Here is a 70875-nt window from a genome sequence, read left to right on the forward strand (position 1 = left end):
GTGCTTCTTTCCTAGAGTTGTCATGAGAATAGAACAAGAGATTCATAATCTATTGCAAACCTATAACCACTATATAAATGTGATCTATTATTATTATATGATATTGAATGAAAATGCATGAGATGCCCGTCAATTGGGAAATGGATAAATAAGTTGTGGTATATGGTTGTAATGGAATACAGCGGTGTTGAAAGAAATGATGAGCTGGTCGATTTTAGAAAAACATGGAAAGATTTTCATGAAATAATGAAGAGTAAAATGAGCAGAACCAAGAGAACGTTGCATGCAGTAACAGGAATATTGTTCAAAGAATAACTGTGAACATTTAGTTATTCCAAGTATTATAAATATCCAAATCAATTGCAAAGGACCTAGGAAGGAAGAGGCTATTCACTTCCAGAGAAAGAAATGATAACTAGAAGTATGAATAGAATAGTTTTGTGTGTGCATGTGTATGTGTCTGTCTGTGTGTGTGTATGTGTGTGTACGAGTGTGTGTGTGTGTGTGTGTGTGTGTGTGTGTGTGTGTAGGTGTGTGTGTGTGAAAGAGTGATCTTTTGTGCTGCAGGACAGAGAGAAAAAAAGTTCAAAATTTAAAATGTAACCAAAATTTTTTTTTAATTTTAAAAGAAATGCATTACAAGGGTCAATGTTGAAAATTTACCCATGCATATGTTTGGTCAATAAAAAGCTATAATTTAAATAATAATAATAAAAGAAATGCATTATAAAGATGCTAAATAACATGTTTTATGAAGGTCAAGGAGAAAGGGCCATTATCGGCTCTGGAAGACCAGAGAAGGCTTTCTGGAGGTTCAAGTTGATCAGTCAGTTATCCTAATAAGGCAATGAGTTTAGACTTGCTAATAGAGCTGGTGATGGTTACAAGAAATCGTAGCATTCATGGTAATGGAAGTAGGATGGGGAATAGAGATGGCGGTGGTGGTGATGGCAGTGGCAGTGACAGAGGCAGTGATGGCAACACAGTCAGGTCCTCTTTAGAAAAATCTTTTCAGCTAAGCTTAGAAATATTAAGAAGTGTTGGTTGATTTATAGATGGATAAATTGCAAAGTTATTGATCTGTATTTGAAGACACTGTATTTTTTTATTATTTTTTAAATAACTTTTTATTGACAGAACCCATGCCAGGGTAGTTTTTTACAACATTATCCCTTGCACTCACTTCTGTTCCGATTTTTCCCCTCCCTCCCTCCGCCCTCTCCCCAAAGATGGCAAGCAGTCCTATACATGTTAAATAGATTGCAGTGGATCTTGGATATAATATATATGTGCAGAACCGAACAGTTTTCTTGTTGCTCAAGGAGAATTGGATTTAGAAGGTATAAATAACCTGGGAAGAAGAACAAAAATTCAAGCAGTTTACATTCATTTCCTAGTGTTCTTTCTTTGGGTGTAACTGCTTCTGTCCATCCTTGATCAATTGAAACTCAGTTGGATCTTGTCTTTGTTGAAGAAATCCACTTCCATCAGAATACATCCTCATACAGTATCGCTGTTGAGGTATATAATGATTTCCTGGTTCTGCTCATTTCGCTCAGCATCAGTTCATGTAAGTCTCGCCAATCCTCTCTGTATTCGTCCTGTTGGTCATTTCTTACAGAACAATAATATTCCATAACATTCATATACCACAATTTACTCAACCATTCTCCAATTGATGGGCATCCATTCATTTTCCAGCTTCTGGCCACTACAAACAGGGCTGCCAGAAGACACTGTATTTTAAAAGATGCCTCTGGAGATGGGGCAATACTTAGACTAAAACAAATCTTCGGCTCATTAACCTAGAACAAGAAGGGACCTCAGAGAATTTCTAATCAACTTCCCATTTTATAGATGAGAAAACCAAGAGGTTTATATTATTATATTTGAGATTTAAACTCAGGTTTTCTGGCTCCAAAACCATCCTCTTCCCACTGTGCCTCCAAGGGAGACATTTCCATTTCCATCTCCAAAGGGGAAATTTGAAATTTTGTGAAAGCTTCTGATGCAAAAGAAAGAATCTGGTTACATAAAATCTGAGTGTAATCCCTGGCTTTGTTACTTATGAGCTTCAACAAATCTCATCCAACAAACATCCATCAAGTGCCAACAGGAGGATCATGAAATGGGTTCCAGGTTGGGCATACGAAGACAAAAGCACAATTGCCTTGTTTCCAAGAGGCATAAGAGGCATCCCGGTTGGAATCAGGAACACCTGAGTTCAAATTCAGTCCCAGACACTTACCAGCTGTGTGACACCGGGCAAGTAACTCATCTCCATCTGCCTCAGTTACCTCATCTTTAAAATGGGATTCATAATGGCACCTACCTCCTAGGATCAAATGAGATATTAAAAAATGCTTTGCAAGACTTAAAATATTATATAAATGCTGACCCTTATTAAGAAGAATGCTACCTGATGCAGACATGTACAGAGGGAGGTGAGAAGAGATAGGAGCAAAGGATTTCATTTCTTGGGACCTGTTTCCTCATCCAGAAAAGGGTCTCTGGGGTCTCTTCCAGCTCACAATCCCCACAATCCTACCTGAATGTGGGCATAACTTGGGCCCACGGGGCCCTGAAATGACACTCTCCCTCTAGCCGAATCCAGTCCTGGAGAGTGACCTCTCCTCCCTGGTGCAGGTCAACTCCTCCAAGGCCCACGTTTCCACTGCTTCCTCTTGAGGTTTTCCCTTTGGAGAAATGCACCCGCACTGAACTCATTGAGGGGCGGCCCCATGTGAAGCTTCAAGTTTGTTCAGCCGTTTTGGGCTCCCGGTGGCGGGGAGAGCTGCCTTAAGCAAAGTCCAAACTGACCGCAAGTTTCCAGAGAGACTTTAGAAAGGATGGTCTTATTTATATTTGGTGAAAATTATATCCCCACTCCCCGCCTTGTTTGTTTTGTAAAACTTTTCCTGGGGTTAGGAAGCATCCCTACTTTCCACCAGCATCCGTTCTTTTCCTGGCAACTTATGAAAAGACACCAAGGAGCAGAATGGAAAGAGCAAGAGATCTGGGGTCAGAAAAACCTCGATTCCATTCCATCTCTGGATCTCGATTTTCTCCTCTGAAAAATGGGAGAGAAGGGTTGAACTAGAAAACTGCTAAGATGCTTTCAGTTCCAGCATTTCATCTTCTAAAGTCACTTTCAGAGAGGGAACATGATCTAGGGAGATACAGAATCATTCTTTCAGGAAATCAGGAAGATTTGGGTTCGAGTACAATTGTGTGATCTTGGATCAGTCACTTCACTCTCTCCAGCAATACATAATTGTGCATCCTCCTTAAGGGGCAAAAATAGAGGTGATGAAGTCCTTTCAGGCATAAATGAATTATCTCAGATAGGAAGTAGACTGGGGCTTTAAATGGCTTAATTGCATATAAAAAGGACCATAAAGCTCAGAGGTTGCTGAAATCCATTTGTCCCCAGTCACTCTTTTGCCCAAGACTCCAATAGGAATCTGGGAATGTAATTGGTAAATTAGAGTAGGATCTCTTATTGAAGGTGTTCAGCTCTAACTGGACAGGCTGTACTCCTCCAAGTCTCTAAAGTGACAAGGCTTGGCGCTGAAGCTGGAAGGACTCAAAACTGAGTGACCAATCCATCATCTAGGATAACTTTAGAAGGGGAACTCCACTACTCCTGTGCTTTGTGTGTTCCCCCTCTCCCCTCCCACTCTGGACTCTGAGTGCATTTGTGAGAGCAGTTTAGAGAGGGAATATTTGGTAATTACCCTCCTTGCTATTCTGTTTAAATAAATACCTTTGCTAAGAACTGAGTCTCTACAGGCTGATTATTAATAGGAAGCACACCAGTGAGGGCTCATGAACTACAGTTAAAGCTAGTCAATCATCAATCAATATTTATTAAGACTCTACACTGTGTCAAGCCCCAATAGTCCCTGCTCCCAGAGGGGAGACGACATGCAAACAACTCAGTACAACAAGATATAGACAGATAAATTGGAGATAATCAATAGAAGGAAGGCACCCCCGTTAAAGAGGCTTGGGAAAAGCTCCTTGCAGAAAGTAGAATTTTAGCAAAGATTTGAAGGAAGCCAGAGAAAGAGGAAGGAAAGAATTCCAGGCATGGGATCAGCCAGTGAAAATACTCAGTCAGAAGGTGGAGTTATTTAATCAAGGAACAGCAATGTGGCCAGTGTCACTGAATCAGAGAATATATTGGAGTCACAAAGATTGAATAGTTGGAGTTGGAGGGTGAAAAGGATCATAAAGGGCTTTGAATGCCCATCATTTGATCTTGGATGTAATAGGGAGCCATTGGAGTTTTTGAGTAGTAGGGAAAGGAAGATGACATGGTCAGACTTGTACTTTAAGAAGACTACCTATGGGGTTACCCATAAAGTCTGAAACAATAGTCACTCCTTCTGGGGTCCCAACCCATTGGTACAAGTTCAAATTTGGAGAAATAATGAAGAAGGCACATAACCAATATATCTCAAATTGGTGGCCATTCTTCTGGGGTCCCAACCTACTGACGTAAATTCAAATTTAGAGAAATAGTCCAGAAGACATACAGTCAATATATCTCAAATTGGTGGCCATTGTCAATTGATAGAAGGAATTTTATCCTACTGATGAAATCAAGTCTGAATGAAAAAAGTGCCTTCTATCCCTGCTGGTCTCAGAGGCCACCAACCTTTTATGTTCTACATCCTAAAGTCCCTTTTGCCTTCAATATTCTGTGTTCTAAGGTTCCCCCCGTCCCCAGCACTTTCATTCCCTCCCAGTTCTGACATTCTCTGTTCTAATATTCCATAGTTTAAGGTCCCGATCTAGACTGATATTTCATACACTCACACTTTCTAGTTCTATGATTGGAGTCGCTAGGGAAGAATTAGTTATGTCTACCACCACACCGTAAAGTTTCCAAGCAGAGAAGAAGCCCAAGCCCAGCAATTTCCAGGGTTCTGGGAATGAAAAATGCTAGACCAGGCCCCTCACGGGATTAATGTGTATTGTGGCAGAAGAATGTACTGGACAAGACATTAATGAGAAAAAACTCCTTCTTTTCTGGCATTCTGAGATTTGCCAAGTGCACGTAAATGTGCTTATCCCTATTTGATAGATGAGGAAGCGGCATCTCTGAGACTTGAAGCGATTTGGAGGAGGCTTCCTATACAGTAGAAAGAGCTTGGAACCAGACTAAAAAAACTCGGGTCCAAATTCTGCCCCTAACTAATTCTATCTGGGTAACATTGGGCAAGTCACTGTTAGACTACGAGTCCTTTGTGGGTAGGGATTATCTAGGTCAGCAGCAAACACGCTTTCCAGGGATGTCCATGTGGATGATGAGATTAACGCACACGTTCCTCGAGCTAGTTCAGTATTTGGGAGGGAAGGAAAGTGTGGGACAGAAGAGGTATCAAGCTGCCCATTTGGAGCTTTCTTGGGAAAAACCAAACTAACGGTCTGCAGAGCCATTGTGCCGACCCCACTGCCGGAAGCCAATGAAACCTGGACAACGGCATCGTTTCCTTTCGAACTGTCTCAGGAAAATTCTGGCGATCCTCTGGCAGGATACGGTACCAGACACTGAGTTCCTTTCTAGAGCTAATTGCCAAGTGTTCATACCACAGAGTGTGGCTCCAGTGGGCTGGCCAAGTGTGTATTTGGCTACTTCCTAAAGATGGAGGTATTTCTGACCTCTCCTTAATGGGTGTTGCCTCGGTCAGACAGAGACCTGTTGAAGACCTTAGCTTAAAAAGCTCAAGGTCTCCCACTGCATCCAGGGCTGTCTCCTGCCCTCCTGGTCTATGTCTGGCCGCTGGTCCCAGGTGGTTCTGGAGGGGACAGCACACAATCCTCCCATGCTCAAATCCAATCACTTGTACGTCGTGATTTAACGTCATGGTCTTCTTCAATAACGAAGGGCAAACAACAATATTTTAAAGCGAACTCACAGTAGGTGATCCAAGGATACTCTTAAGATCTCTCTGACGAACTTTAACACGGATTGTGAGACATGAGGGACACAGGACTGCCCAGCCTGGGATGCCAGCATCAAAAAAGGTACTGTGCTCAACAAGCAAAGCAGAATCTCAGTAACACAAAGAAAACATGAGGTGCTCAGCTCAGATCTGGAGACTTTTCCCTCCCCGAATGTTCCCATGAATTATTTATGCCCGACCTGTGGTAGAGCCCTCCGAGCTCACTTTGGACTCATCAGCCACAGTCGGACACAATGTACTTTGACTTTAACATCAGATGTCATTTGTTTCCCTTTGAAGATGAAGAACAAACAATAATTTGCAAACTCAATTACAGTACTTGGTACTTAATAAATGATTGTTCCTTTTCTTGTTTCCTAAACTGTAAAATGAGATTGGAGATAGCTTCTAAAATCCCTCTTAGTTCTGACTATGAATCTATGATCCAAAGCCTTTCTTCCTCCTCCTCCTCTTCTCCCTCCCCTAGTGATCCTAAGAGATCTGACCAGTTTTATTACTCATGAGCCCCCATTCCAGCTCTCCATTCATATGACAAACATATCTTCCTAAAGCAAAGTCTGACCATCTTGAGACTACTCACTCAATAAGCTCCAACAGCTTCTTATTTCCTCTAAGATCAAATAGAAAATCTTATATTTGACTTTTAAAACCTTTCATAAACCCACCCTTCCTGTCATTATTAGTTATTGTTTGATTGTTTTTCAGTTTAGTTTCAAGTCTTCGGGATCCCATTTGGAGCTTTCTTGGCAAAGACACTGAAGGAGTTTGCCATTTCCTTTACCAGTTCATTTTAGAGATGAGGAAACTGAGGCAAATTAGGTGAAGTGATTTTCCCAGGACCACACAGCTAGTAAGTATCTGAAGCCACATTTGAATTCAGGTTTTCTTGACTCCAAGCCCAGTGCTCTATCCACTGTACCATCTAGCTGCCTTTCACAGAATACAGTAGGTGTTTAATAAATGCTTATTGATTTGGATGCTTGATTCTAATTTACCATCCTACCATGATGCTTCTCCTTCAGTATGAGAGCCGTTATACGGTTTGAAGGAATATGGAAAAACTTTTTGAGGGAAGTTGGCTAAAAACAGAACTAGATAATAAAGAAGACATGAGTTTTGTCTGGCAAATTGTTTTCTGCAAAACCAGAGATGGGTGCTAGAGCACTGGGGCAGCTGAGCATGTCTAGAGTAGGCTGAATTATATGTAATTCACTGAAGAGGGGAGATGAAGGGAACCAGCAAGGGATCAGAGGCAGAAGCTAGAACAACCAGACAGAGACAACTGGTGATTAAACCAGTTCCACAGGGTATCCAAGTAATTGCCCAGGTCTCTGCCAGTCTTGATATTCTGTCCCCATTGGAAAATTAGTTCCTGAAGATTAGAAACTGGTTTTGCCTTTCTTTGTATCCCTAATAATTAGCATAGTGTCTGACACACAGTAGGTGCTTAATTAAGGCTTGATGATGGTGGTGGTGGTGATGACCTAAGGTCTCTTCCAGTTCTGGTACTGTATACTCTAAAGTCACTCCTAGCTATAATATTTACTATTCTAAGTCCTTCTTACCTCTGACTTTCTGTGTTCTAAGGGCCCTTCCAGCTCTGACCTCCTGGGTTCTAAGGGCCCTCCCAGCTCTGACCTCCTGGATTCTAAGGGACCTCCCAGCGCTGACCTCCTGGATTCTAAGGGACCTCCCAGCGCTGACATCCCAGGTTCTAAGGGCCCTCCCAGCTCTGACATTCCATGTTCTAAGGGCCCTCCCAGCTCTGACCTCCTGGGTTCTAAGGGCCCTCCCCAGCTCTGACGTCCCGGGTTCTAAAGGCCCTCCTATTTCTGATACTCTTAGAATGCCGAATGCTGCAGCATCTCAGAAGCAGGAAGGACCAGGAGCTTCCAGAACCAGGGGAGGCTCTGTGGAGAAGGTAGAATTTAGTCTCTGCAGAATGAACAAGATTCAGGTAAGGCCAAAAGCAGGGAAGAGCCACCACCCTTCCTTCCACAGCCGTTGGTCTTTTCTGTAAGATGTTTTCTCCACCCACAATCCCAGAAACACGGCCCCCTCCCACCTCCCCCCAGCCTGCTGGGCAAGGGTATTTATAGCTAACATAAAGAAAACCTGAAATACCCATCTGTTTGCTTAGCAGCACCGTTACAGTGTGAGCACTCCCAGAGCTGCCACAGACAGACCCTCTCTTCCGCCTCTCCTCCCAGTTTAGTTTTGCATCATCTTGACTTCCAAAATAAACCTTCCCTGACTGAACCGGCTCATTTTTATCACTTCTGAGATCATCTCTCCTGCACAACCTTCCCTCCTCCCCCTAAAATTCACCCCAAACCCGAGGTACCAAAACCCACAGCCTGGCAAACTTTCTCTCCATTTAAAGGCAGCCATTTCCACGTCCCTGTGTTCTCCAAAACCAGGTCTTGACTAAGCTCCTCGCTGGTCGTCACCCGTATGGTTCTCTGAGCCCAGACTCTTCTGCCTGAGAACCCTGAACCTGCCCTAGATCGGGTCCATTTGTTTGGGTTAAAAGCACAAAGAATCAACCAACCAACCAAGTGCCTCTTATGTGCCAGGAGCAGGCCTAGGTCCCAGGAGAAGAGATACCTGCTCAGGGGCATTTACTGCCTGCGGCCCTCCGGCATAATCCATGCTTAGAGCCAAAAGCAAAGTTAGCACAGAATTTCAGAGCTGGGCAACAGAGGTCAGAGGTTATCTGGTTCGTACCTGAAAACAAACAAACAAACAAACAAACAAAAACATTTCTACAGTTCCCCCAAGGAGTTGTTCTCTGCTTGCTTGGAGGCCTCCAAAGAGTGGGTGCTCGCTGCCTCTTGCAGCTTCCACTTTAGGTGATTTGCAACCTCAGCCCGCTGTTTCTAGGTTTGCCCTTCAAGGCCTAGCAGATTAAGGCCCTGCCAACCCAAAAGGTAATCATTCGAATCCTTGAAGACCCTGAGTCTTTCCTTCTCCCCAGTTCATTCACTCAATGCCACAAAGTCACGATCTCAAGGCACTTCATCCTGGCTGCTTTTCCTCTCCATGGACCCAGTTTGGCTGCTCTCCCTAAATCATGGTTGCCATGATATTCTAGATGCCTTCACCCCCTTATTACTGTCTCCTGTTATGTCCCAACGCAAGCAGCTTGTTCAACCTCCTTGTTTTAAAAAAGAGTAAATTAAAATTCAGAATTCTTCATGCTTCAGACTCCATTCACTATAACCAGCTTGCCTGGTCTTGTTGATTCCCTCCTTAAATATCACTTAAATCAATAATTCAAGACATTTACTAAGCACCTAATGTGTGCATATATGACACTTATTAAGCATCTAATGTGTGCCCCATATATGACACTTATTAAGTACCTAATGTGGGGTACACATTAGGTGTTTAATAAGTGTCTTGAACTGTGCGCATTCTGGGAACTGGTGTTACAAAGATGAAAATATATCCTTTTCACCAGGACTCCTAGCCATGTGACATGGGGGCAAGTCACTTTGCTACTATGGGTAGTTTCCTCATAGGAGGTTGGACTCTGGGTCTCTTCTGGCCCTAACCTGACAGCCTTCCTGCTGGGCTGTCCTACAGGCCATGTACACACATGATCTTCCTAGAATTCAGACATGAGCACATCGCTTCCCCATTCAGAAACTTCCAGCAGCTCCCTCCATCCTTCATGGTAATTTCTCAGACTGGCATTCAAGGCCTCCACATTTAGCCCTCACCTAACCTTCCGATCTGATCTCCCGCTGCCCCCAACATGAATACCTTCCAACCGAGTTAGTCTGCTCACGGTTCCCATCCTATAGCCAGCCAGGAGGGATTCGGATGTTTGCTCCTGGGTGACTTGGGTTACAATGGGAAGAGTTAGGAGGCACTGGAGGCCGGATCTGTGCAGGTCTCCAAGCAAAGACTGAGTGACTCTTTGTTCAATTTACTCATTTTCTTCCATATAAAATGAGAGATTCACCTGAATCATCTCTCTAAGGTTCCTTTCAACTGCATCATTGGAGCTATTCCTTTTCTGCTCTAAATCCAACTCTGAAATTCTATATTTTAAAGGCCTTTCCCAGCTCTGACCTCCTGAGTTCTAAGGGCCCTCCCAACCCTGACAACCTGGGATCTAAGGGCCCTCCCAGCCCTGACATCCTGGGTTCTAAGGGCCCTCCCAGCTCTGACATCCTGGGTTCTAAGGTTCCTTTTAGCTCTGACATTCCCTGTTCTAAGGATCCTCCCAGCTCTGACATTCTATGTTCTAAGGGCCTCCCAGCTCTGACATCTTGTATCCTAAGATCCTTCCCAGTTCTGACATTCTCTGTTTCTAAGGTCCTTTCCAGTTCAGTATTTTATGTTCTAAGGTCCTTTAAATTTCTGGTATTTATCATTCTGTGTTCTTAGGTTCCTTCCAGCTCTCACATTCTGGATTCGAAGGCCCCTTCCAGCTCTGACATTCTATGTTTTAAGACTCCCCCTAGCTCTAAACATTCTGTGTTCTAAGACCCCTTCTGGTTCTCCTTCCTATATTCTAAAGTCCTTCCCATTTCTGGTATTCTTCATTCTAAGAGCCCTTCTCCTTCCAACATTCTGAGCTCTAAAATGCTTTCCAGACTTAAGGTTCTATGATTTTGTGATGTCCATAAATGCATTTTTCTAATTAATATTTTTCACTGAATTAGACTGAATGAGCCTTGCTCACAATAGATGCCCCCCCCCCCCCGATTTTCAGCTTTTTAGGGCTATTTCTCAAAAGTGATAATGAAGGTGTTACCATTGTAGGCTGCTGACTGCTACGGAAACCTAGCCCTAAGCAGACCCTCCTTGGGTAGGCTAACAGTGACACACCATCATCCCCCACACAGCCAGTCTTCCTCCACACCCTCTGAGCTAATTTCTGCTCTGGCGGCAGGAAGGGGCCTACCCAGCCTGGGTGCTAATCAGCCATACCAGAGACTGGCCAGAGGAGCCGAAGGGCAAATCCAGGGATAACACAGGACAAGTGCATATGTTGCTGGGAAATACCATTGTAATTGCCTTGGCCTTGACACCAAGCCTCATGGGTAAACTTGGGGCAGTTCAACAAGTCTCTGAAAGAGTATTAACTACAAGCTGAGCTCTAGTGGAGGGGGAAACAGACATACTTCCTGCCTTCCAAACACATATAGTCTAGTTGAAAAACATATATTAAATACCTAAGTGGAAATATTAATAGCTCACATTTATATATAAATCCATTTAAATAAAATAAATATATATATGTTTTAAGATTTGCAAAGTGATTTTGATCAATTATCTAATTGAAGATCAAATAAGATAATATGTAAAATGCTTCAAAATTGTAAAGTGCTATATATAAATGCTAAATTTATTATTATTATTAAATCTAACCCCCTGTGAGGGAGATGGCAATTATCCCCATTTTATAGATGAGAAAACAAGTTGAATGCAGATAAATGCCATGACCTGTCTGAGGTCACTTAACTGTAATAAAGTGTCTGAGACTAGATTTAAGCCTAAGTGCTGATTCCAAGTTGAGTTCTCTAACCACTAACTACCTTTTCTCCCCAAAGTAAGTACAAGGATAATAACAATCCATTGGAATATGTTGACTTCTTCAGTTAAATTCGGAAGGGACCTTGCAAACTGTTATGTCCAACTCATTTGTTTTAGAGATAGGAAAACAGACTGAGAGAGTGAATGTGATTTGCTCAAGGCTGCAAACAGCTAGAAACTGGGAAGATTTGAATTCAAATCTTTTTGGCTTTCCATAAAGCTTTGTCCATGATACTACCTCTCAACAGCTTCTTGATGGAGGCAGTGATAATTATCCCCTCTTTATATGTGTATGTATATATATATGGAAAATGAGGTTTACACAGAAGTAACTCAAAAAAGAAGGGAGCAAGCATTTATTAAGCACCTAATGTGTGCCAAGCACTTTACTTCATTTAATCCTCCCAATAGCACTGTGAGGTACATGCTTGTATTTTACTGTGATTTATTATTTTATTATTATCCCCTTTTTTTTTTTACAATTGAGAAACTGAAGCAGACAGTGGTTGGATTTGAACGGAAGTCTTCCTGACTCAGTTCTGGCATTCATTCCATTGCACCCTCTGGGGTCTCAGCTGAAAAAAAAATGTTTCCCATTCCTTGACCCAAGCTGTTGGCTATCTCCAACTCTTAGTCTTTGAAGGGCCCTTCAAGTTCATCCAGATCAGTGGTTCCTGTTTTGGGGTTCTCAGATCCTTTGAGGATTCAAAATGATGGTCCGTGCGGGTAGCACTAAAAAGTCTTTAATGGGGCCTTAAGCAGTAAATAAAAGTGTAGTACATTAAATTATCCTGGGAGTTCATAATGTCTTTTGTTGTTGAAAGAGGTTTGAGAAAAACCAGTTGCAAACCACTGATCCACCCTTTCATTTTCCATTAAGAAACGGAAACCCAGAGACTTCAATGGGATTGCCCAACACCACACAGCAAACTTACAGCAGAACAAGGATTAGAACAGGGTCTCCTGGACTTTTTTCCAGTGCTCTGAAAGCACCGGAAGTATGTGATTAGGTCACCAGAGGAATGATACAGAGAAAGGAGAGATGTAGGCCAGAACAATCAGGGAAGATCTTATTGGAAGGCCAAGGGACACTTGTCATCCCATTATGGTATTTATTAACTTCTCGAACCCAACTCTGCACTGGAAGCAGCACCTTGGGTCCTTCTCAAAAAGCTTCTCTTCTTCCCATCCTTATAGGATCCTTACTCACTACCTTATGAAGGAATAAGATTTCCATTTGACAGAAAGAGAAATAAGAAGAAGCTCCCTCAGAAGTGGGGAATCTGGCCAAGGTCACATAATTTCTCCCATTTCTCTCATAAGCCAGATCTCCCTGGGAATCCTTATGCCTCCTGTACTATGCAATCCTGGGCTCTGCAGAGGCCTTTCCTGGAGCCAAGAGACTCCTTAGACCACAAAAGGTCAGAGCCAGAAGGGGCCTCGGAGCTGAGAATACTTAGAAAATATCAGACCTAAAAGGGGCCATTTAGAAACCTTAGAGCTTATCGATCGTTAATCGATACACATTTATTAAGCATCCCTGCCAAGTCAGGCACTGCTAACCGAGTCCCTAATTTACAGAAGAGGAAACCAAGGGGAAGAACTCTGATCTCCTGACTCCCCCCTGAGGTCCCTTTGAGCCTGTCCCCGGGGTCCCTCAGCTGTTGAATCACAGGATCAAAGAAGGAGAGCTGGAAATCTTTGAAACCATTCCTAACTCGTGGTCCGTGAACTTCTTGGGGAATACATTGGAGGGGGTCCCATGAGTTTGATTCTTTAAAAATATTTGGATAACTGTGTTTTCAGTATTAATGATTTCCTTTGTAATCTCTGGATTTTATCAGACGGATTTAAAAAACCTTTTTTTTTTCTGAGAAAGGATCCATAAGCTTCAGCTGGGAATTCCAAAGGGGTCCACGACACCCACAAAAAAAAAAGGGTTAGAAACCGTGATACGGTCCAACTCCCTCATTTCACAAAGTGCCTCGGAGAGGCAAATTCTTTGCCCGGGGTCCCAGAGGGAAGAAGGGACTAGGATGGGATTTGAACCGGCGCCCTTTGAGTTGAAACTATCTATCCCCCTTTCCATTACCGCGTGAGAAAACGGGGAAAGGAGGGGCTGCAAACTCTAGAAAAAGGCTGAGAGCTGAGACACCGCGGTGCCCGCTTGGAGGCGAGCGCCCCGTGCCCGGAGCACCCAGGAGCGTAGGCAGCCCGCCCGGCTCCCCTGGCCGGGCAGGGACCCGCTCCGGGCTCTCAGGGCCGCGAGCCGTGGGCCGGAGGAGCTGGGTCGCAGCCCCCTGGGGCCTCGGGCTGGGTCCTCGCCGTCCCGGGCCGGCCCGAGGAGAGGAAGGGGAAGCAGCGGCGCAGGGCGCCGCGGACCGTCCGGGTCTGGCTCCGGCTCCGAGGCCCGGGCCGTGCTGACCCCCGGGCCCAGAGGGAGGCCGGGCGCAGAGGGAGCAGGGAGCGTGCCCAGCCCCGGGTCGGGCCGCCCGCCCCCCGGGGGGGGTGTCCCGGGCCGCTGGGCCCGCCAGGTAACCCCATCTCAGCCCGCCCCGGCCCGCCCCCGCCCGCCTCCCCCTCCCTCCTGCGCCGCATCTCGGGACTCTGGGGCTGCGCTGACAGTCGGCTCGGCGCGGAGCCGGGCAGCGGGCGCAGCGGCCGCCGGGCAGCCTGCAGCGCAGCGCAGCGGAGCAGAGACCGGGGAGCGCCCCGCCGGCCCCCGCCCGCCTGCTCGCCGGCCCCGGCCCGGCCGGCCCGGCCCCGCCCCGCCCGCCGCACCGCCCCTTGCCCTGCCCTGCCCTGCCCTCCCTTCCCCGCCCGGCGCGGGCCCCGGCCCGGCCCCGGCTCTGGCTCCCGGACTCGGACTCGGAGCCCGCGGGCTGCCCACCTGCAGCCCCGACGGGAGGGTCCCAGCGCGGCAGCTGCCCGGGCCGGGGGCCGGCGGCACGATGAGTCCGCGCTCCTGCCTGCGCTCCCTGCGCCTCCTGGTCTTCGCCGTCTTCTCGGCCGCCGCCAGCAACTGGCTGTAAGTGGGGCTGGGGGAGAGGAGAGCCGCCGAGCAGGCTCGGGAGGGCAGAGCAGGGCAGGGCAGGGGCGGGCGAGGCAGGGGCCGGCGGGCGCGGGGTGGTGCCAGGAGGCTAAGGGCACTGGGGTCCGGGGGGCCAGGGACCCGGGCTGCCCGCACTGCGCCGAGCAGGTGTTCTTCGGACTCCCTCCCGTCTGCTCCCCCCACCCCCCGCCACGGAATAAGAACCCCAGCCATCACCCCAGCCCCTCGGGGCCGCCGTCGGCCTGGGCAGCCCCGAGCCAGTGAGGAGCCGGAGCCGGGGGAGCGCGAGGAGCGGGAGTGGGAGATGGCAGCTGAGGCTGCGAGAAGGGGTTCCTGTCCCGGGCAGATGGGCGCAGCTCCCGGGGCTGCCCCCGCCTCCTCCTGCCTCCGGGTCCCCTGCCCTTCCCCTCTCTCCGGCTGGGGCTCGGCCAGCTCGGCTCTGACAGGTCTGTTGTGAAAGTCAATTACTGAGAAAGGCTCCGGGATTTAATAGCAGGTTAATCCCGGGAAGAGTCCCCGGGAGCAGCCTCCGCTCGGGTAGAGGTGCCGCCGCCGCCGCCGCCGGCAGCCCGCGGGAGAGCTGGCGTGTAGGGACCTGTTTGTGCCCGGAGGGGCCGGAGGCGGGGGGCGCGGTGAGAGGGGCCGGGCCGGGGCCGGTGTGGTTTCCTAAGGGCGGGTGCGATGTTGCTGACCCGGGGTTGGTCCTGAATCCCTTTCCCCGAAGAGCACTGCCTGGGCTGAATGGGAGAAGGACCTCTCCACCCAATACCGTACCCCCCACCCCCACCCCCGTCCGGGCTCCCAAGCTTCTAGCCGGGGCCCCCGCGGGAACTTAGCTCTCCCTACCCCTGCTCACTGTGTGGGGGTACTGTGATCTCCGGAGGGCCACCAAAGCCCGGGATGCGAGGGGGGTATTGGAGCTGGTCTGGGGGAGAGAGGCCAGTGCGAGGAAAGGAGGGGGTGGGGGGAGTCCTTCCTCCTCTGCCTCCACCCTGGCATCTGCCCCCCCTCCCATTTCCCCCCGATGCAGCAGCACCTGCGAGCATAATCCAGTCCTGTTTTATTTCGCTGCCCAGGGAGTCTAGACCCCAATATTGATCCGAGGACTAAAGGGGGGATATAACCAACAGTGTAGCCTGGGGTTTCCATGGAGACCGAGGAGAGAGGAAAAAAATTTTCTCTCTGCATGAAGACTGGAGAACAAACGTCTCCCATGAGTTTGCCTTAAGTGTCCACTGGCTGTTGCTATGAGGTCATTGTGGCCTGCCGGGCCTGCTGGGAAGGAGCTGTGTTCAGTTGGGGTCAGAGGCACCGGGGAGTTTGGGGACTGAGGTGATGTGGAACTTTCCCAGCTGCTCAGGAGACCCACTTGGGGCAGAGCCTGGGGGAGGCTGCAAGTGGCTGGTAGACAGTTTTGTTTTTCTTGGATTCCTAATTTGATTAACACTTCGGGAGCTGCCCTGTGGTGCTTACACAAACCCAGGCCAGCGCCATACATCCCCCTCCCCAGCTGGGTGGGAACTGGATAGCAGACCTCTGAAGCTGGAGGAGGAGACCCCCAGGCTTGAGCCTCAGGCGAGGACTGGGAGGGACAACGGCTACAGAGCCAGTCACCTTGTAAGCAAAGTTTGGCCTCCACATGGAGAGAGGTAGGGTCCTGTCCCAGGGGTCAGTGGCCTAAACTCTGTGTGAATCAGGGCTGTTTGTTTGTCTTGGGCATCTCGTCAAGGAGCCAAGTGCTATATGCAGCCTAGCCAGCTGGGGTGGGGGCTCTCCTATCACCGGGATAGTGGAGAATGCCTGGAAGCAAGTATTAGCTGCCATTTCTACCCGACTTTGGAGTTCAGGAGGCACTTTCCCCAACACAATCAGATGAAATGATCTCCAAGGTCCTGTCCAGTTTTCAAACTCGCCATCCCTCTGTCCCTGGGGCAAGATACTTATAAATCTTCCTGTTTTACAAATGGGAAAACTGAGGCTTAGAGGAAGGAAAGTGATTTTGTCCCGGTGACACAGTCAAGTGACAGAGGCAGGAAGCACCCCTAAGTTTACCTGATGGCCAGCCAGAGTTCTTCCCACCGCCCCAATCTGTCTGGAAATCGTGATCCTTTAGGGGTACTGAGAGGACTACGTAAACCCACATTACCCCCACTCCCAAGGAGAAGCCCCTTTCTGTTTCCCAGCACAACTGCTTAGTGGGTTCTGCAGACAGTGGGGAACCTCCGGGGTCCATTTTTTATATTATGGGAGCAGGGAAAGCCCTAGAGGCAGAAGTCAGCCAAGCTGTTCTCTGGGGCAACAGGCGGGTCGGGCGGCGGGGCAGCAGATCCTGGGGATAGCCTCACCGGCTCCCCTTTAACCACCAAAGGCTAAAGGAAAGTTTCTGAGGCTACCCTGCCCTGAGCATTGGCATCCCGGCTCCTGGCCAGGTTCCAAGATGAGGTCAATCAGCAGGCATTCCACATGTTTCAGAGAATCCAGGGGGACTGGACTCTCCAAGTTGGAAAGGACCTCAAAGAGCATCTACTCCAGTCCCAAGCAGATAAATGGTCATTAAGCTGAAAGACTGCTCGTCTCCTGATGTGTCCAGAACTAGGTGAAAGGCACCCAGCACAAGGTCTCCCCAGGGGCAAATAGAAAGGAAAAAAGCCGCCACAATAGTTCCCATTTTTATAACCACCTAAGTTTACAAAGCACTCCTAGAAACAGAATGTCCCAAAACTCTTAATGCAGTTTAAGGTCTTAGAGCTTTTGACTGCACTGAGACTTTGGGGACACCCTGGATAGTTCACTTCCAAAAGGTTGTTGAGGTACGGTCCTCTTTTTAGTGACCATTAAGCCATTTGCCCAGCATGGTAGAGGAAAATAAAGCACAAAGCTGGGGTACAGGAGAGCCTGGATTCAAATCCCCCTCCCTGATCCTGACTGCCTGACCTTTATCAAGTCATGTTACCTCCTCTTGCCTTAATCAAAAAGCATTTATTTAAGAACTTGCTACATGTCAGGTGCTGGGGATACAAAAAGAAAGCAACCCCCACTCCTCAAGAGCTGTAGTTAATGTTTAAATCAAGGGGCTTGTGCTGGCTGGGCTCTGAGGTCCTTTCCATCTAGACTTCTGACCCATGATCCCAGGTGTATGAAGGGCTCCCAACTCCAAGCCCCCTAATTTATCCGCTTCATTATCTTGCCCCTGGTCTCTTGCATTAGCCCCTCTGCTGAAGAGACTTGACATCTCAAGAAATATGTCTTTTAGGGGCAGCTAGTGATCCAGTGGATAGAGCGCTGACTCTAGAGTGACCCGAGTTCAAAACCAGACTCAGACATTGTATGACCCTGAACAAGTCATTTAACCTGGATTGTTTAAAAAAAAAAATTTAAAAAGAAAAAGAAGTTTTTCGTCCAGTTGTCCAGCTAGACTGAGCTATGAAATAACTAATGAATAGTAAGGTGATCCCGTGCATTGGAAAGTATATTGGATTTGTCATCAGGGACCTGAGTTCATACTGAAGTTCTGTTATTTAATGATTGTGTCATTCAAAATGTATTAAGCACCTACTACATACAGGCCAGGCATTGTGTTAAGTGCTGGGGATACAAAGAAAGGCAATGTCGGCTCCTGCCCTCAAGGAGCTCACAGAACTATGGGGCAGACAACATGAAAACAAGTATGTATAAACAAGATAAATCGGAGATAAGCTCAAAGGAGGCACTAGCATTAAGGGCAATTCTTTGGTTGAGAGTTGGAAGAATCTGGGAGGCAGACTTGTATTAGGAGAGAATTCTGGGTATGGGGGACAGCCAGTGAGAATCCCCTCGATGAGCCAGGGATCATCCCGATGTGTGCAGGCTGTGGAGAAGCAGGCAGGGGGTGGCCACACTTTGTACTCATGGTGACCTGCTTTGGGCTAACCAGTGGCGAGGGGTCTGCACCGACTGCTGAGGGAACGAAGTTCTCCTGGATCGGTCACTCCCTAACTGCTGGACAGCTGACAAATAATTTACTGTGGCTAATGACCATGTGCCCGGGTGCTCTGAGGGTCAGTCAACAAACTTTGAAAAACTAAGACCTCTCTATACCTGGGGAAGAAGGGAAATGAGGAGGAAAGTAATTATTATTTGCTGGAAGAACCGAGTAGAAAAGAGGAAGGCACAGGGGAGTGAGGAAGACCCGAGTTCAAATTTAGCCTGATACTTACTGGAAAAATGACCCTGGGCAAGTTTGCCTCTGTTTCCTCAGTTATAAAATGGGGATAATAAGAGCATCTCTACCCAAGCTTGTTGGGAGAATCAAATGTGATATTTGCAAAGCTTTAGAGCAGAGTACCCGCCACGTGGTAGACTCCCTTCTCTTCCCTTCCCACTGATAGACCCTCAGGATGAGTCAAGGTAAAGCACTCCTCCTGGTCTTGAAGGGCACATACTGGAGCAGTTTTCAAATCGACACTTCATCCTTCCTAAAGGGGCAGCAGAAAGAACTCTAGAACTGGATTCCTAGAAGCACTGGGTTCATCCGATTCTTGATGTATAACTGGAAGATTACTAGTCCAACCCCCTTGTTTTACAGGTGAGGCTTATGAAAGTACCCCACATCCCAAGATAGAAAGCAGCAGATCCCCTGACCATCCAATCCAGTTTTTTTCTGCCATTGCCTTGAGTCTCAAGCCTGCCACCCCATCAGGGTTAGGGTTAGCTGTGTGGCCTTGGACAAATGAATTCACATCTCTGAGTTTCACTTTTAGGCTTAAAATGAGCTGGAAAAGGAAACGGCAAACTGTTCCAGCGTCTCTGCCAAGAAAGCCTCAAAGGGCAGGGGGACAAAGGGTCAGACACCGCTGAACAACAATAAAATAGTGGTGGGGGATGTGGGGGGAGCAGGGCAGTGACCGCAGCCTCTTCACACTGTCGTCCCAAAGGTCACTGCACCTAGAGCCAGAGGTACAGGAATAGATGTGTCCGTGTGGTTCTCGCCGTCCCAGAAGGTCGATGCTGGCTCTCCGAGGGACCGAGCGGCTCCACCAGCCGTAATTCCCTTAGAATCGTTTCTTTTTTGTCTTTGAGCCCCATGGTGGGGCTTTTGAGTGAATGAATGAATGGAGAACCTGTGCTCTGGATTAGTAAGCATGATCTAGAGTGGGAGTCAAAAGCCTGGGTTCCCCCATAGTGCATCGGCTACTTGGAGGCTGAATAATCCTGGGCAAGTCATTGAAGGTGGCAGAGGCAGATCTGGGCTTGATGACAAGAAAGCCTAAGAGTGGAAGGACCACCTGGGGGGGTGGGATTATCTCCCTGGAGATAATCAAGCAGAAGGGGGAAAGCTCACTTGTTGGAGATCTTGTGGTAGGGATGATTTGGGTCTGGACTGGACCCAAGGGATGGTCGGTTCCAAGTCTGAGGTTCTGGGGGACAGACAGGCTTCCTCTAGGCACAGTCTTATACTCGGGCTGGGGAGAGACCTGGACCAAAGGGAGGGGGCAGGGAAAGGAATGGGGGTCTCCTGGCTTCCTCCCTGCCCCAGTTTTGTAAACTGTGATCTGGGCAGGATGATGGGATGGACGCTAAGGATTTGGGAAGAATTGGACTCACTGAAGCTTTCCCCTGTGTCTGTATTCCTAGAATCCATATTATTAGCCCTTTGCAAAGTACTGTTCCCACATCTGCTTCTCAAGATGGCTTTCTATGGTAGGTCCCTATTTATCCCTATTTTCCGGGTAAAGAAACGGAGGCTCAGTTGCCAAAAGTCACATTGTTAACAAAAGGCAAGTCTTCCTGCCCACCGGACCCAGCGTGGCACAGGCCAGGACACACGGCCTCCCACCTAAAAGGCTGTGACTACAGGGAGTCCGGTCACCACCACCCCGCCTCCCCCCCGTGGGACGGGGAGCACCCTGGCTCCCGGAGCCAGGCAGGACGGGGGAGAAGGCTGCAGGGGAAAGCCGATGGCACAGCGGGGATGCCCGGTCTACCGGGAGCTCCTTCCTCACACACCTTACAGACGGACAAGCTGTCTTCCTCTGGCTTGGAGAGAACGGGGAGACACCTCCCGGCCCCCGAAGACCCCCCCGGGTGATGCCCCAGCACTGCCATAGGGCCGTGTGTGCCCGGGCCTGTCTCAGAGCACACAGTGTTCGATGCCCAGCCCTCTGGGAGGGGGTGGCTACCCCCGTTCTGACTGATTCCCCAGGTGTGTGTGTGTCCCGAGACCAAGTTCAAGTATGTCTGCTCCCTGGGGCACGTCAGGAGGGCCAGGCCCCAGCTGGGTGTGATTCCCCAAACATGGGTGTGGAGTGGTATGCCATGGCGGCTGCCCCATGTGCGGGGCGGATCCGACGGGCCAGCGTCGTCCGGGCACAGGTGTGCGCACCGAGCCTGGGGGGGAAGGAGGGGGGTGCCCCCCGCCCCTGCTGCCCCTGGGGAGGATCCTCCCCCCCCCCCCCCCTCCTCTGCAGGTTCTCTGCGCCAGACCGCGCTCAGAGCGCAATGAGAACCTGAGAAACTGGCTAGTCAATGCCCCTTATGTTGTAGGTGTGGAAAATGGGACCAGGATTTGAACCTACATCCTCTGCCCTCAGATCCACCATATTTTTCCATTGCGCTACAGAGTGTTGAATTAAAGCTTCATGCACACACTACTTACTTTAATCTCCCTGAGCAGAATAGTGTTCAGTAAAAAGTGGATGAAGAAGTGAATGAACGCATGAAATTTGGTTCTAGAAACAGGGGGCTTCAAGTCTGTGTTGTTGCATTTCATAAAATCATAACCTTTAGAGCTAGAACAGGAGGTCATCCCCAACACTTTCCTTCTACAGACAGAGAAAACAATGCCCAGAGGGATGAGGGAGTTGAACCTTGCTATTACAAACCCCTTAGCTTGGCACCCATTCACAATCTGGCACCAATTGCTTTTCAGAACTTATTTTCCACTGCTCGCCTTCATGCACTCCGGGGTCTAGTCAAGTGGGCTGCTCATTGTTCCCTGAACTCAAGATTCCATTTACCATCTCCATGCTCTTGCCTTGGCTGTGCTCCCATAGCACCTCCTTTTCTCAGAAACCCTGGTTCTTTGAGTCCATTCATGGTTATTAGTCCTCTCTCCTTCCTCTATCTAGTACTCACTTAAGTGAGTTATGTCCTCCTGTCACCCCCTACCTGCGCTCGCTCTGTCTCTGTCTCTGTCTCTCTCTGTCTGTCTCTGTCTCTCTCTCTGTCTCTCTCTGTCTCTCTGTCTCTCTCTGTCTCTCTCATATACACACCACATACTCTCTTTCTCTGTCTCTGTCTCTGTCTCTCTCTGTCTGTCTCTGTCTCTCTCTCTGTCTCTCTCTGTCTCTCTGTCTCTCTCTGTCTCTTTCATATACACACCACACACTCTCTTTCTCTGTCTCTGTCTCTCTCTGTCTCTCTGTCTCTGTCTCTCTGTCTCTGTCTGTCTCTCTGTCTCTGTCTCTCTCTCTGTGTCTCTCCCTCTCACCATCTCTCTGTCTCTCTCATATACACACACACATACTCTCTTTCTGTCTGTCTCTCTGTCTCTTTCTTTCCATCATCATCATCTTTCTCTCACTCCCTTCTTCCCTTTCTCCTCCCTTCCTCCTTCCTTTCTTCCCACCTGCTCTCTCTGTCTCTGGGTATCTCTCTGTCTCTCTCTGTCTCTGTCTCTCTTTCACACACGGTTACAGAAAATATAAACCCCAGGGAGGAAGGAGCTCTGCTGCAGGCCATGTGTGCGCCCACTGGCACTGACTCTCCCACAGCACAGAGCGGGCAGTGTGGGCTGAGTTGCACTGAGCCACTGTCAGGCTGCTGCAAGCTCAGCCTCTCTGAGCTCTGCCCATTACCTCCTATCTGCTTGAAGGCCTGTGCCCGGTCCTCATCCCTTCTCAGAGGCTCAGGGGCCGGGCCAGGGTCGTCACGGGCACTGACACGTGTCTAGAAGGCGCCCCCCATGCACGGGTGGTGAAGCTTCAGGGCCGGGATGCTGCCCTCCCTCTCCTCCCGTTGGAGACCTGGGGTCAGGGCATCCCAGAGGGTTGGCCCAGGCCCCCCGGGCCCGGCTGCCTCAGCTCCTTTTTGATTTTTCTCTGGAGCTCCTGGATTAGCAACTGAGTGGCTCAGCCGGCATCTGACAAGAAGGGGCTCCCCCAACCTGTCCGAGCTCGCCCAATTCCTGGCCCTCGGCTCTATTTGGAAAGTGGCGCGCTCACACCAGAGTCTCCTCCCAGACAAGGCCCTGAAGCGACCACAGAGCCAGTTGTGCTCGGGGGAGAGTGTGGGGAATGTGAGAAGCGGCCAGGGCCCACCACTCCTCCCTACAGTTAGCTTTAAAAGGAGCAGCAGTGGCGGGTACTGTGAGCTACTATTCATTCAGACCTTGCTCCCCACCTTTGTCATAGCAGTGAGACTCTGTCCTAGGAGCCTCCCAGCTCTGACCTCCCGGGTTCTAAGGGCCCTCCCGGCTCTGACCTCCCGGGTTCTAAGGGCCCTCCCAGCTCTGACTTCCCGGGTTCTAAGCCCCCTCCCAGCTTAGACATTCTGAGCTCTCACATCCTAAGGTCCTTTCCACATCTGCATCTTATGACCCTCCATTTCAGATTCTGAAACCAAAAGATTGTTTGTGAAATCCACTCCCTCAACAAACCCCAACGCTTTCAACCCAGCTGGGAAGTGACCCTGCGACCCGGCTGGGTCAGGCTCCAGATTTCCCCATGGGGACTGCCAGGTTTTATCTCCGCGTCCCAAAGCTCCTCCTCTGTGACTTCGCCAAGGGCACAAGGAGCCGCCCCCCATCAGCCGCCTGCCCTGAACCTCTCCCCTCCCCACCTTCCTTCCAGGCACACTTTACACCAGAAAAAGAATTTCCGAGCCAGCAGAGAGCTCCAGGTCTGGGAGAACCGGGCTGAGCAGGGGCCAGGAGAAAGGGGAAAGAAGGGAGGTCGGCCTGTGCCCAGAAGGGAAAGGACGGGTTCTGAGAAAAGCGTTACATCAGCAGAGAGCGCAGTGTCGGGAAAGGGAAGGAGGTCTGGTTCCTGGGGGTCTCCCGGGCCGTGGGCTGCTGCTGCTGCTGCTCTGAGGTGACCCCTTAGGCCGTCCAGGGATGCCAGAAAGAGCCCTGCCCTTAGGGTCAGGAGAGAGCCAGGTGTGAATCCTGGCTCTGACCCTTTCTGAGCCATATAACCTTAGAAGGGCCACTAGGCGGCGCCATTGTGGATAGAGCGTGGGCCTGAAGTCCCAAAGACTCAACTTCTTGAGTTCAAATCCAGCCCCAGACACTTAGCGGACGTGTGGCTCTGGACAAGTCGCTTTATCTTATTTGCCTCAGTTTCCTCATCTGTAAAAACGAGCTGGAGAAGGAAATGGCCAACCAGGCTAGTATCTTTGCCAAGGAAAACCCCAGTGGGCTCATGAAGAGTCAAACACCAGTGAACAACAATAAAAATGGGATTGGGGAAGGAATTCCCTTGATTTATTTTGCTCCTTTCTGATCTCCTTTAAAGTTTTACCTGGAGAAGACCTGAGTTCAAATCAAACACTTAACACCTCCTAGCTGTGTGACCCTGGGCAAGTCACTTAACCCCAATTGCCTCAGGGGGAGAAAAAAAAACCTTTACCTGGAGCAGTAGACATGTTATTCCTAGCACAGACATATGACCTCAAATGAATTAATATTTTTAAAGTACTTAGCAAATTGCCTAGCACATAACAGACACTTAATAATGCTTGTCCTTCCCCAGTTTCCCCTATTACCTTCTCAAGCATCCCCTGCTTCCCTATAACAATATAGTTCCCATTTCTAAAGCACTTTAAGATTCAGGAAACACTTTACAACTGTATGATGCATGTAGTTTAACTACATGTTAGAGTATATCATGTGACCTAAACATGAAATTTAATTTTTCTTAAATAGATAAAAACAAAAAGGAGATACTTTTCAGATCATCAATTAAGGGGAAAATTCTAAACCAAGCAAGAGACAGAGATGAACATTCAAAATAAAACAGACAAGTTCAATCATATAAAAATGTCAATGTTTTTTGCAAAAACAGAATCAATACATCTAGAGTAAGAAAAATTATCAAGAAGATGAAAATCATTATATCATAGAACTCAGAGAATTGACTTCAATGTATGTATATAAAATCAAGAGCCATCCCCAATGGATATGTGGTAAAAGACAAATTTTTCCAAGGAAGTGTCAAAAATCAACAATCATGTAGAAAAATTCTCTAAATCACAATTAAAAAAAAAAAAAGAAAGAAATGCTCTGAGGTTCCACTTTCCCCCATCGATTGGCATAGGTGAAAAAAATAATGACTGAAACAGTCAACGTGGGAGGGGCTGACAAGGATCCTAATGTAAGGTTCATTAAGTTCTGAGTTGTTCCAACCATTCTGTAAAACATTTTGGAATTCTAAGGGCAATAGAAAGGCCACTGAATTGTTTGTTATCCTTTGACTTAGTGTTCCTACTATGGAACATATACCCCCAAGAGGTCAATTATTATATGCAATTATCATCATTCCTCCCTCCTTTTTTAACCAAGTAGGAAACTGAGTCTCAGAACAAATGAAACGACTTGCCCACTATTGAGCATTTAGGAAGTCTAGTATCTGATTCAGGACTCAGACTTGAGGTGTCATTCTTTATACTATATTTCTGCCTCTATGTGATTTGAGAGTGTGAGGACGCTGAAATATCAGGAACTAGGATTCTAGGTGGGAAGAGACTGAATTATCAGGAGCTAGGATTCTGGGATGCAGTCATTTGTTCTGGTAACAGAGCAGATATTACTAAAGGAAGGAAGGCAACAGGATGGATTGTGTGGCAGGGCTGGGGATGGGGAATTGGGGGAGAAAACCTTTGCAAAGCTCTATCTGGGAGACATTTTCTTTTGGCCAAGTGGAAACAGCTCATCCTTTGAAATCAGCTGCCCTGGAGCCCTCTGAATATCAATCTGATTGTTCACTTTTCCTACAGCTGAACTAAAAGATGGTGTCCTTGGTCCCCGATGCTTAGGAATTTGCTGGGAAATCCTGGTGGGGGGGAAGAGGGGGAATCCAGCCAGGAGTAGATAGGAATCTCCTTTAAAGTGGAGTTGGTTGTTGGGTAAACTATGCACCCAGTCCCCTGATCCTGAGATAGCCATCACAAAAACACCCGGTCCCCACTTCTTCCCTCCAGGCCTAGGCCCCAGTGGTGCAGGTAGTCCAACAGCATGGGCCGAGCAGCACCAGCTAGCTCTGTACCCAAGGAAGGGATGCTGCTGGTGCTGGGGATCCCCCATCAGCCTTGGGTACTGCTATTGCCAGCTCCCCGGGAGCAAAAATTCAGAGAAATGCCCTTTTGCCAATATTTGGAAGGAGGAGAGGGGCAGAAAGAGCCCGGGAACTTAGTTGGGGAGCTAGGGCCCACCGGAAATAGCTAGCATTTAAATGCCTTAAGATTTGCAAAACCCTTTCCATGTTATCTTGTTTGATCAGCGGGAAAGTGGAGTGGTTGTTGGGGCAACATACCTCCCCATTCCCGGGACACCTCCTGGCTCCAAAGGCCTGACTTCCTCTCTCTGAGGGTCAGGTTCCCTGCTCTTCATGTTAGACCCTGCCCACCTCATCCCAGGAGGCAGGGGTAGTCCTGTTAAACAGATGAGAAAACTGAGACTATCAAAGTTTAAGTGAGCTATCTAGGACCACACAGTGATGAAGGGTCTCAGACAGAGTCTGGATACAGGTCCAGTGCCCTGCCCACCTAACTACTAGAACAGAAAGTAGGGAAGCTAAAACCTCCGAGAGAGGGCTGGGGAGTTGGGCCATCAGAATAGGAAATCCAAAAAGAAGTGAAAGGGACTGGGCCCCAAAGGCTGGAAGTTGTGTGAGTTTTGGCCATCGAGACAAAAAGAAAAAGACTTCCAGAAATAAGATGGGAGAAGGAGCCGAGAACTCGGACTCCAGAACAGGAAGGTGGAGGCAGGAGCCATGAGGCAGAAAAAGGTGGAATGGACTCAGAGATAAGATAGGAAAGAGCCGGGCCATGAGGGCAGCAAGAAGCCGTTGGTTTTCAGAGACACAGTCAGAAGACTCAGTTTCCTATCTCTGATCTGTGTCACCCCTCCTTGAACACCATTTTCTTCCTCTGTGAAATGGGAATTATAATATTTATTCGCCTATCCCTTCCGGAGGTGTTGTGCTCAAATACAGGAAGAGATGATAGGAAGTGGAGGATAAGGCCCTCAGAGAGAGGGAGCTACACTTAGGAAACCTGCCTCAGATACCCCTAAGTATTATTTTTTACCTTGTCGGATCTGCTTCTTCATCTATAAAAAGAGATGATTGAACTACCCGATCATGGAAGTCCCTTCTGCCCCTGAATCTCTGATCCTGGGGAGAACTGGGCCTTCGGGGAAGGAGATGGGGTCCTCAGCCTTCCAGACAGGGGCCGTGTGACCAGCCACTCAGAGAAAGGAAGCTGGCACCTTGGGACAACCAGGACGGGGCCGGACTCTCAAATAGGAAGCGGGGTGGAGGCAGAGCTTTCCGAGCCAGGATGTGGAGGGAAGTGGGTTTCCCAGAGATGGGGATGGTATGTTACCCCAACAACCACTCAACTTTCCCATGAATCAGGCCCTAGAGACTCGAATGCCCTCCTGGTGACTAAGGCGGCCACAGCTAGGTCAGCACTTGGCTCCGTCCAGCCAAATTAGCCCAACTGGGCATTCCATCCCTTTCCCACCCACCCCATTTGTAGGCCTGGCAATCAGCAAGGAAGTCCCCGGGGGACAGGGTGAGAACGAAGCAATTCCTACCTTCAGACACAGTGCCAAACCCTTCTATTTCTCCTGGCCCAAAGCGGTGCCCAGCCCTGTCGACTTTCCTGTAAAGTCCTAGCTCTCACTGCAGACTCCTGAGACCAGGGGCTGCTCAGCTGGTTCTCACCTGGAATCAAAAAAAAATCCATAAATGACTTGAGTTCCTCCCAGGCCCTAAACACTCTCAGCTCTTCTCTAAGAAACACTTAAGAACCCAAAAAGATGAGTTTTTATGAAACAGCATCTAATGAGACAAGACCTGAACTGGTAGGCAAGAGGCTTGGGGTCAAGTGACAGCTCTGACAAGACTAAAGGCAAAATTTGGATGGCCATGGGCACGGAAATAATCACCAAAACTAGGCATGGATGATAACTCTACAAAGGAAAAATCCAAGATGTAGGGGGAGAGTCAAGAGAGAGCCTTGTTATTAAATACAAAAAGAAGAGATTATGCAGCAATATGGCAGCTGGAATGGGAGAGGAAGAGAAGGATAGTCCAGCAGGGTCAGATGCTTCAGAGAGATTAAGGAGGATGACAACTGACCAAAAACCAGAAGACTTTATGGATGGCTTTAGAAGGATCAGTTTCAACAGAGTGGGGGGGGGGTCCATAATGGCAAAGGGACTGAGAATTAGGCAGAAGGTAAGATAGAAAGGAAAGGAGTGCAGAGGACATTTTCCTGGGAGTTTGTTTGTGAAAAGGAAAAGTTCAAATTGATAGCTTGAAAGAATGGTAAAGACAAGGGATGCGGAAACATGGACGGTGGGGAAGAAGAGAATAAATAAAGAGGGACTGAATATGAAAAGAAGAAAGAGGATGATCCAGAGGGGAAGAGAGAGAGAAAAAAGATGGACTGCTAGGCTAAGATATATTGGAAAGCAGTGGACATCCAGAAGGAAAGTAAGAATCCTCTTCTACTCTGCCCTGGACTAACCCTGTCTAGACTATTTTGTTTAGTTATAAACATATTTCAGGCAAGACCAAGAAAGATTGGGTGGTATCCAAGAGAATGACCCAAAAGAAAACATGAAAAATATATCATATGAGGATCAGTTGAAAGAACTGGAGATTTTTAACTTGAAGGAGATTTAGAGGAACATGACTGCTATCTTCCAGTAATAGAGGGACTGTCATGTGGAATAATAATAGCTGCCATATATATAGCACTTTACATGTACTACCTCATTTGGTCCTCACAACAACCCTGTGAGGTAAGGACTATTATTAACCCTATTTTAGAGATGAGGAAACTGAGGCTGAGAGGCTAAAAATGGCAAAGCTGGCTCCAATTTGCTTTATTAGGCTCAGAGATTTTGGAATTGAAATGGATCTTTAAGGCCAGCTAATATAACTCCCCTGTCTGCTGATGAAGAAACTGAGACCACCCACCACTTTTCTCCTTGGAGGAGAGTTGTGGGAAAATAAATTCTAATTTGAAATGAGAAACAAATTTAAGTTAGGACTATCCCCTAAATGAAAGGGATAATCCTATCTGTTAAATTTGTTTTTCATTTCAATTCCCCCAAGTCTTTTGATATGACATTGATCTTCAAAACAACGCTGAGGGGTAAATGCTATTATGACCCCCACTTTACAGATGGGGAAACTGAGGCAAACAGGGTGCATTGACTTGCCACGGTCACAGGGCTAAACCGTGTCTGAGGCTGGAATTGAACTCAGGAAAATAAGTCTTCCTGCTTCTAGGCCCAGCACTCTCTCCACTGCTACCTAGCTGCCATCACATTGCAGTGTAATATAGGATATCATGTCATAGTATAGTGTATTATGATATCAGATATAAGGTTCATTTGATTCTCACAGCCCTGAAAGGTAAATGCTATTTGTGATCCTGATTTTACAGATGGGGAAACTGAGGCAGACTCAGTTAAGTGTGATTATAAAACTCGTATATAGAGAATAAAGGATTTTATATACATTTCCTGATTTGATCTTCATAGCAACCCAGTGGGGTCAGTGCTGTTGGCTCTATTTTACAGTTGAGCTATCTGAGAGACAATCCCATGGCCGGAAGAAAACCCAAATTTTCCCATCCATAACTGAATGACCATCTGTCCTGCCCCCCCCCCCAGACACCACACACACAGTCCCAGGCCCTCATTCAGCTACCTTCCCTCACCTGAGCCTGTTCATTGCTTAAGGAGGAGACAGAGCACACTCTGGATGGGGAGCCAACAGACTCGGTGCCCTGAGGTCACCATGACCCTGGATTCGTCCGTCCTGCCTCCGCTTCCATCTTCTCTCCAGTGTGGAGAACAAGGCGTGCCCACCTTTCCACTTTCACCTTTCCAGGGAGGGGCCCTGAGAGCCCCCCAGGGAGGAGGAGGAGGACCAACAAGTCCCGTATTTTAGACGCAGAATGAGACTTCCCAGTTTGGGACAGGACAGTGTGGGAATTAGTTTGACCTGACTCTGTGCATTTGCTGCAAGGATGCTTTTTTTTTTTTAATGTTTTTTCTTTTAAAAAAAATGGGAAGGTAAAGACAAAAAATGCTTGTTAACTGGAAAAATAAGTTAATTTTTTTTAAGTGCTGGGTTTGCATTCAGGGAATCTGAAGGTCACTTACAGAGTGATTGAGCATGTCCTGAGGTCCCAGTTCACCAAGCTGGGATGGAGACCCCACCCAGCCCACCTTCTCATTTTCCAGGAGAGGAGAGAGGGGTTTATACCAGCATCAAGTGGAAATCCAAGCAAGCGCTTTCTCTTCTCTAAAGTGCCTGATCCTGGAAGTTTAGCATTCAGTGTGGCCTTGAGAAAAGCACTTGGGAAGCCCAAAGCTGATGCACAGACATAAGCGTCAGGATTACCCTGAAGGGCCGGGCTCCAACAGGAATCAGTGCAGAGCCCTCAGAGGGTGCAGGCCCCTGGGTGAAAACATGGCTCCCTTGTTCTGGCCCTCCTCCGCCCCCAGGGTGGGTGATAATGGTGAGGGTCATAAAGTCTCTAAATGTGACCCGGGAGGAAGGAGTGGAAGCCAGGCTCCCCGGGCCTGGCTGGCGTCCCAGCCCCCACCTGGACAATGGGAGGGTCACGGTGGGCCCCAAGCACAGACCACTCCAGCTTGACCCCCCAAGTCCTGGGGCTGTTTGCTATCCTCCTTCGAGGGCCTGACTTTCTCCAGAGAATGAGCCAGTGGGGAGGAGCTGGCGAGGGGTCCGTTTTTACTCTAGGAATTTGTACGTTTAGGGGGAAAAAAAAAGGAAGAAAGAAACCTGGAAGAGCTTGGGGCCGGCCCAGCTAATTTTAGTTTTAATGAAAACAGCAGGTGGTCAAAGGGATCGGATCTTCCTGGCAGAGCTGAGGCTTTCAAGCCTTCCAGGCCGGTGGCCAAGGGGAGCTGAGCACGGGACGGAGGTGAAGGGCTTTCTTAGAGGGTCCTGCCACCTCCACTTCAGGGTGACCTTTTTAGAAATGGAGGAACTGGCCCCCCAACTGCAAGGAGGCAGGCAGGCAAAATCTGCAGGGCGAGGAAGGGAAACTTAACCAGTGCCAAGGGGATGGCTCGGATCCTTAGGCGGCTCAGGAGCAGGTGGTAAATCAATAACTTGGTATTTAGGGCCAGGAAGGAGCCTAAATGTGGGTGTTAAAGATGCAACCAGAGAAGTGGCTTGAAGAAAGGCAGCAGGTGGGTCCTTCTCCAGGACCTGGAATGGCCATGGGGAGCTCAGGGGCCCAGGGACCCACTTACCAGCCCCTTCTCCAAACGTCTCCAGGAATGGCCAGTGCTGTTTGTATTTGAGTTCAGTCTTTTCCTCTCAGAAGAGTGAATGATCCTCCTGTCTCTGGGAGAAAGGTCAAGCCATTCTATAAATCAGAGGGGCTCCCTTCTGCCCCTGGGGGGCTCATGGGGCACAAGGCACCAAGGAAGAGCTTTAAAAATATTTGCTGCCTTGATTTGTTAAATAGTCTCCCGTCAGATCTTGGTCCCATGGGTATCCCTAAGTGTCAATCAGCTAATGGCAGAGGTTTCCTAAGATAGAGAACTTCAGAGCCAGGAGAAGCCTTACAACATAAAATAGCACTCATTGTACTCCTTGAGTTCAAAATATGGGAAGTCAAAGTTGAAAAGTACCTTTAAACACTGTATTCACAGCTGGATTGCTTTGGACATCAAATGTCACAGGGGGGAGATTGATTAGAACATTGAATGTCACGGGGGGAAATTGCTTAGAACATTGAATGTCAGGGGGAAGATTGCTTAGAACATTGAATGTCAGAGGGGGGAGATTGTTTAGAACATTGAATGTCGGGGGGAGATTGCTTAGAATATTGAATGTCACAGGGGAGAGATTGCTTAGAACATTGAATGTCACAGGGGGGAGATTGCTTAGAACATTGAATGTCACAGCGGGGAGATTGTTTAGAACATTGAATGTCAGGGGGGACATTGCTTAGAATGTTGAATGTCAGAAGGGGGATATTGTTTAGAACATTGAATGTCAGAGATGGGGAGATTGTTTAGAGCATTGAATGTCAGGGGGGACATTGCTTAGAACGTTGAATGTCAGAGGGGGGAGATTGTTTAGAACATTGAATGTCACAGGGGGGAGATTGTTTAGAACATTGAATGTCAGGGGGGACATTGCTTAGAACGTTGAATGTCAGAGGGGGGAGATTGCTTAGAACATTGAATGTCAGGGGGGAGATTGCTTAGAACGTTGAATGTCAGAGAGGGGAGATTGTTTAGAACATTGAATGTCACAGCGGGGAGATTGTTTAGAACATTGAATGTCACAGGGGGAAGATTGTTTAGAACATTGAATGTCACAGGGGGAAGATTGCCTAGAACATTGAATGTCAGGGGGGAGATTGCTTAGAACGTTGAATGTCAGAGAGGGAGATTGCTTAGAACATTGAATGTCACAGCGGGGAGATTGTTTAGAACATTGAATGTCACAGGGGGAAGATTGTTTAGAACATTGAATGTCACAGGGGGAAGATTGCCTAGAACATTGAATGTCAGGGGGGAGATTGCTTAGAACGTTGAATGTCACAGGGGAGATTGTTTAGAACATTGAATGTCAGGGGGGAGATTGCTTAGAACATTGAATGTCACAGGGGGAAGATTGTTTAGAACATTGAATGTCACAGGGGGAAGATTGCCTAGAACATTGAATGTCAGGGGGGAGATTGCTTAGAACGTTGAATGTCAGAGAGGGGAGATTGCTTAGAACATTGAATGTCAGGGGGGAGATTGCTTAGAACATTGAATGTCACAGGGGGAAGATTGTTTAGAACATTGAATGTCACAGGGGGGAGATTGTTTAGAACATTGAATGTCAGGGGGGACATTGCTTAGAACGTTGAATGTCAGAGGGGGGAGATTGCTTAGAACATTGAATGTCAGGGGGGAGATTGCTTAGAACGTTGAATGTCAGGGGGGAGATTGCTTAGAACGTTGAATGTCACAGGGGGGAGATTGTTTAGAACATTGAATGTCAGGGGGGAGATTGCTTAGAACATTGAATGTCAGAGTGGGAGATTGCTTAGAACATTGAATGCCGGGGAGATTGCTTAGAACATTGAATGTCAGGGGGGAGATTGCTTAGAACGTTGAATGTCAGGGGGGAGATTGCTTAGAACGTTGAATGTCACAGGGGGGAGATTGTTTAGAACATTGAATGTCAGGGGGGAGATTGCTTAGAACATTGAATGTCGGGGGGAGATTGCTTAGAACGTTGAATGTCAGAGTGGGAGATTGCTTAGAACATTGAATGCCGGGGGGGGGGGAGATTGCTTAGAACATTGAATGTCAGGGGGGAGATTGCTTAGAATGTTGAATATCAGAGGGGGGAGATTGCTTAGAACATTGAATGTCCGAGGGGGATATTGTTTAGAACATTGAATGTCAGAGGGGTGATATTGTTTAGAACATTGAATGTCAGAGCCAGAAGATTGCTCATTAACAGAATGTTACAAACAGAAAGTCAAAGCTAGAAGAAGAGATCTTAGAGACCATCTTGTCTTGTCACATTTTCAGGTGGGAAAACTGAGGAACAGAGAGAAGTGAGTTGTCAATGCTCAATTAGCAGTGGCCATCAGGGAAGTCTGCTCCTCAGGGGCACTTGGCCATATGGCCAGGGTCAGTGGGAAGAGCAGTCCATGCTGGAGTCAGAGGGGGGAAGGAAAATGGAGCTCTGCATCCTCTCAGCTCCTCAACTTGGAAATGACACGGGACCTTTCACTGGGTGGGAGCGGGTGATGGGCCACCGTCCAAAATGACTTGGCAGCTGGTCTAACGCTCTGCAAGGGGCAGCAGGAGGAGAGGGAGCCTTGGGGGCCCTTCCTGTGTGAAGCTGAGGAGTCGCTTCCTCCTCGAATAAAATGCGGGGCCCCTGCCAGCGTGCTCCCATGGCACATGAGCCGGGCTGAGCCGCTCCCTTGCGGGAGCCTCAGTTTCCTCACTAAAGCTGCCTGTGGGTAGGAAAGCTGAGAAGCTGGTGCGTCTCCCCAGGCCAGATTCTAGGACAGAAAAGGGATCTATCTCTTCCAGAGAGCCAGGCGCAAGGTCTGACCAGGCTCACCACGAAGGGATCCTTCTGGCTAAATGCCGATTCCAGAGGAAGGTTCTCCTCCCTTCCTGGCAGCGAGCAGGGCTGAGCGGGCTCTGGGGGAGGTTCCAAGCAGCATCTCCGTCTCTCCCAGTCGGGATGCAGCAGGGCCTCCAGCCTCGGAGCTCATGCCCGAGAAGCCTGTAGTTCTTTGCGGTTTAGGGAGAAGCTTGAGTTCTAGCCCTGTGATCCGGAGCAAGCGGCCTGGAACTTCATTTCCCCAACTACATCTTAGGGTGCTTCCCGGTGCATAGTTCCTAGGGGTCTCAGCAAAAGGGAGCGCTTGTGATCAGTGACCACCAGATAGTGTCGTGAGAGTCTGATGGAGCAGGATGCAGAGGGAGGATGTGCAGAGACAAATTCTAACTTAAAGGGGAGGGAAAAGATCTTGCCAATAATCATTGGGTCTGTCCAAGAGTAGGAAGGGCTGACTTTCCATCCCAGGGGGCACGTGGTGAGGATGTTGCAGGGAGGGCTGGTGCTCCCTCTCAGTTCTGAGATTTCCTCTGAGATTCACCGATTTACTTCAGCAACTTGGGAACAGAGAATCATCTTTTATTCCCTTACTTTGTACCTTCCAACACTTAGCCTAGAACACTGGGTGCTTAATAAATGCTCATTGGCTGACTGGCTCCCTTCAGAAAGTTAAAAATAGTGAGGGATAATGACCGTAAGGATGATCCTGAGAGCAGAAAGTTTGCAAACCGGTCCATCTTAGCCTCAAACTTGTTACTCAAGGAAATGAGGGGAATGTGGACCAAAAGGATGCCTCTGGTGACTTTACCCATTGCTAGCCGCTCCCACCCCTCCATCTGCTTGCAGAGCCCCCTGCCTTGCAGGGAGGGCCTTCAGACGCTGGGCAGGCTGACCTAGAAGGTGAGATTTCAGGAAGAAAGAGTCAGGACAGAGAGAGCTGGGACCTGTCTGGGCCGTGGGAAGCAGTGCTGGATTTTGGAGACCAGAGCCTGGATTCAAACCCACCTCTATTTTTATTTACAAATTATGTGACATCAGCATCTCAGGCCTTGAGACTCCTCCTCTAGGAAATATAAGGGCATGGATGATAACGACCCAGAGGATCTCAGAGGTCTCCCCTAAGTAATGAGGGGACTGAGGGGGGACAATTGCCCGATCCGTAAGATGCTATAGAAATTGTCCTTGGCCTTCAAGGCCGGCTCCTTGCTACCTCCTTCAGGCAGCCCTCCCTGATCACCACCTCCTCTCCTTCCCCAAGCTAGAAGGGAACTCCCCGCCTGAATTTCTCAGGACTTTCCATCTGGCCTATTCTGTGAAGCTCATGACACTCTGACTCTTTTTTCAGTCTAGAGACATGATACCACGTTGTAGTACCAACAACCAAACTACTGACATTTATATATATCAATGTCCGGCACTGAACTAAGAGCTTTCCAAATATGTTCTCAGGGGCACAGCGGAGAGAACATCGGCCCCGGAGTCGGGAGGACCAGCCTCGGACACTTACACTTCCTGGCTGTCTGACTCTGGCCACAATTAACCCCAACTGCCTCAGCAAAAAGAAAAAAAAAAGTATTCAGAACAATTTTTAATGCATATCATCCATAATTTATAGTCTCTCAGTGTCAAGCAATTAGCATGCATTAAAGGCAAGACTTGAACACAGATCTTCTGACCGCACTGGGCCATGAGCTTTCTCCTCCTGACTTCTGGACCGGAGGTCTGTGGGCATGGGCCCCCCTCACCCCCTCTCCCTGCCCACCCTGGCCCATAGGTGAGGGGAGGAATTAGGCGTTATCCCCCAGGCCGCCAGCAGGGGAGGCACTTTGGGATCATTTTTGAATGGAGGCTGAGCCTTGAACATCAGGAAGCCTCCTTGCCAGCACGGCAGCCAGTGGGGGATGCTGGACATAAGGCCTGGCCCTCATCTCACCTCTGGTCCCTGTTTGAAGAAGGCACTCCTCTTTTAGCCTCATTTTCCTTGGCTGTTAAATGTCTGAGGCTCCTTCTTCCAGCCTGGACTTTCCCTGTTCTATGGTCCCTTCCAGATCTGTTTAACTCTCGGAATCTCTCTTTTTCTCATCTGGAAAATGGAGATAATTCTAGAGGGTTATGTGGGAGGGGCTGCTGTTCACGGGTCCCTCCCAGAGGAGGGGGCATTGAGAGGTGGGGGGGATTGGGTTTCAGGGCAAACCCCCGGGGGGGCTTTGGCTTTTCCCCCTTTACACAGAGGGTCTTTTTCCACCGGAGCGTTTTCCCCCCTGGGTATCCACTTTGGGCCCAAAGAATTTTCTTAAAGGCTCTTTTTCTAAACAGGGTTTGGGGCTTCCCAGGGGTTTCCCTCCAAGGGGCCCCGCTTTTAACCCGGGGGGCCCCCCCCAAACCCCGGGGTTAGGGGGTTTTGGGGCTTTCCCCCGGGCCCCCCGGAGGGAAGGTTTTTAGGGGTTGGGATGGGGGGAAGGAAGAGGGCCTTTGCCGGGGCCCCAAAATTTTCCCCCCAGCCGGTCCCTGGTCCCCCCATCCCCCTTTAGGTTCCCCTGGCCGAAGACTTTTTCGAAAGGAGAGGGTCTGGAACCCATTGAACCCCGAGGCGGGGAAACCCCCAAAACCCTCCCCCCCCCTGCCGGAAAAACGTAGAACCCCAATCCCCTTCCCCCTTAGGAAGGTTAAAAGGGGAAGGAAGGGGAAGGAAGGAGGGTAAAGGAAGGAAAGGAAAAAGGAAGGAAAATAAAAAAGGAAAAGGGGGGGGAAAAGGAAAAAAAAGAAAAGGGAGGGAGGGGGAAAAAGGGAAAAAAAACCGAATAAAAAGAAAAAAATTGGGGAAAAAATAAAGAAAAAAATAAAAGAAAAGGGAAAAAGAAAAAGGGGGAAAAAGGGGGAAAAGGGGAAAAAGGAAAAAAAAGGGGAAAGAAAAAGGGAGGGAAGGGGAAAAAGGGAAAAAAAGGGGAAAAGGGGAAAAAAGGAAAAAGGAAGGTTGAAGGAAAGGGAAAGAAAAAAAAGGAAGGAAAAGGAAAAGGGAAAAAAAAAGGAAAAAGGGGGAAAAAAAAGAAAAGGGGGAAGGAAAGAGGAAAAGAAGGAAAAGGTTGAAAAAAAAAGAAGGGGGAGGAAGAAAAAGAAGGAAAAGGGAAAAAAAAAGGGAAAAAAGGAAAGGAAGGAAAAAAGGGAAGGAAAGGAAAAGGAAAAGGGGGAAAAGAAGGAAAGAAGAAAGGAAAAGGGAAAGAAAAAGGAAGAAGGAGGGAAGGAAGGAAGGAAAGAAGGAAAGAGAAGGGAGGGAAGGAAGAAAGGAAAAAAGGGAGGGAAAAGGAAAAGGGAAAGGGAAGGAAAGAAGGAAAAAGAAGGAAGGAAGAAGGAAGGAAGGAAGGAAAGGAAGAAGGAGGGAAGGGGGAAAGAAGGAAGGAAGGGGAAGGAAGCCCATTGGCCCAATTTTCAGATAATGTGCGATCCCAAAAAGTCATTTCATTTGATAAAGGCCAAAGGTGCCCAAGGGAAGATATATATTTTGAACCAATGTATTCTGTGTAAGAACAACCCTTTGGAGCCAAAAGGATCAAAGGCCCTCTCCCCCCCGAGGCCCAAGAACCACAGAACCAATGGAAGAGTCAGCATTTGAACCCAGATCCTCCGACTACAAATTCAGTGTGTCTCCCCCACGCCAGCCGGCCTCCCTGTGGATGTAGAATCTACCTAAGAGGGTGGAAGCCCTTTTGGGCAGAGGTATTTTTTTCCCCTCATGTGGCATCCCAGCCTTAGCAAAGCACAAAAATTTCAATCGGGACCCCGATGGATTAACCAATGCCTGTTAACTGATTGAAGACCACAGGGTCCTGAGAGAACTTTTCTACCAGAGCCCGAATTCTGGACGGGGACCCCGGGTGATCTAGTCCTGTCCCTGGTTTTCCAAAGCAGAAACGAGGCAAAGGCCCCTCCCGGCCCAAGGGCACGCGGCCAGTGAGAGTCCGAGAGAAGGCAAGTGGCTCCCGGTCATGAGGAGGGGAGAGGAAATGAGGGACGGTCCTTAACCACGGGAGACCCCCGGGGGCCTGGGCAGCAGCACCCTCGCCTCTGCTGGCAGACTCGGAGCACAGGGGCCCAAAGAACCAGACTTCCAACCCCGCCAGCAGCCTGGGGATCCTGGAGAAACCGCAAGTCCCTGTCCCAAGCTTGGCTGTTGGTGCCCCCTGCAGGCCCTCGGTGCTACATACGGCAGGAAGGGGCCTGGGTCAGCAGCTGGGGGGGAGGGGAGGACGGGCCGGGGGAGGAGACCGCAGGGTAGCCCTCATCTTAGGAGACTCCCCACAGCCTTTCCCCGGGGGAGCCTCCTCCCGCGCAGCAATGTAGGGAGAGAGGCAAGAGGAAGGAAAGAAAGGAATAAGGATGGATGGGTAGGAGGGAGGGAGGATGGATGGATAAACGGGCAAATGGAGAGATGTGAAGAAGGATGGACGAATGGATGAATGCGTTGATGGGTGGCTGGAAGGATGGATGATGGAGAATAGGAGGGAGAAGGGACAGGTCTGTGGGTGGGAGGATAGAAGAGAAGAGGAACAAGCTGCTTCTTTGTCCAAGTCCCCGGCGCTTTCCCTACCCTGTGACCCACGTTCCTCACCTCCAGCCCTGGCCCTCATTCTGAGGTCCCCTAATTCCGACCTGTCCAAGCCGGAAGGAGCCCTTGTGGGGGCAAGTTCCCTAACATCCAAGGGCTTCAGACAGAAGCTGGTTCCCAGGGCACGGCTTGGGTGACATTCTCCCGGCTCGGACGCCTTTGACCCTGAGACTCTGCAGGGCTGGGGCTCGGGGGCTCTGGCTTCTCCTTCCTGTGGGGCTGCAGGTCTTGGGGATTTCAGCTTCTTAGTGGGCTGGGCCGCCTCCCAGGGCCGCAGCTTCAGAGCTGGAGGGAAGCTGGGGAGCCCTGAGCCCAAACTCCAGAGGAGTAATAACGAGGTGGGGGGACGCAGTAAGTACAGCCCCAGCTGGGAGCTCAGTCCAGCCTCAGACACCAAGTCATTTAGCCTCAGTCTGCGAGTTTTCTCACCTGTAAAATGGGGACAATAGTAACCTTAACTACCAGGGTTGATGTAAAGAGAGAATGAGATAATTGTAAAGTGCTGAGCCGAAAGCCTGGCACACAGTAGGTACTCTGCAGATGTTAGCTGTTATTTCTGACAAGCAGCTAGGTGAGGATAGAGGGAGACTCGGCTTCCTGAGTTCAGATCCACCCCTAGACACATCCTAGCTGTGTGACCCTGACCAAGTCACTTCTCCCTCTCTGCCTCAGTTTCCTCATTTGTAAAATGAGCTGGAGAAGGATATGGCAAATCATTCGGTGTCTCTGCCCAGAAACCCCAAATAGAGAACAGAAAATTGGACACGCCTGGAACAACTGAAAAACAAAATCATCACCACTAATGATAACAGGTAGATACCACTTTAAGGTTTGCAAAACGATTTACAAATACAACATTTAACCCTCACAAGAAACCTGGGAGATAGAAAACCCCATTTTACACATGCGGAAACTGAGGCTGGCAGGGGTCGAATTACTTTCCAGAGTCATCGAGCTAAGAAGGTATTTAGAGCAGAATTTGAACTCGGGTTTTCCTGATTCTGAGTCCAGCATTCTAACTAATATGCCTCTAGATGAGAAAACAGGGGTCGTACGGCTAACAAGGGTCTGGGAAGAATTTGAACTCAGGCCTTCTTGACTTAAAATTCATCGTCTCCTCCGTTTCTCTCTGCTGCCTCTCATTCTAGTCTGATATAATTCAGGGAGAAAAACTTTCCTGCCTGTGTAACCCGTCAAGGACGGCTGGCCCTACGGGCAGGGAGGTCCCCCTCACTGGTCACCTTCGAGGGGAGTCTGCGTCTGGGAGGAGATCCTGATTGGGGGTGGGGGGGGCCAGCCCCGAGATCACTCCCAGCTCCGGGCTCCCAGAACTCGGCCAGGGCTCCTGCGCCAGCTGCAGCCTCAGCCACCCCCTCCTTCCTCCTCAGGTACCTGGCCAAGCTCTCCTCGGTGGGCAGCATTTCAGACGAGGAGACCTGTGAGAAGCTGAAGGGGCTGATCCAGAGGCAGGTGCAGATGTGCAAGAGGAACCTGGAGGTGATGGACTCGGTGCGGCGCGGGGCGCAGCTCGCCATCGAGGAGTGTCAGTATCAGTTCCGAAACCGGCGCTGGAACTGCTCCACTCTGGACAGCCTGCCGGTCTTCGGCAAGGTGGTGACGCAAGGTGAGGGGCAGGGAGGGGATGGGCCCGGGGCCCCCGACAAAGGGAGCCCGCACCTGCCTTGCCTGCTGTTTTCGAGAACCTGGTGGGTGCTTAACAAGTCCCTGATTGATTAGTTGTTCAGCTCTCACAGGGGTTATGATAATTTTCCCTGCCTTCCTCATAAGGGACCATAAATGGAACTTCTGGACTGAGAGTTAGAAGGGACTTTTATGGGCGTCCAATACAAACCCCTTGTTATATAGAGGAGGAATACAGAGGCTTTCTCCAGTATCACACAACTTATAACTGTCTGAGGTGGGATTTGAACTCAAAACTTCCAGATTCTAAGTCTAGTCTTCTATCCCCTACATCCAAGTGTTGTGAAAAAAGCATTTGCTAAGTCTTTTCAGTAAGCCTGGGATGAGAACCATCCGAAAGTTCTTCCCAAAGGATGTTTAGCACAGTACCTGGCATACAGTAAGTGCTTAATAAAAGGTTTTAAATAACTGACAAATGCAAATCACAACCTTCCGTTTAATGCCCATCTTGTGTGATTCTTGTTCATTAGGAAGGAAGGAAGGAAGGAAGGAAGGAAGGAAGGAAGGGAGAGAGGGAGAAAGGAAGGAAGGAAGGAAGGAAGGAAGGAAGGAAGGAAGGAAGGAAGAAAGGAAGGAAGGAAGGGAGGGAGGGAGGGAGGGAGGGAGGGAGGGAAGGAAGGATGGAGGGAGGGAGGATATTTCAAAGTGAGGTACCTACAATGTTACTGAAGTGAGAACTCCCAGTGTAGAAATTCCTTCTGCTGACAGATCAAGCAAGCTGACCTTCATTCTTCCTACCTTTCCAGTCTTCTCTCTGTTTTCTTCCTTCCATGTGCCCATGATCCACTAGTGTTCTTGTTTCCGACATACAACATCCTGCCCACCTGCCCCCACCCCCCACAGGCTGTCCCCCAGACTTGGAATGCCCCCTGACTTCCCTGACTTCCTTCAAGTCTCAGCTCGATTCTCACTTTCTAGAAAAGGCCTTTCCAAATCCTCACCCTCTCCTCTTAGTCCCTTTCATCTACCAGGGGTCCTCAAACTTTTTAAATAGGGGGCCAGCTCACTGTCCCTCAGACTGTTGGAGGGCCGGGCTATGGTAAAAACAAAAACTTTGTTTTGTGGGCCTTTAAATAAAGAAACCTCATAGCCGTGGGTGAGGGGGATACGCGTCCTCAGCTGGCGCATCTGGCCCACGGGCCGTAGTTTGAGGATCTCTGATCTACCCTCTGCAGATCCTACATGGACACAGTTATTTGCCTGTTGTTTTCTCTTAATTAAATTGTGAGTTCCTTAAAGCTAGAAGCTGTTTTTGCCTTTTTTAATAATAGTAATTGGCACAGAGAGTACTTTAAAAATGTTTTTTGAATGAGTGATGGAATTAAGCCCCTCCTGATGTGCCAGACCCTGACAATCTGTTTATAATTGAGTCTTAGACAGTAATTTGCCAGTGGTCACAAACCTATTCAGTGTCAGAGGTAGTTGGGCTGGGGCCTTCCTTGTCCGTACAGCCAACATTCTGTCCCTTGGCCTTCAACAGATTGGTGACATGCTTACAGAAATGAACCAAGAATTACCAATAGAAAGAAACTCCCAAGAGCAAAGAACAGGAAAATCTGGTTAAAATTTTATTTTTTAATCAAGGGGAGAGCTCAAGATAGAATTAAAATATGCTACTAAAAAAAAAAGACTAGGAGGGAATCATGAAGAAAATGGTCAATGAGCAGAAAATGGAAAATCTCCAATAAATCCAGAGAAGGGATAAACAAGAGGCAACTTCAGCAGGAAACAGGATGGCTCACAGAAGAGCACAACTAAGAGGAGAGGGTGGAAATTACTGAAGTATCCAAAGAATTAAGGGATAGGCCTAGAGGGCAGATCATGACATTGGCAACCTCAGAATTATTGACAGCCCAGAAGATTCAGAAAAACAAAATAAATAACAGATCCGAGATGTAGTAGGTTACACTTGTATCACTATTCTCAATACTTCAGATTGCAAATTTATAAAATGAGGTTGTTGGAAAAGATGGTCTCCAAAGTTCCTCTTGGCTAGGACATTCTCTGTTCTAAGAGTCCTCCTAGCTCTGACATCCTGTGTTCTAAATTCCTCTATGGACTTTGTTCTAAGTTTCCAACTATCCTTGATATTCTATATTCTATGGCTCCTAGAAACTCTGATGTTATTTTTTTCAGTTTTTACATTCTGTGTTATAAAAAAGTCTCTCCCAGATCTAAATCCTATTCAATTATGCTGAAAACTTTCTTTCTTATAATCCTGCCTCTGAATATATTTTTCATTCCCTTAAAGAGATTGTCAGAAGACTGAGTAAACAAGTTTTCCTCACTATAAAAGCTTGTAATCCAGATGGCAATAATAACAATAACAATACCTCCATATATATACATATTGACATAAATATATATATATACATATATGTATTGATCTGTGCATATGTATATCTATAACATACCTAATTATTTACCTCTTGCCTCTCCTATTACAATTTACATTCCTTGAGAATAAGGAATGTCTTTTTTTGTATATCTCTAAAGACTTAAATGATTGTTGATTAAGGAGATTATTACCCCTATTTTTCAGATGGACAAAAACGAGTCCCACAGAGCTCAAATGACTTTCCCAGTTCACACAGCCAGGAAAGAGTGCAGCCAAAACTCAAATCCAGTCCATCCAAAGCCTGTGCTCTTTTCCTTTATAAATTAGGATTCAAAAAATATTTGTTGAGGGCAACTAGATAGCACAATGGATAGAACACCAGGCTCAGAGTCAAGAGGACCTTCAAAGTTCAATCTGACTTCTAATACTTCCTAGTTGTGTGACCCTGGCCAAGTGATATCACCCTGTTTGTCTCAGTTTCCTCATTTGTAAAAGGAGAAGGAATGGCACATCATTCCAGTATCTTTGCCAAAAAAATTCCAAATAGGGTCAGGAAGAGTCAGACATGAGTGAAATGTCTGAACAACAACAAAATTCTGAATACCTCTACGGCACCAAAATTCACTAGTTCAAAACCTTATTTTTAATCTCAATTCTCCATTCTCTCTCACTTCTGCTCAGTTACCGAGCATTTCACTCCTATCTCCTATAAGATCTCTTTCATCTGTCCCCTCATCTCTTTGTCTTTATGCACCAAACTGGAAGGGATACAAAGACTGAAAAACAAAAGTCCTGCTCTCAAAGAGCTCACAATCAAATCTAAGAGCACAGGGTGGTATGTACTATATGCTATATAGTGCAGTAAAGAGGTAAGGGGCTATTGGCATGGGAACCCTGAAGCTTACTGTACTAATCAAATTGCCCGGGGCAAAATTAAGGTATTGATAGATCGAGGAGTACAATGAGTGCCATAAAGAACTAAGAGAAATGAGATAAATATGTTACCACCAAAGGAAGGAAAGAATGGGAACCTCAAGTCATGATCCTGCTGGAAATTAATGAGAATCAGGGAACGAGAAGGTAGCTTTTGAGCAGGGAGATCTGCTAGATAAAAGGAGGGCAAAAAGATGGAGGAGCCCCATTAACGCATACTCTGAAGTTGATTGAGCAAACACAAAATCTGGTTAAAATTTTATTTTTTAATCAAGGGGAGAGCTCAAGATAGAATTAAAATATGCTACTAAAAAAAAAGACTAGGAGGGAATCATGAAGAAAATGGTCAATGAGCAGAAAATGGAAAATCTCCAATAAACCCAGAGAAGGGATAAACAAGAGGCAACTTCAGCAGGAAACAGGATGGCTCACAGAAGAGCACAACTAAGAGGAGAGGGTGGAAATTACTGAAGTATCCAAAGAATGCTCATTTTCCATGATAGCTATCTCTCTCAGCCTGCCTCTCCTACAGATTAGTTCCGTAATCTTGAAGAAATCCTCTCTTTTCTTTAGACCTCAGTTTCCTGCTCTGTAAAATGAGAGAATTGGATGAGGATCATTGATTTCAAATAGGAAGGGAAGATGGAAGTCAGCTCATTGAAGCTCCTGGCCCAGTTAGTCAGTACCAGAGATGGGATTTGAACACAGGTTCCCGGAATCCTAGTCCAGGACTCTTTCCATTACACCACAAGGTTCCCACCCCAGAGATGGAATAACAGGCCCTTGTTTTTCTCCAAGTCAGGCTCGGTGCTCACCCACCCCATTCCTCTACTCCCCTCCCTTCAAAGTGACCTTCAGGGTTTCAATGATTCAGAAGAACATGCCGGATCATGAAATGTTTCCCACTAGAGCATCTGGCCCATAATTGAAGCATTCTCACTGTCAAGGGGCTTCCCTCCCAGTCCTTCCTCATCCTCAGCACTCCATTCTGGACCACCCCCACTCCCAACCAGGCTAAATTGGTCCCTCTCCCTCTTTGGATTTTATAGCCTACAAATATCTCCAGATTACCTCAAGGTCCCCAAAACCCTTCCCACATCCACACCCACACCAAGCTGTATCCTGGCCAAGTCTCCTCTGAACCTCTCCTGAAAGCTGGTCCCATCCTCCCCAACGTGTGTATGTATGTATGAGAGAGAGAGAGAGAGAGAGAGAGAGAGAGAGAGAGAGAGAGAGAGAGAAAGAAACAGAGACAGAGAAAGAAACAGAGACAGAGAAAGAAACAGAGAGACAGAGAGAGACAGACAGAAATACAAAGAAAGAAGAAAGGGGAGACGGAAATTGGGGAAGAGAGAGTGACAGAGACAGAGACAGAGAGAGAGAGAGACAGAGAAACGCAGAGAGAGACAGAGGCAGAGAGTCAGAAAGATAGAGACAGAGACAGAGAGAGAGACAGAGACAGAGAAAAGGGAGAGAGAGACAGAAAGAAAGACAGAGAGAGAAACAGAGACAGAGAGAAAGAAATCCTCATTTCTTCCAAATTTTTTTATACATTCTGAATATATTTTTAGTGCCTGCATTAAATGCATATTATCAAATACCCAATTTTCAGGTTCATGGGGGAGGAAAGGAGGAAAGAAGGAGGGGAAGATAGATACTCTGTCCTCTCAATGACTCTGGTGGAAATTATCCATCACCGGCTCACCAAGGTCGCCTCCCCCTGCATAATTCCTGAACAACTGGAATTCCACTGGCTGAGCTCCACTTTCCCTCCCCACCCAGACCATCAGAACTAGAAGTTGCCTTAAAACGAGAATATCAGAGTTCAAAGGATCCTTAGGGCAAGAGAATGCAAGATGGTGGAAGGGACCTTAGGCCACAGAAAGTCAGAGCTAAAAAAGTACCCTGGACAACAAAATTTCAGAAACAGAAGGAACCTTGGCGCACAGAATGCTAGAGCTTGAACGTATATTAAAACATGAAATGTCAGAGCCAGGAGGGACCTCAGAATATATTCAAGAAACTCACAATCTTCCCAAATCTTGGGCTCTTAACTTCCTCATAGTGATACTTCTGTCATTATGTCTGCCTCAGACACTAACTAGCCGTATAACCTTAAGCAAGTCACAATCTTTGTCTGCCTCAGTGTCCTCATCTGTAAAATGGGGATAAAAATAGTCCCCACCTCCCAGGGTTATTGTGAGGCTCAGATAAGCTATCTGTAACGTGCTTAGCACAATGTTTAGCATATACGAAGTGCTATACAAATGCTTATTATCATTATTAGTATCATCAACATCATTATTAGTATTAGTATACATCAGTATTAGTATACAAATGCTTATTATCATTATTAGTATCATCAAATCATCTCATAAGGTAGTGATGAGAAGAACACTTTGTAAATTAATTATTCTACATGGGAGAAAAGAGAAGTAGGTGGATCAGGATAAGCAAAAGGTGAGAAAGGGTAAGAGAGGATCCAAGACTGGAGAATTATCCTTTATGACTGGACTCCAGGAAGGGAGGCTGTGGGTTAGAATTAAACTGTGGAATTAACTTGGATATCAAGCTAAGGAGTTTAGTGTGTATCAGCCCAGCCTGTTGGGAAGGTCTTGTCTGTAACATCGGCTTCTCTCAAATTCCATCTGGTGAAATTTCGATCCAGGATGGGGGAAAAAGAAAAAAAAAAAAAAAAAAAAAAAGCTTTTCAGAACCCACAGGGAACAACTGGGACAGGCAATCTGCAAACAGCACTGACTCTCAAGTCAGAGGGCATGAGTTCAAATCCCACCTTTAATACTATTTGTGCGACTCTCATCTGCAAAATGGGGAGTTAGACTGGATGATTTCTACAGTCTCTTCCAGGTCCCATGACCTCAGGCAGAGGGGCTGCCTGTGCTAAGTACATTTTTCTGCTGAGCTTGAATTTCCACATTTCCTCTGAAGCAGATAAATTTCCTTTCCTCCCTGGAGCCCATCACACTCTGGGTAGCAGAGGACGTCCGGCTCCACTGGCCTCCTTACCTTTGGCCCCACACCTTTCGTTCTCCTTAGCTCTATCCCTTAGAATTTCTGGGGCCTTTCCAGGTTCTTCTCCGCTCCCCCAGGAGGCCTTTCTCAGGCATCCACCCCCCCAGCATTACCTCCCATCCACTTTGCATGGATTTTCTCCATACCCCATGTTGTCTCCCAATCAGACTGGGGCTCCTTAGGGCAGGACCTAATTTTGCCTTCCTTTTTTGGGAGCAATCACAATTAAGTGACTTGCTAGGACATCACACAGCCAGTGTCTGAGGCTACAAGTGAGCTCAGGTCCTGACTCCAGGGCTCACTCCAGCACCACCTGCCTGCCCCTTTGCCTGGCACACGGCAAGCACTCTGATGCTTGTTGGCTGATACAATGGAAGCAGGAAGCCAGGAAGGGTCCCCGAAGGCCCACCCACAGGACAGTGTAGGGCACTGGGGAAAGGCCTGAATTCGCAGCCAGGGGCTCAGTCTTTGAATTTGGTCCCCGGCCTTTCTACTCACCATCTCTCTGGCCCTTGATCACTTCCCTTTGTAGGAAAGTTTCTTCACACATAAAACGTGGTAATTCCCCAAGCTGATCTCGCTCTGATTTCATGCCCTGCCGATAATGCCCTGGACAGGGTGGCGAGGCCCTCCCTGAGCCGCCATGGTGACTTGTCACTGTGTCCCCGACGCCTGGATTCTGTCCTGGGGGAAGGAGCCCAAGCCTTTATGAAGCACCTACTGTGTGCCAGAAAGCTTTTGTTACCAATATCCTACATCCTCAGAATGGGTACAGTTATTATCTCTACTTTATAGTTGAGGAAATTGAGTGAAACAGTCTTAAGTGACTTGCCCAGAGCCACACAGTTAGCTAGTGTCTGAGTTCAGATTTGAGCTCCCATCTCCCTGACTCTGGACCTAATGCTCTACTGGTCATATCCCCCCAGCTGCCTATAATGTGTAGAGCAAAGACCAGCAGATCCAGAGTCACTGCCTTAGAGTCACAGGGGAGAGAGGGAGAGGTAGGGAACCTAGAGGTCACCTACGTCCAACCCCGAGGCTAATGTTAGACCTTGGAGAAGACCTAAGGACACAGAAACGTTAGCAACAGAAAGAATTTCGGACTATGAAATGTTAGAACAAGGAGGGACTTGGAAACAGAGTTTTGAAGGTGGAAAATCTACAAGGGAGCTACAGCCATTAGATCAAGAAAATGGACTAAGGGCCCTTATAGTACAGGATGTCGGAGCTGGGAGGGCCCTTAGAACCCAGGATGTCAGAGCCGGGAGGGCCCTTAGAACCTGGGAGGTCAGAGCTGGGAGGGCCCTTAGAACCCGGGAGGTCAGAGCTGGGAGGGCCCTTAGAACGAGGGATGTCAGAGCTGGGAGAGCCCTTAGAACCTGGGAGGTCAGAGCTGGGAGGGCCCTTAGAACCTGGGAGGTCAGAGCCGGGAGGGCCCTTAGAACCTGGGAGGTCAGAGCTGGGAGGGCCCTTAGAACCCAGGAGGTCAGAGCTGGGAGAGCCCTTAGAACCCAGGATGTTGGAGCTGGGAGAGCCTTTAGAACCCAGGAGGTCAGAGCTGGGAGGGGCCCTTAGAACCCGGGAAGTCAGAGCTGGGAGGGCCCTTAGAACCCAGGAGGTCAGAGCTGGGAGGGCCCTTAGAACCCGGGATGTCAAAGATCAGAAATAATCTAGTCCAATCCCCAACAAAGAAACTAAAACACAGGGTCAGGGATTTGCCCAAGCTCTCCTAAATGACTCAATAACTAGCAGAACTTCGGATCCCACACCCACGTCCCCTCCACTCTACTGCTTCTCCGTGTCTTCCCATGTAGAAATAAACCAAAGGAAGTGGGTTTAAAGCAGAGTGTGAGAGGCAGGACAGCTACCAGGAAGTACTTCCTGACCTCAAGCCTAAGAAGCAATAAAAGCTCCTTCTCGGGCCATGTTTGTCCCCTGCAGTGCCGGGTCCTGCTCCCAGGGAATAGGAACAGCTCTAACGGCTGCTCCTTTGCCTTCTCCATTTCTATTTATTCATTTACTGCAAAGAGGCTGGAGAGCCATAGTAACCATCCATGGGGCGTGTGTGTGCAGCCTCCCCAACCCCCTGTGAGACCCAGGCCCACAGAGAAGGCAGCCGCTGTCTCGGCGGGCAGGGAGCTGGGTCTCGGGGGGCAGGGAACTGAGTCTCGGGGGGCAGGGAGCTGAGTCTCGGGGGGCAGGGAACTGAGTCTCGAAGGGCAGGGAGTGAGTCTCGGCGGGCAGGGAGTGAGTCTCGGTGGGCAGGGAGCCGAGTCTCGGGGGGCAGGGAACTGAGTCTCGGGGGGCAGGGAGCTGAGTCTCGGGGGGCAGGGAACTGAGTCTCGAAGGGCAGGGAGTGAGTCTCGGCGGGCAGGGAGTAAGTCTCGGCGGGCAGGGAGCCGAGTCTCGGGGGCAGGGAGCCGAGTCTCAGGGGGCAGGGAGCCGAATCTCGGGGGGCTGGCTGGCAGACGGGGCAGCCCACAGAGTCCCCCGGCCCTCCTGACTCTGCCCCGATGATGGGCAGCAGCCTGGGAGGGGATCAAGCACAGGGAGGACATTTGCTGGCACCCCAGGCCACCATAACACAGAACACCCAGCAGCTCCACCAGGATGAAGGGGGGCAGGGAAATAGAAGAAAGAGGGGAACTGCACAAAGGAAAGGGGAGGGTCCCAGACAGAAGGAGAGTGTGGGCAGTGAGGGGAGGGAGACCCGGATTTGAGAGGTACCCGGAGAGACGGGTTTGGAACCAGGAAGCCCTCGGCAGGCTCAGACCCTGGCTTGGCTCCTTGCTGGCTTGGGAGTCACTAACGTCTCCTCAGCGAAGCGACCAGGACGAATGATGTGTAAGCTTCATCCCTGACCCCCCTGACCTCTCGGCATCACAGGATCACAGGCCGGGCCTCGGCCAGGTGGAGACCCGCCGCCCTTCCCCTAGCACCTCCCTTTGCCTCCAAATCAACCCCATCTCCCCGCTTCACTTTTCTTTCCCCATCTCCGGGGCACAAGATTTGTGCTGGTTCAGGCCTGGAAATGCCAGAAATACCAGAAACTGAAGTCGTCTCTTTTACGGCAGCCACAGCACAAACCAACCAACACGATCCTGCTATTAGCCTCGATTAACTTGGAGAGGATTCAGTCCCCACAATGGCTGAAGCCCACAGGCTCCCAGCCCCCATAGCGGCTCCCCATGCCAGTCCAGAGCTGGGGCTCCCCACCCTGCGCCGGGCCCTGGCCCCCAGAGTGCCCAGGAGAAGGGAAGGGAGAGCAGTTGTCCTGTGGGGCGAGGGGAGCCTGGGGGAAGCATCCTGGAGCCTGAGCTTTAAGGTGGGGAGCATCATGTCTCCAAGCAGGCTGGGGTGGGAACTGCGTCCTGTCCCCAGGGCCCTGACCCTCCCTCCCTCTGGCCAGCAGTCCAGCCTGTCCACAAAGGAGGGTACAGAAGAGTTTACTGTTCCCTTCTGACCACGGTGACTACTCTCTGGGACAGCTGGGAAAGCAGGGCCGGGTGTCCCAGGAGATAATTGCCAACCGCCGGGCCAATGGGCTGCCCCCAGCCGCCCCCACACACACAGACACCCCCAGTGAGAGACAGAAGGACAGTCACCGCCACACAGAGCCCTACACACGGCCCAGGAAAGGATAAGGTCACCCACGCCGTGCCAGAGCCGCACAGTGCGCACATACACATCCATAGAACAAGTCATTTCTATAACCTTAAAAGATTTACAATGTGCTTTCCTCAAAATAACTCTGGGAGGTAGGTGGAGCAATTCGTATTGTCCTCCTTTTATAGATAAGGAAACTGAGGCACAGGGGACTTCCTCGGCTCGGGAATGGCAGGATTAAAATTCAGTTCTCTTAGTGCCCAGCCTGGTGTTCTTTTTTCAGTACAAACATACAGTACACATATTCACTCAAGAAAGAACCTCTCCTGTCACTGATACCCACAGTCAGAGGGTCCTTGGGGACATGGTTCCTGGGAGGACAGAAACACACCCAGCTACAGGTCCACTCAAGGTTAAGGGAAGTCATAGAACTTACAAACACACCCCCTTCGTCATACAAGCAGAAACCACATAAGTTCTAGCCCTCACTGAGCCCAGCTTGCAGCCATAGGCATTTTTTTGTTCTTCTGGCTCGAATATTCCTTCTCTTAAGATCCCTGAAGCTCATACGGTTTATAAGTCATAAGGTCACAGAAATAAAACTAGCCTGTGGTAAGTAGGATGGGAGGGATGGCTTAACCCAGCCACCGTGTCCTATTTCCCTTTTTCCTGGTCTTCTATATGGATTGAACTATAATGATTTCAAAAATCCCTTCCAACTCTGAAATTCTATGATTCTGGGTAAATCAGTTAATGATCTCTCCCTAAACACTACCCTTGCTTTATTGAGATTTGAAATATAGAGATCCCTTTTTCCTGGTGAATTATAATGATTTCTAAAATCCCTTCCAACTCTGAAATTCTATGATTCTGGGTAAATCAGTTAATGATCTCTCCCTAAAAGTTACCCTTGCTTTATTGAGATTTGAAATATAGAGATCCCTTTTTCCTGGTGAATTATAATGATTTCTAAAATCCCTTCCAACACTGAAACTCTATGATTCTGGCTAAATCAGTTAATGATCTCTCCCTAAAAGCTTCCCTTGCCTTATTGAGATTTGAAATATGGAGATGGCCCTGGGATCTCAGTACTTATGGTGTTAAACTCTGTCAGGATCACAAAGTCTGGTCCAGAGATGAAATGTGTACATATCATTCAAGACCCAGCCTACCTAAATGTTGCAAGCAGGGGAGTGGAGATGGGAGAGAAGGGTGAATTCACAGAATCATGGAATTTCAGAGTTGGGAGGACTTTAATAATCATCCAATCCAAACCACACATGCGGGGGGAAAGTCCCTCTCCTATATACCTAATATGGCCCTTTACAATCAATGAATAAGCAATCTGAGTTTGTTTGAAGATGAAGGGAGAAAGACCAAGGAAGTCCTTAGTTATCTATATGGCATAAGATTGGGATCATTCACCATCGTAGTCACCTTTTAAATGCTCTCCAGCTCTTCAATGTCCTTTCCTCCTAAAATGTGGTGCTCATTCCTTCCCTTTGGTGCTAAGGCTGAGGCAGGGGCCGGGATTGGGGGAGGGAGGTGTCTATGAATACAGAGTTGCATATACTATCATTATAATCATTATGTCCACTAGTTTTGCTTAACTTTTACTTTGTTACAAGAGAAAGTTTATTTGTGGGGGGAAGATGAAGTTAGATAAGGTTAGGATATAAAAGCAAAAATCAGTCATAAAACTTATTTTAAAATGTGGAACCCAGAACTGAATAGAATACTCCAGAGGACCAGACCAGGGATAGTGAGATTATTCCCTGCTTATTCCTGAAAGTTATACTTCTCAATATGGCTCAGGATTAGAGTAGCTTTCAGGGCTACCATATCACATCATCAGTTCACATTTTTATCTTAATTAACTTTTGGCTTCCTTTGTAATCCTATGTACTTTATTGTATGCAGTTAAAAACATGATCCCCAGAAAGGCTTTTACCCAGAGGCTTCATCAGATTGCCCAGGAAACAGACAATATTAGCTTCACTCTAATGTTCTAGGTTAAGATTTGGATCCTGACTCTATCATCCAATGTGTTATCTCTCAGCTGCAGCTTTGAGTCACTGACAAGTTTGAAAAGGAGGCATCTGCGCCTTTATCTAGGTCACTGATAAGGTGGGCACTTCACTGCAGATCCTTTCCAAGTGGAGTCCAGGACATTAATTCTTCGGGTTTGGGAGTCTAACCCATTTGGAATCTATCCGTGTTCTTCTCTAGTCCACATTTCTCTAGCTTTTCCACGACAATAACAGCAAAAATTCAAGAAGGGTTATACCCCCCTCCACCTTGTCCCTGTCCTCTTGCCAACTCCCTCTTCCCCAAGTATTTCTGGGCACTACGTTATAGGGAAAGCCCTGACAAGCTGGGGGCGAGTGTCCAGAGGTGGGCAGCCAGGATGACCTCTGAGATCAAGGTCTAGTTAGAAGCACTGAGGGTAGTTAATGGAGAAAGCTTGGGCTTGGACAAGGGCCAAATGAAGGTGGGGAGATCTGAACTAAGCAACTAATAGAATCTAGAGTCAAAGATGCAGATTTTGACTCACAAGCAGGAAAAACTTTCTCACAACGAGAGCTGTCCCACAGTCAAGTGGTCTGTTCCCTGTCACTGCAGGGCTTCTAGCCAGGCCTGAGCAAGCACTTGTCCGGCATCTTGTGGGGGGCCTTGAATCGGACAAGATAGCCACTGGGATCCTTTCCAACTCTGAAATTCTTTGATTCTGCTAAAACAGCCTCTTTGTATCTCTTTCCATGGGGCCCGGGTCAAAAAAGCAAATATCTTTCTCCCCCCAGACAGAGAAAGTCCGTAGATACCAAAGATGGGAGGAGTTGCTTGGGGATCATTAAGGAGGCCCCAGGGGGCAGGCAGAATAGTAGGAAGGCTTTGGGTCAGGACCCTAAAAGTAGGAATGAGGCGGGAGGGAACAGAGGAAGGAGAAAAAAGGGAATAGGTCCCGTCCCAGTTCCCTCCTGAGTTCCCTCCTGCGGGGGAGGTCAGCAGAGTGGACACAAGCAGAGGTGAGGGAGGCTTAGGAGACAGACCTACCTTCTCTCTTGTGCCCTAACAGGGACCCGAGAAGCCGCCTTCGTCTACGCCATCTCCTCCGCGGGGGTGGCCTTTGCTGTAACTCGGGCGTGCAGCAGTGGGGAGCTGGACAAGTGCGGCTGTGACCGCACCGTGCATGGGGTCAGCCCAGAAGGTGAGTGCGGGAGGAGGGCAGAGGGAAAGCTCGCTGTGTTCCGGGTGGGGGGAGTTCCATCACCCGGCCCACCACCGGAGGTTCCTCCTAGAAGGGCCTTCTTGGGAAGGGGAGCCCCCGGGCAAAGCTTCACCCAGCCCCACTGCCCCCACTCTAGGCTTCCAATGGTCAGGCTGTTCAGACAACATCGCCTACGGAGTAGCCTTCTCCCAGTCGTTTGTGGACGTCCGAGAGAGAAGCAAGGGGGCCTCGTCCAGCCGGGCTCTTATGAACTTGCACAACAACGAGGCTGGCAGAAAGGTGAGTTCTACATGTATTTTTACCACGACTAACATATCAATTTGGATCCCATGCCATTTGGGGAAGGGGTGGGGGAAAGGGGGGGAAATTGGAACAAAAGGTTTTTCAAGGGTGAGTGTTGAAAAATTATCCTTGCGTAGGTTTTGTAAATAAAAAAAATCAATTAAAAAAAAGAATAAAGAGATAAGGGGGGGAAAGGTAAGTTCTATGTGATTCCTGTCCCCCCCCCCACCATCCCACCATGTCCCATGTTCACTTTGCTTGCCCCACTTTCTCTTCACTTTTTTTGGTTCTTCCAACCCATTGCGCCAATCCCCTTCCCTCCAACCCCCTTCCCTCCAACCCTCCGGCATCTCTCGCCCCCCTCAGATATCCCCTCCCCATGTCTTCCCCCCAGAGCCTCAGTCTCAGTTCCTTGGTCCAGGTTGTGGGGCTGGGACCACATAGGCGGCTCCATGATGTGCCGACCCTCTCCCCCCAGGCCATCCTGAACCACATGCGGGTGGAGTGCAAGTGCCATGGCGTGTCGGGCTCCTGCGAGGTGAAGACCTGCTGGAAGGCTATGCCCCCCTTCCGCAAGGTGGGCCACGTCCTCAAGGAGAAGTTCGATGGGGCCACGGAGGTGGAGCAGCGGCGGGTGGGCTCCTCCAAGGCCCTGGTGCCCCGGAACTCCCAGTTCAAGCCCCACACGGACGAGGACCTGGTGTACCTGGAGCCGAGCCCCGACTTCTGCGAGCACGACGCCCGCAGTGGCGTGCTGGGCACCTGGGGCCGCCAGTGCAACAAGACGTCCAAGGCCATCGATGGCTGCGAACTGCTGTGCTGCGGCCGCGGCTTCCACACGGCCGAGGTGGAGGTGGTCGAGCGCTGCAGCTGCAAGTTTCACTGGTGTTGCTTTGTGAAGTGTCGCCATTGCCACCGGCTGGTGGAGACCCACACTTGCCGGTGAGGGGCCCCCCGGGCACCCGGGGACGGAGGCCAAGGAACAGAGATGGAGAAGGGGGGGGATTTAAAAGCCCCGACTCCTCCCCTCAAAAAAAAAAGATGCCGGTTGTATTTTTTTTAATGTCTTCATAGTATTTATTGCAGAGGTCTGAGGCCCAGGCCCAGGGCCTCTTACCAGCCGATCAGAAGGACACCAGCCCCCATTAAGCCTCCTCAAGCTAGTGTAGATGCAGACTTTTCAGACCGGAGGGAGAAACATGTACAAAGAACCCCGGTGGCCGAGCTTCCCTGCTCCCCATTTGTCTGTGGGGAAGGGGAGTGTCTGAGTAAAGGTCCCCTTCCTTCAGGCCTGTGGAAGCAGGAGACTCTCAGAAAGAAGCTGTGCTCAGGCCCCCCCTGCCTGTCTCAGAGGCCCCAGGAGGGGCGAGAGGGTCCCTGGGGGGTGATAATGGCCCAGACCAGCAGCTCCCAGCCAAGCAGATGGAGCATCAAATCACAGCATTTCAGGGCTGGAAGACACTGAGGGACCAATGAGTCTTGTACGGAGGAGGAGAATCCAGAATATCACTGGTCCAAGGTCACACAAGCCAGAATCCGGTCTCCTCAAACCCAACCGGCTCTCCCAACCTCCCGCCCCAGATGGGAAGGAGCCCTGCAGGGCTGACATCAGGAATATGCCCCCTAAGAGTGGTGCAGCCCCGGACCCTCCTACAGCCTCTTGCATCCACACCTTCCCTGTAACCAGCATATGTCCCTGGCAGAGGTTAAAGTGCGAAAGGGATCCCAGAAACCTGGCCCTGTACTTCGGGTTAAAAGTGAGGAAACCAACTCCTGGGAAGGTCAAGGTCCTAAGTGTATACGGGGAGGGATCATAACTCAGGTCTTCTCCTTCCCAAGGCGCTTTTCCAAGAGACAGGAAGCACAGGGAGCAATCACTGTCTCCACCCAAGGCAGGGAGTCGGAGGCCTCTCACCAAAGGTCTCCTGATTTCTAGTTCTCAGTCATCCACTCGTGTCTGACTCCTCATGACCCCTTTGGGGTTTTCTTGGCAGAGATGCTGGAGCAATTTGCCATGTCCTTCTCCAGCTCATTTTACAAATGGGGAAACTGAGGCAGGCAGGGTAAAGGGACTTGGCCAGGACCACACAGTCGGCAAGTATCTGAGGCTGGATTTGAACTCAGGCCCTCCTGACTCCAGACTCGGCTCTTTCTCCATTAGCCACCTCACTGCCCTGATTTCTAGCCCTCAACTCTCCATTATAGCCCGAGGCTTGGGCACTCTGCCCTCTGGGCCAGCTCTGGAGAGGAAGAGGGTGTAGGGAGAGAGGAAGGCAGGTTCACAGCCGGTGTACCCTCAGACTGAAGCCCCCACATTGGGGGAGAAAGGTTTGAGGGGAAGACTAATTCCCAAGGATGTTTGCAGCCCAGCCACCGGTGCCGGCAGCCTCCTTAGGAGGCTGGGAGCCCCCTCTCTCTGCCTCCCCTGTCTCTGTGGGCTGTGGGAGGGCTGCACTTGGGCTTAGCCGGCTTCCAGACCCCCAGGGAGATGAGCCTCTCTAAGCGGCAGCATCTGTGCCCCCACCAAGTGTCCCTTCTCCCCACTTCCACGTCCCTTTCTGGGGTGAGGCTGGGCAGCAAGGGAAGGAAGGAGTCAGCAAGGATCACCCTTCACAGAAGGTGACTCCCTTCTAGGCAAAGGAGAAAAACCAGGGGACGGGTGCTAAATTCCACTGAAGCCAGCAACAAGGAGCTCTGGGCCTAGCGCATGAGAGAGGGGGAACGGGGGAGAAGAAGGAGCCACGTTTTCCAGAGACCTGGGGCCCATCTGAGACTCTTTCCCTCATAGGCTTCTGCCTACAAAGAACTACAGGTTCTCCGCACCAACAGCAGACCCCGGCCCTTTCTGCTGAAGGGGCTGAGACAAAGGCTCCTGGGGATGGCACCTCAAAGAGAATAAACAAACACAAGCCACTTTCCAAGTCCGGGTCCCTCTGCTCATCTTTTCCCAGGCCCCCAGCTCAGCCCCATGCAGACTATAGAAACTGTCAGAGCTGGAAGGGACCCCAAAACCCAGACTGACTGAGCAGGAACGGGCCCTGTACTTTCTACAGAGGAGGAAACCAGAGAGTGATCAGCGGAGATCCCAAAGCCAAGAAAGCCTCTCCTAGTCCTCAGATCTGGTGCCTTCCGCCAACGCCCCTAACTCTGGGTTGGGGGCTCTGACCTGCGTGTTCTCAGTTGGGGCTGAAGCTGGAGGAAGAGTCTTCCCAGGGCCTTGCAGTTTCCTCCCCACTCCCCAGCTCGCTCAGGGAGGGTCAGGCACCTCAGGCCCCGGGCCAAGTTTTCTGCTCATTGTCCATCTAGGAAAGAGGCCAAAGCTGACGGAGATGCTGCAGATAGATGCTCTCAGAGCAGGGCCCCGGCTTGGATGGGGATGAAAGATGAGCCGCCTCAATGTCACTGCAGCATCCCGAGCCCCCTCAGCTCTGTCTGGCTCCACTCACTTGTCTCCCTCAGCCCCAAAAAGGGGCAGGGAGCAGGGAGGGGATTACTTATTTATGGAGAAGCCAGATGCAGCCAACAGTCAGCCCCCAAAGGGAGTGTTGGGACCTCTCTTCCTTCAGAAAAACGGGTCTGTCTGATGGGCACCACGCCTCCAACACCAAGGAACCCACTGGGAGGTCATTTGGATCGCTGTCTCCCCCCACCACTGGGCTCCCCTCAGAGCCGGACCTATTCTTGCTGCTTCCAGGGGTGAAGAGCTGGAGGGTCCCGCCATCTCTCCTGAGAACCTGGGCAGGAGACTGAAGTGGAACCCACGATGCTGCTGCCCATGTTCCCTGGGAGCAGATCTCAAGGCAGCACCTTCCCCTGCGCACAATCCCCCCCACACCATCCCACCCATCAATGATTCGCTTATGAACCAGTTTGTTTCCATTTGGGGCCGATCTCCACAGAGTTCAGAGAGGAAGACCTGGGCTGACCGCTGTCCCTCCTCCGTGTCCAGTCCTGCCCGCTCACGCCTGGGAGCTTCTCTCCCAAAGTATGGCCTGGATGGGGAGCCTTCATGCCCTATGGACCACAGTCATCCATCACCTCTCTCCCCAGCTTCTGCAGACTGGTCCTCCCAAAACAAGTCATGCTCAGACTTTCCAACACCCAATGGAGCCGCTCCACCAATCCCTGCATCTGTGCAGACCCGGGGACGGAGTGAAAGGGCCAAGCCAGAGAGAAGGGTACGTCCGTCCCCTCTGGTCTGTGCTCCAGGAACTGGCACAGTCTGTCTGAAACCAGCCCCTCCTCCCAAATGCCCGGTGGAAAGGGGAGGGAGGAAGAGAAGGCTCCATTCCCTGCAAAGGTACCATAAACTGAATGCTGCTACCCTCCTCCCAAGGATCCCCAAACCTAGTTTTATACCAAATTGCCAGGCTAACCTGACAATTCAGGGGGAAATAGTCGGACTCACATTGTAGTGGCGTTCACTATAAAAATGGTTATTTCTTTACCTGGGTGTGTGGCTGTGACTTTGTTGGGGTCTGGGAATGTGACAGGACAGAAAGCAGACATCCTACCAGGTCTAGGCCTGGGTCTGCAGGTCTGGGCTGCAGAAACCCGGACCTGGACTTGATCAACGATGGCAGAACAGTCACTCGGAGGTAATGTGAGGGACCCCTCCTAAACCCCCTTCTTCCAGCTCGGAAGCCTGAAACTCCACCTTTAGAGGGCCATTCCTTGCACATAGAGTATTATCCCCTGCTTTAATGCAAACATCAGCTGGGAGAGTTGCTCATTCAGGGCAGGAAGTTGGAAGTTCCCATGCTGCAGAATGAAACCTCCTGAGCCAAGGGGCGCCCATGGAGTGAGTGCCTAGCCTAGATCAATGCTGGTGGCTTAATTAATGTAAAAAGCAAAGGCCTTGGAACCTCAAGACTTGAGTTTGCATTCCAGTTCTGAGCCACAAGAAACAAGGTAATGGAGAAAACATGACTAACTGCATGATGAGCATGGGGAGGGATCTTTGAACACAGAGCTTGGGCCCGAGTCTGGCATACAGTGATGGTCTAAAAAATGTTCATTGACTATTAGTGACTGTAGAGCAGTACTTCCTCTGATGCAGGAATGGAAGCCCATAATGGCCCCCAGAGGGAGGATCTCTTTACATCTCTTCCAGTTCTCTCTTTTTAATCTTCATTGGGGAAGGATTTAGTCTGACCCCCACACTGGACCACTGACAAATGGTCATCCAGCCCTTGCTTGAAAACCTCTAGGGAAGGAGGTAGCCCATCCACCCTGGGATTGTCTCAAACCTTAGGAAGCCTTTCCCAAAATCACACCTAAATCTGCCTCTGTAGTTTCCCTCCTGCTCCCTACTTCCATTCATCCCGGTTCTGCCCTCGGGGGCCAAACCTAACAAGTGGGACCCCTCCTTTATGGGACTTGGGTACTGTTCTCATTTCTCCCCAGTATAAATATCCCAGTTCTTTCAAAGGAACAACTGATGAACTAGACTCAAGGCTCCTCAGCATTTGGGATCCCAAACCAGAATTTCACTGTGCTTCTTCAAAGACCCGAACACAAAAACCCAGATATGGTCTGACCTGAGAGGAGGACGGCAGGACCTTTGTCTCCTTAGCCCTACATACAGTCACCTAGTTCGTTAGAGACCAAGGCAGACACCCAGATCTTGGGCCTCCTGCTTCCTGGGGGAAAAGACTATTTCCAGTTTCCATTCACTAGATGGAAACTCCATCCCACTCTCCAACTTATATAGAATCTGTTATCTCTTCATCCTCACAGCAATTTTCATTTTTATCTTTTCTCTCCAGTGCCTATCACTATGATCACTGAACAAATGATTTTAACTAGCATTTAAATAATGCAGTAAAATCTGCAAAGAACTTAAATATGTCATTTGGTCCTCACATAACTGGGAGATTTTATACTATTATGATCTCCATTTTACAGAGGAGGAAACTGAGGCAGACTTAAGTGACTTGCCCCAGTTCACACAGGTGGCAAGTTTCTGAGGCTCAGATTTAAATTCACATCTTCGAGATCCAGGGCTCTATCCACTGTGCTGCCTAACTGGTGTTCAATATTCAATTCAAATGTCTGTTGAATGAATAATTAGATGAAAGATGAAAAGTCACATTCCTTCCAGGTAAGTGTAAAACTGGGCCAACATTTTTCCCCAAAAGATGAAGGGTCTTTTATAGCTGGCACATCATAAGTAGTTCATATAAAAAGTGAGGATTCTACATTAAGCCGCTGTCCATTTCAATTTAGCCAACAAGCATTTACCCGACTCTTTACCACCTACCAGGCACTCTGCTAAGCACCAGGGATCAAAGAAAGGCAAAGCACATCCCCTGCCCTCAAAGAGACACTTCTCATGAGGGAGACAAGATGTAAATAGATATACCCAAGACGTGTGCAGGGTAGATGAAAGGCAATGTGAGCAGGGAAAACACTCGTTTTTAGGAGAAGCTAAGAAAGGTCTCCCACAGAAGGTGAGATTTAAACGGAATTTTAAAAGAACTTAGGGAAACTAAGTTGTTCAGGTGAAGGGGCAGAGCATTGCAGAGTGGAGATGGAAAAGGACTTTGAAGAACTAGGAGCAGGCTAATGTAACTGCATTATATAGTGTGTGCAGGGAGTGACATGTGAAAAGTCTAGAAGGGAGGAAGTGGTGGAGTATGAAAGGTTTTAATTTACAAACAGATGATTTTCTATTTGATTGTGGAGGAAACTGGGAATCATAGGAGTTTGTTAAAAGGGTAGGGGGTGTGAGAGAGACAGAGAAAGATTGAGAAAGGAGAGAAAGAAGAAAAAGAGATAAAGAGAGACAGAGAGAGGGATAGAGAGAGAGAAAGGGAAGGAAGGAAGGGAGAGAGAGAGAGAGAGAGACAGAGAGAGAGAGAGAGGAGGGAAAGAGACAAAGAGAAAGCAAAAGAGGGAGAGAGAGAGACAGAGACAAAGAGACAGGAGAAAAGGAAAGAGAGACAAAGAGAAACAAAGAAAAAGAGAAGGAGGGAGAGAGAGACAGAAGGAAAGGGTAGGAGGGAGGGAGGGAAGGGAGAGAGAGACAGACAGAGAGAGAGAAATATCAGCCTGCCTTTCAGAAAAATCACTTTAGTAGCTGAATGGAATATGGACTGAAGTAGGGAGAGACTTGAGACAAGGAAACCAGTTAGAAGGCTACTTCAGCAGGCCAAGCATGAGATAAGAGCCTGGAAGGAGAGTAGTGACTATATGAATGGAGAGAATGAGAATAAATGATAGTTGTTATGAAGATAGAAAAGATAAGCTCTGGTGATGGGCTAGATATATGGAGTGAGGTTAAGTTAAGAATAGAGGGGGCACATAGATTTTGAGCCTAGGTGACTTAAGTGAAGGACAGTACCCTCCACAGTAATAGGGCATTTTTGAAGGAAGGCCCAGACGAAAGATCATGGCTTCCATTGGGGAATGTGTTTGAGATGTCTACAGTACATCCAATTCAAATCATCCAACAGGCAGCTCTTTGCAGCTCAGCAGAGAGATGAAGACTACTGGGAATTTTCTGCAGAGAGATGGTAATTGAACCTATGGCAGCTGATAGAATCATGGAGAGAGGGAAAAGAGAAGGGAGTCTAAGACAAAGCCTTGGGAAATATTTAAGGACACCTTTATTGGGGATGACATGAAAGATTCAGCAAAGACGACTGAAAAGAAGCACTCAAAATGCTTAGATAGAGAAGTGAACTCTGACCTGCTGGAGATAAAAAGACCAAGACATGAAAAATAGCGCTTCATTTCAACAAGTTTACACAGCTAGGAAAACTACACAGAAAAACTGAGGAAATAGAGGGCACTTGTAATTGGGGATTCCAGGAAAGCTTTATGGAGGAAGGAGCCCCTGACTCAAGCCATAAAGAAGGAAGAGAGAAAGAAAAAGATGAACAAAGAATGCACGATCAGCTCCTTTCTCAGGGAACAGCTGGATTTCTGTGAGAAGTGCCACTAGTGCTCAGGACTGTAGTGGGGAGGAGGGGCACTCAGGGAAAAACCATATAGTTATCCAGAGAAATGAACCAGCAGTTTTGCCTCGATTTTTTTTATTAAAGCTTTTCATTTTCAAAACATATGCATGGATAATTTTCACTTTTCACCCTTGTAAAACCTTGTGTTCCAAAAATTTTCCCTCCCTTCCCCTTATTCCCTTCCCTAGATGGCAAGTAATCCAATATGTTAAACATGTTTTGCTTGATTTTTGAGCCCTGGAATTAAACAGATGTAGGGCCAGACAGGGGTAGTTATAGGGCACCATAGTGCCCAGAACACTGGGCCTGGATTCAGGGATTCTCATCTTCCTGAGTTCAAATCTGGCCTCAGACACTTACTGGCTGGGTGACCGTGGGTCAGTCACTTTACCCTGTTTGATTCAGTTTCCCCATCTGTAAAATGAGCCAGAGAAGAAAATGGCCAACCATTGTCCATCTCTGACACAATATCTCCAAGGGAATTACGAAGAGTCAGGCACAAGTGGGCAACAAAAGGTCCTTTAAGGATCCCACTGTTAGTATGTGTCTGAGGTTGAATTTGAACTCAGGTCTTCCTGACTCCAGCCCCAGCTGCCCCTTGTGGCCATCCCCTACCCTTATACCCATTGTCCTTTATTTTGTCCAAAGATCTGTAGAATCCCAACAGTCCTCCAAGACACTGAGAGGCTGTGATGGCCCAAGTCGCGCAACATCAGTCAGCGCTCCAAGGTCCCCTTCTGCAGACCAAGAAACGAAGAAGGGACAGCAGGAGACAAACGGGCGCACGGGTGGGGGAGAGGGCGAGGGCCATGGCAGGGTAGAATGAGAGGGGTGGAAGAAAAGGGGGAGTGAAGGGCCCTGGGCAGAGGGAAGAAGATGGGTCACAGATTTAGAACTGGAGGCGATCTTGGAGCTGGAACAGACCCTCAGACGCACCTGCCTCATTTTACAGATAAGGAAAAGGTTCCGCGCCAGGATTTTAGCTCAGATCCTCCGGATGCTCTCTCCATTACCATACCTAGCTGCCTGGGGCAAATGTGAAGGGCAGAGAGAGAGAAAGTGAAATACAGGTCCCGGAGACACAGAGAGGGGATGGAAAAGAGTGAAGAGCGAAGGCCGCGGCGGGTGCCCCGCCGACCCCAGGCAGCGACCCGGAGAGCAGGTCCCGGGAGACAAGGGGCTACGCGCGAGGGACTGGGTGGGAGCGCAGGATAAAGAAAAGCGCTCCTGAAGCACACCGGGGGAGCACGGAGGCGGAGGGATAACTGGCGTAACCGACCGGACCGCGAGTGGGGGGAGAGCAAAGGGACGGGCTACAGGTGAGGGGGCCCAACCGCCAAGTAACAGGAGAAAGTGCTTGGCTCCGGGGAGGAGGAAGGTGAGGAGGGTTGGCGGGGCTCTGAGGAGCGAGGCCCAGAACAGAGATGACATCATAACCTGCTTGCCCGGGACCCGAGGCCTCCGGGCCAGCCCGGTAACCCCCAGCCTGCTAGGGGAGGCGGGGAGAGCCTGCCAGAGCAGGCGCTGACAGGGGAGAAGGATGGAGCCCTTCACGGACTCCGGGGCCAGGGCACCGAGGTCCAAGTGGCGCGGCGCCCACCGGGGATAAGGCGGGAGGAAAAGCCCCCTCCGCCCCCACCCCGGGCCCACGCAGCTTCTTGGGCCCCACTTCGGAGGCAATTAGCGGCCCAGCTGAGCTAATCCCCCTGCCAGCCTTTCCAACATAAACAGGGCAGCCGGCTTGGGCCCGGCCCGAGCGCACACTCGCCTCCCTGTTTGCTGAGGGGGGCCGGCCCTCGCAGGCCAAGAACAACAGCAGTAACCCCGAGCCTTCTTCAGGTTAAGAGGCGGCCCTGAGGCTCGGCTCTGCCGCTCGGGCCGGGAGAAAGGCGGCCTCTGTTCCTCGACCCAGGCCAGCGTGGGGGAAGGAGGGAGTGCTGTTCGGCAGGCGCTGGGAGAGAGACCCGACACAAGGAGCCGTGTATTCGGGAGCTGCAGGGAGCCGAGGGCAGCGAGGGGGCAGAGGGCGGAAGAAGGGGGCCCTCCTCCCCATCTTAAACAGCACCTGCGAGGTCAGAATGCCCCCCATTACTTCCTCTTCCCCTGGACCACTCCCCAGCCGGGCCAAGGTGCCCACCGCATCCCGGCAAAGGAATCGGAGGAAGTCTGGCAGTCGCCAGAGCCAGGAAACCGAGGCTCCAGCACCGGATCCGGAGCTTGTGAGGCCTAGAATTTGGGGCATTGAGTTCGTTTCCCCGAACCTGTTTTTCATTTGTAAACTCAATTTCATGAGCCTAATTAAATGCCAAGGCACTGTGCTACTTGCCTGTGATACAAAAGCAAAAAGGAGAACATTCCCTCCCCCCAAGGAGCTTATATTCTGCAGGGGATAAAACATAAAAACAAATTAATATAAAGAAAATGGGTGGATGGTGTGGAAACTGCAGGTGATTCTGGGGAGACCTCAGGCAAGAAATGCAGCAATGGAGGAGGAAGGGATTCCAAGACCCGAGGGAGATGGCAGGACATTCCAGACACACTCAAAGGCCAGAGGGAGAGCCTGAGTGTCTTGTACTAGGAACAGAAGCGGTACCAAATGGTAATGATCACACCGGCACCTCTACTATGGCTTGGGGAAAAGCTTTTGGTTGGTTTGTTTTTTAACTGTAAAGTCCCCCAGAAAGGTGGGCTGCTGTTCACATCAGAGAATCTCAGAACTGAGTAAGGGGGACACCCTCAGTGGTTGTCTGATCTGATCCATCCACTCCCTGAATCCTCTCTGCAACATCCCTGACCAGTGGGCATCAGGCCTCTCCATCCAGTGATAGAAAAGGGGGCCCTTTTAGCTTTCAAATGATCCTGGCTGGGAGAGGGAGGATCCTTCCTCTGTAGAGCAGAAATCTGTCTTCACATAATGTATCCCGGTTGGTCCTAGCTCTATCCTCCAAAGCTTGTGAATGAGTCTACTGCCTCAAGTGTCTGATGACAGAGATTGTCTGTCCCCACTCCCCTCCCCAAGTCTGCTTTTCTCCAGGCTGTACATTCCCAGCTCTTCCAAAACAAAGAATGCAACTAGTGGGTTGCCCATATTCATTGGTTCCAAGTCTCCCTTATTACTATCTGACCCCACTGTTTCTGGTAAGAAAATCAGGCTCTCAACCTGGGCCTTTGTTTACTTTGTGCCTGGAATTCCTGCCTTCTCTCCAACACTATTGCTGACCTGAGGCCTCCCCAGAATCACCTGCAGTTTCCATGCCCCGCCTCACCCATTACCTTGATTTTCTTTGTATTTATTTGTCTGTCCCTAGTAGAATATAAACCCTTGAGAGGAGGGAGCACTCTCCTAAGAAGCACAGCCACTGCTTGGCTTTTAAAGCCCCATGTCCCTTGGCCCCTTCCTACCTTTCAATTTCTGCCCCTTTCTATTATTTTCCTTCCCCTACTCTTAATCTACTGACACTAGCAGACCCTCTGCCTCCCAGTTCTGCTCATTCTTCAACTGCTGCCTCCCATGTCTGGGACTCTCTCCTTCCTCATCTTCATCTCTTGGCTTCTTTAAATCTAGGCTAAATTCCTATCTTCTACAAGAAGTCTTTCTCAATCGCCCCTTAAATGGAAGTCCTTAAATGACTTTCTTCTATATATCTCATACTGTCTATATCCTGTTTGTACAATGTTTGCACCTTGTCTCCCCCATGACACTTTGAGAATATCAACTTTTGTCTTTTTTTTTTTTCAACCCTAATGTTCTGTACAAGTATCTGGCTATATAGTAGGCACTTAAATGCTAGTTGACTAACATGCAAAATAATCTCAGGGAAACTTAAAATTAAAGGCACGAGCATAGTTATGAGTTGAAGGTGGTAGAGGAGGAGGAAAGAATTATTAGCAGTAACTTAGGGGGAATGAAGGTAAGATATTTTTTAAAAGGTTCAAGAAAAGCCAGATGAAGGACCACCCATTTGGGGTTTGGGAGGGCTGCAGAAAAAGCTGTCTCCAAAGGCTACTGAGGAAGAAAGGTTGGATTTGCTTCTCTGTGGCCCCAGAAGGAAGAAGTAGGAACACCAGAGAGACTGCTGCCAAGAAGTGCATTTCATCTCAACATCCAGAAAAGTTTCTAACAATGAGAGTGCTCCAAACGGGGACTGGGCGGCTGGCTCTCGAGTTGGTAGATTCACCCTCACAACACATCTTTCAAGGAAAGGCTGGATGAATGACTACTTATTGGGACTCTTTCAGGTATGAGTTGGACTAGGTGGCCGTCTGACATCCCTTCCAACTCTGGGATGCTAAAATATAGAATGAAAGGGTGGAACAGATCTCACTTTGGCAGTGATGGGAGGATGAGAGGGAGGAGGGACGGGAGAGAGGTACATGGATCAGTGGAAACTATGAGCATTCAGACTGAAATCACAAAATTCCAGAGCTGTGGGAGGAATTTCGTGGCCATCTAATCCAACATATACCTGAGATATCCAGTCTTCACATGGTGGGATGGGGCCACAGAAGGGGGAGTGGGGGGCAGAAGGGACACGGATGGGAGAGGGGCAGGGACTCCATCACCTCCCCAGGCCCAATTCACTTTTGGACCTTCCTAACTGTTAGGAGGGTTCTATGATTCAGACACTTCCCTCTTTGCAGCTCCCACCCATGGCTTCCACCTTCTGAGACCAAGCAGAATAAGCTTCTTCCTTATGGGGGCCCTTTGAATAGTTGGAGCCAGTTATCTTATTCCTACAGACTTTTCTTCTCCCAACTAAACATCTCCTTTGCTCTAACAGATTCTCACATAGCACTATCTCAAGGTCCGTGGCCATTCTGGATGCCCTCAGCTGAAAGTTTACCAATGAAAAGATGGTATCTGGAAATAAAGGGAATACTTCAGATGGGATCCAGCCAGTATAAAGGACAATGAGACTTCCTGTGTTAGTCCTGGACACTACACTTCTATTAACAGGAAGGAAGTTGTTTTTAGCTAAGTCTAAGAAAGGAAGGAAGCCACTGTTCTGAAGCAGACACATCTTGTAGCCTTTGACCATCCTGCACTGCAATAGTTTATCACTAACTGATTGACTGATTGCTTTGTTTCACATTACTTTGTTGTCCACCAAGGCTCTCTACAAGCTGGGGCTGCCTTCCCTTTCCAGCCTAATTTTCCATTCTACCTTATGAGTCTATTTTTTATACCCTGAATATCCCAAGTATTATTCCACCTCTTGCTCATGCTCCTCCCCTTACCTAAATTCCCTCATTCCTTTCATCTGTTGAATTCTAGCCCATATTTTAAAGCCTAACCCCCTCTACGAAGCCTTTCATCTCATTTCCTGCTGTCTTTTATATCTTTAATATATTTGTCATGCAATGTTATAGTTATCTGAGTTTGTGTATGATCACTACCTTGGATGGCCCCCTATGACAAGGGCTCCTCCCCAAAAATGATGAGATCAGCAGGGGCTTTTTGCAATCACTGAGTCCAGACCCCTCATTTTGGAGGAAAAGTGTAGCTTAGTAGGCAGAGAACTGGCCCTGGAGTCAGAGAAATGTGGGCTACAGGCCACCTTCGACACCAGCTGTGTGGCTATGTACCAGACACTCAATCTCTGAGTAACCCTTCCCTCCTTAGAAAAATGGGAATAATGAGATCTGGGTTGTCATGAGACTTAAATCAGATCATGGATGCAAACCATGTGGACAACTTTTTGGTTTCATATGAATTATTATTACTATTATTTTTTTAACTCAGGATAGAAGGAAGAAAAGACTTGCCCCACGATCAGGGAGACTAAGGCAGGAGGGCCACAGAGTGGGGACAATTTTGTTGTTGTATCCTTTTGGTCAAGCCCACCTCTTCATACCCCATATGGGGTTTTCTTGGATACTGGAATGGTTTGCCATTTCCTTCTCTGCCTCAGTTTTCTCATCTGCAATATAAGCCAAACAGGATGAAGTGACTTGTCCAGAGTCATACAGCCATTAAGTGTCTGAGGCTGGATTTGAACTCAAGAAGACAAGTCTTTCCGACTCCAAGCCCAGTGCTCTATTCACTGCATCAACTAGCTACCCCAGGGACAATATCTTATCTAAATTTTATATCTCCACCGATGCCTGACTCAATCATATGCCCACTGTCAGCAGTCTCTGAATATATGCAGAATGAATTAAAGAAGGAATGGATGGGGTGAGATTGAGAAGTCTTTAAGGGAATGTGCTGGGGCTAACATATCACATATTCTTCCACAACAATTGGGAATGTCGAACAATTGGGACACAAATAATTTTAATCTGGTGGTTGGGAATTAGGGATCGGGTCAAAGATTTGTGGGTCAATTTCCCTACCAACAGCACACTCGGACTCAAGTCTGTGGGAAAGGGAAGCTCATTAGCCACTCAGTAGTTCTCTTGTTTTCTGGTTCTCTTAGCAGGAGAGTAAATCTGGGAAGACACAATGAAGCTCATCCTTGGAAAACCTTTTTGAGCAATTGAGACCATCACGTATCCAGAAGTCAATCCAGTCTCAAAATTAAATCAAAAAAGCCTTTGTCCCAGACTATCATATAGCCAAGGAGAAGTTGGGGAGAGGTTCCCTTCTCTAACCCTCAATTTCCTCCACTGTAAAATTAGTATATTTCTGCCAGAGAAGCTCTAAGGTTCCTCCTAGTCCTGCCATCCCATAACTAGGATCATATCTTATAGGCAAGATGACCACATGGAACAAATTAACAGTAATTCAGTGAGATATTATGGAAAAACCTATGGACTGGAAGCCAAAAATCATCTGTTCAAATCTTGGCTTCTCCACTTACTGTGTGACCTTGGTCCAGTCATAAACTCAAGTCTCTAGTTGGAAGTGAAGGGCTAGATTTGATCTCTAAGGTCCCTTCCTTTTGTGGCATTCTATGTCCTAAGATCCCTTGCAACTCTAACACTGATTCTCTAAATTTCAGGTCAAGTCAGTAACAAGTAAGGCAATCCTATTTTAAAGTACTAAAAAAAAAAGAAAAAAGAAAAAAAGAAAACCCTTAGCCCAACTCCATTTCTTGTTCTCTTGTGGTATATAACGAAGCTGGCAGTGGGAGTTCTAGCTCTAATCACTGGGGCAAAAAACTGAATTTGGAGGAAACGTGGACTTGAAAATTAGCTCTGTGACCTGGAACAAGTAAGCTATCTCAACCTTCAGAGCCTCAGTTTTCTCATTTATAAAGTGAGAATAACTTTCATCTTGTCTACCTCCCAGGATTGTCCTGGAGATCAAACAATATATAAGAGGCCTTTGTAACCCTTAACAAATTATGTCAGCTGTTCTCATAATTACATGTACAGGCCAGGAAATCAGTTTTGCCAGGAGTCTGTGGGATAGGAACTTTCTCCCAGAACTCTAAGGGAAAAAGCTTTTGTTCCAGAAGCAAAACAAGAATGACTACAGATGATCCTCTAACAAGTTACTTCTTGGCCCCTGGGCCTTTATCAGAAGCTTGAGCCTTTCTTTCCCATTTAAAATTCAGCCTTTCCTAATATTTTAGCTGGAAGACCAGGACCCAAGGATCTAGCTTCCTCAGTATTCCAAAGAGAAACATTTTGGGAGTAGGGAGAGTGCAGAGAAAAAAGCTAAGCAGAATTAACATTGATGTTTAATTTAATTCAAAAAACACTAAATGTTTGCTATGTTTTTTGCATCAACCTAGACAAAAATCTATTAGGAGATCAGTGGAAAGCCAGAATACATCCTGGAGGCATAAGGATCCAGGATAATAAGGGGAATGCAGACCACTTGGTGGATGTGATGATAATATTTAACTGGCAAAGGGGAGGTGATAGGATGAAGAACCTACTATTTGTCTTCAAGTACCTGAACAGCTACCATTTGTATAAAGGATTCCACTTGCTCTGCTTGGCCCCAGTGGGCAAAGTAGGAATAATGAATAGAAATTATAGAGATTTCATTTTGATGTGAAGAAAAAACTTCTTCATGGAGCCTAACTACCTGTCAGACATGTTTTAGAGCTGATTTTTCTTCTGGCACAGGTTGGACTAGGCGATCTCTCCAATCACTTCCAAAAATGAAATTTTGTGATTTTGAAAGAATTTCCACATTTACTAGGCAGAAAAAGACCTAAATAGAAAATGGTTGAGCTTTGGGAGTTAGATGGAGATCCATAATTCCTTCCCTTCCTGTACTAATCCTGGTCCTTTTAACATCTCAATGCTCTCTTATTTGTTTTCATCCTTCTAAAACCGGCCCATCTCTTTCTGTTACACAGGGTCTGAGAACTGGAAGGGGCCCTGGATGAGATGTGCCAACCCCTCCTTTCCTGCCCCCTTAATCATCCCTCCTGGATAACCCTGTTCCTCTGGTCCCATGGTGTCTGCCACTGATTTTTAATACACTTCCTGCTCTTCAACTCCAGGGTGGTGGGAGTTCCAAAGTACAAGTAAAATATACTTTAGCATACATCTACAGAAGATGGGAGTTTTGTAATTAAAAAAGAAAGATGCCATAAATATAAAGCAATTCCCTCATTTCCCCTCCCCATCCAATCCAATCAAAAGGTCAAGGTCTCTGACGAGCTGAGAGGTGAGATCAAGACAAACCAGGTCTTCCCTGGACCTCAATCTCCTCCTCTTTTAAAAGGGGTCCCTTCCATCTCCGCATCCTACAGCTTCCTAGGAAGTGACCCACATAAGCCAGGAGTTGGTTGGTGGTGACTGGAGAAATGCTTACTATAGGATCTGACCCAGCTGTCACCCTCTGATGGCCCCAGGAGAATGGTGTTTTCTCTGTCTCTGAATCTCTCCATCTGCCTGTCTGTCTCCCCCTCCTTCTGTCTCCGTTTTCTGCCTCCCTGCCCTTCACACTTTCCCATCCTCAGCTGTTAACAGTCTCTCCAGCTCTTTCTGAAATTCTGGATCACCAGCACCACATCTCCCCACCAGGGGGCCCTGCAAACCGTCTCCATGTGTTCATGTACTAGGATGGATTTAGTTCTTTCCTCCATCAGCATGCTCCAGCTCTGCCGACAGCCCTGTGCTAATCAGGGGTGATCCTGGCCCTTGCATGAGTCCCCCAAAGGAGCCGCTCAGCATGATGGGGCCGCCCTCCTGGTTCTGTGTAGCACTGGGACCACATTCTGAGCTCATCTTCTAAACAGATGGGTCAGTCAGTGAGCGTTTATCAAACACCTGCTTAGTGATGGGCCCTGGGCTAAGCTCTAGAGATACAAAAAGTGGCGGGACAGCTCACAATCTAACGGGAGACACAAAATACATAC

At 48.6% G+C, this 70875-nt stretch overlaps 1 protein-coding gene across 2 annotated transcripts; it reads left to right on the top strand.

Annotated features, from left to right (window-relative positions):
- Window positions 1-14332: 14332 nt before the first annotated feature.
- WNT4 (Wnt family member 4) lies at window positions 14333-55603 on the top strand. 2 transcript variants are annotated; one of them, XM_031962643.1, is made up of 5 exons: window positions 14333-14553; window positions 39912-40147; window positions 53211-53342; window positions 53500-53642; window positions 54124-54673. In XM_031962643.1, exons 1-5 carry the CDS (start codon window positions 14477-14479, stop codon window positions 54589-54591), a joined length of 1056 nt encoding a protein of 351 aa, XP_031818503.1. In that variant the 5' UTR covers window positions 14333-14476; the 3' UTR covers window positions 54592-54673. The 2 variants fall into 2 exon arrangements, with proteins under 2 accessions (XP_031818503.1, XP_031818505.1); XM_031962645.1 differs by lacking the exon at window positions 14333-14553 and adding an exon at window positions 39274-39335 and having other exon boundaries at window positions 54124-55603.
- Window positions 55604-70875: the final 15272 nt, after the last annotated feature.

This window comes from Sarcophilus harrisii, chromosome 3 (genome assembly GCF_902635505.1).
Source record: "Sarcophilus harrisii chromosome 3, mSarHar1.11, whole genome shotgun sequence".
Classification (NCBI taxonomy): domain Eukaryota; kingdom Metazoa; phylum Chordata; class Mammalia; order Dasyuromorphia; family Dasyuridae; genus Sarcophilus; species Sarcophilus harrisii.

What these genes read in the sequence shown, in the direction of transcription:
- WNT4 (XM_031962643.1), top strand. Translation starts at nt 14,477, where the DNA reads ATGAGTCCGCGCTCCTGCCTGCGCTCCCTGCGCCTCCTGGTCTTCGCC. An exon ending in GCCGCCGCCAGCAACTGGCT is followed by an intron (nt 14,554 to 39,911) that starts GTAAGTGGGGCT and finishes CTTCCTCCTCAG; the next exon opens with GTACCTGGCCAAGCTCTCCT. An exon ending in GCATGGGGTCAGCCCAGAAG is followed by an intron (nt 53,343 to 53,499) that starts GTGAGTGCGGGA and finishes CCCCCACTCTAG; the next exon opens with GCTTCCAATGGTCAGGCTGT.